The 55,027-nt window shown below is 36.1% G+C and overlaps 1 protein-coding gene across 1 annotated transcript; it reads right to left on the minus strand.

Moving 5' to 3' along the window:
- Window positions 1–1,271: 1,271 nt before the first annotated feature.
- HFM1 (helicase for meiosis 1) lies at window positions 1,272–34,605 on the minus strand (the record flags this gene model as incomplete). Its single annotated transcript, XM_083867058.1, has 37 exons — window positions 1,272–1,736; window positions 2,009–2,166; window positions 2,553–2,658; window positions 2,934–3,024; window positions 3,461–3,559; window positions 3,673–3,782; window positions 3,875–3,951; window positions 4,783–4,901; window positions 5,316–5,411; window positions 5,660–5,815; window positions 7,258–7,361; window positions 8,051–8,208; window positions 9,208–9,291; window positions 10,229–10,314; window positions 13,111–13,242; window positions 13,330–13,427; window positions 13,639–13,686; window positions 13,774–13,880; window positions 14,705–14,796; window positions 15,411–15,491; window positions 16,140–16,187; window positions 17,076–17,209; window positions 17,965–18,059; window positions 18,475–18,620; window positions 19,920–20,021; window positions 20,113–20,156; window positions 20,815–20,903; window positions 20,985–21,185; window positions 21,617–21,778; window positions 21,925–22,002; window positions 22,358–22,509; window positions 24,701–24,833; window positions 25,320–25,390; window positions 27,071–27,118; window positions 28,598–28,825; window positions 31,315–31,436; window positions 34,463–34,605. 37 exons carry the CDS (start codon window positions 34,603–34,605, stop codon window positions 1,670–1,672), a joined length of 4,065 nt encoding a protein of 1,354 aa, XP_083723184.1. The 3' UTR covers window positions 1,272–1,669.
- Window positions 34,606–55,027: the final 20,422 nt, after the last annotated feature.

Below are 55,027 nucleotides of genomic sequence, written 5' to 3' on the forward strand. Positions count from 1 at the left end.
CTTCTCCATGTCACTCTCATTGCAGGTAATTCGGAGAGTTCCACCAGAGAGCAAGTCAGCCCTACAGTCTGAAATGTCTTCTGACAGTGCCTGTGTCTTTCTAGTGACTAGACAGGGAGTCCAGGTGAACCAGGTTTATCACTTCATGGGATTCAATTAAACAATGGCAATTACAGCTCTCCATAGCTATGCCAACACTTACCTCCTGGGGCATGACCTGGGGTTTTGGTTGCCTGGTCATTTATATGAAGCATCTTTAGAGAAACACCACTGTATCTGCCTGGGAGCCATCTGTTTCCCAAGGAAATCAGAAGATGGTGATGGGCAGGAGATAAAATCTGCATCCTTAAATCTTACCCTGACACAGAACTGGAATGTGTACCTGACTAGGACTGCTGGGCTAAATGTGGCAGCAGTGTAGTAATTCTGAGTTACATCAGCTCAGAAGCTTAATTTAAAAAAATCTGACAAAAAAAGATCTGACACACTAATAACTTTGAGATGTAATAAAATACTTGAGGTGTAGAAAAGTGAGTTAAGCTGGGGCCAATTGGCATTTGCATAGTCAAAAACATACTGAGTAGTGAGTATTGAGACTGCTTAGATGAGGCCATTTTTTCATGCAGAGAAAGAGTTATATCAAGTCAAAAGTGTAAGGAAACACTGGAGTCAAGCAAAATGTTATTAGCTGAGAAAATTACAACCTGGTAGTGCAGCAAAACATGACTGCATTTAGTTGCACCACAAATAATATGGAAAGAACAGACAGCTAATGACTGTAACATGTGATTGTAATATTTTAATTCCTCACATTTTGAATAATTAACAGTAAAAATTAACACTCTCTTGGATTTTAGACAATATCGTATATTCCACTAACTGTTGAACTTACAAGGTCTACTATTCAAACACTAAAGCTACAAGAAGATATCCAAATCCAATGGCTGGTGCCTCAATCTGTATTAGGACACATGAATGCCCATTTTATGACCTTGGGTATGAAAGTGAACAGGCAACAGAGTTTTAGAGTATTTTTACAGACATTTAACAACTGATTTGCTGAGAATCTGGAAACATATATGCTTAAGTAGCACACTTTTAATAATACGTTTATAGCACTGTCAAAGGGAATATCTAGACTCCAGAATAATTTACCATTCTATTACCTATATTTATAAATCTAATTATTTTACAGAATCAGCACTATGAACAATTCACCTTTAGAGAAACTGAAAGAAAAACCAAAAAAATTACAGTATTTCCAAGGAAAGAGTCTTTCATTCATTTAAAGACTACTTGAGAAGCAGAACATGTTACTATAAACACATTACTACAAATCCCTTACTTTCCCTCATGGGATGTTCTTTTATCTACAAGCACCCTGAATTTGTGAACTATTCTCCTTTGACATATTTCAATATTTTTTTAATAATCCTGAAAACAGCAAGGTCAACAAAACAAATACTTAAGTACTTATCAAAACAAGATATTATTTCTTATATTCTATAAATTCTGTAAATGAGATATCAGTTTTGTTATTATATATCCGTGCAGCAATCCAGCTATTGATAAATAGGTAACAAATCAAATTCTCTTGACTGAAGCCTTCACTGTAAAATTGGCTGTAAGTTCTTTCCCCAGCACTTAGAATGTATTTTGTTTACATGTTTTACAAAATACCATCAAATATTCCAAGAAAGGGCTTGACATCATTGGATTCATCATCAAGCAGATATCTAAAGAAGATAAAGCAAACAAACAAATTAGGTATAGCACATCAAAACCTATGGAATCAGGAACACTATATAGAGTCAAGAGAAACCAAGGTAAGCAAGAAAATTTAAAGTAATTTCTCTTTTAAGAAGAGTTAATTTTTACTATTATTGTGAAAACTAAATTTTTAACAATGAATATTAGAAACTAACAAATTGCCTGAAGTTCTGTGTTCCATGGAGACATAAGCACTGAACACTACGGAAACAGAAAAACATATATAAGTCTTTATTACCTAGGGTCTAGTTCTTTTTCCTGTTCTTTTGTGAAAATAAAAAAATCTTCTTTCTTGGTTAATTCAGAAGAGTCAGAGATTATTTCTGGGATGGAAGAACACTGTACATTTTTTTGCTCTTGAAAAAGACTTGAAGGCTTTTTGCCTTGAAAACCGAACTGCAACACAAAAGTTAAAAAGTTTATATGGTTAAACCAACTGAAACTCCCAGAGTGTTCTAGAATGTAGTACTGGTATTTAATTGATGGTTGGGTGTTTGACAAGGAATAAGCATGTGATGAGTCTAACTATATACTGGATGGAGAAACTATCAATCTGAGTAAATAGTTTTGAGATCATGCTATATAACGTAAATTCATACTCTATTTCTTTGTACCAGGCATATCCTACTAAATACAGAATGCATGCAGGTTTGGACAACACAACAGAGAGGTTCAGAAATTTAGGATACCCTAATTGATTCATAAGTCAGGTACAGCACATATATTTACACAGTAAATACTCTAATTATAGAAAATTCTGTTATCAATATATTTTTACTCACCGAACTTATATTTCTATTCCGTACAGAAAAATTCACTTTTGATGTGCTATTAACCATAGAAGCATCTGAGTTCTGAATATTGGTCTCATCTTGTACCATGCATGAACTGAAAACACCAAGTTGAATAATTTCAGTATTATAACAGAAGTGCAAAATTATTTGCTTTTCAGTTCAGGATTTTCAATTTGTTTCCCTGCACACTTAAATAAAAACCAAATTAAAATCATTCAACAATTCATACCTTTTAAACACTGAAATTTCACTCACTTTTACAAGTGAACAACCTTCTATATATTTGATTACACAGATATATGTGAGATTCAGAGAACATTTTAAACTGAATAAATCGAATAAAATAGTAGTAAATTATGTAAGTCTTACTCTTTTGAGATGTTATTTGTGGCTTTGCTTGCTGTATACTGGCAGAGGGGTTGACATTCATCTGGAATTTGAAGGCAGATATTTCCATGTTCTGTGAAAGAATGAAAGTTTAAAAAGAGAGCTGAGAAGCAGCCACAACCTGTTGTAAATATTTCACACGACATGATAAATAATACTTTGAAAATTATGGAAGTGTCTTAACACATGAAATGTTTCTTCTGTGGGTTTTGGTCTAATATAAAGATAAGCAGAGGTATACAGTCAGTATACATTATGCAATAAAAATTATGCAGTTGCAGGCCATCCAGAAAATTTTAATTGTGACTTCTTCAACTCTCCCTTCTGTATTAGATTTGTCAAAATATGTGTGACATTCAAGGTAGAATAATAAATCTGACAGTCAAGTCTATTAACCAAACATTTCAGGTGGCTCTATTCATTGTATACTATAATAATTTATTCTCAGATAAGAGCCCATAGAATAATTTGTACGTAGGAAAGAAAAAAGTCTGTTGAAATAACCTTACCTAATTCTCTACTGACAAAATTACTAGCAAATACCAATTTCTCATCATCAATATCGTCCCAAATATCATCTCTCAGTTCAAAGTCCACATTCAAAGCATCTGAAAAACAACATCTGTTTTTATCAGATGCAGATCAGGCAGAAAAATGTAAAGCATTAATTTAAAGATCAAAACAGTGAACATTTGAATTTTAAACATTAGCAATAACTTACTACTCTTTCCACAATTCCAGGATTGCAGTTGTTTCTGAGACATTTCTATGGTATTAATATTATCTATCTGGTCCACTGAAGGTGATGAAGATGACAGTTTATTGCTAGACCTATTAAAAAAAATAAAATCAGTGACATGTGAGTAAAACAGCTGCACAAAGTTGCAAAATAATTTTATTCACAAAACAATTCTTAGCAGTACCTTGGCAAGGCTGGCAATAAAGACTTAGGTGTAAAAACAAATTGTTTGAGATCCACATTTTCAGCTTGCTTTAACATCTGCATCCAAAGAAAGCAAAATATTTTAACTTTTACGATATGAACATACTGAGAACTGTTATTTTTTAACAAGTTTAATGACATCATTAATATTGTAAGTTATTGTAATATTTAAATGTCATAAAACCTTTCTAAAGTCTGCTTATCTAATGTACTCAGTTAAAAAGTTTTTAATGATGTGCTTCTAGTGGAGGTATCCAAGCACCCTGGCAAAGCCAGACTGGTTGACTCTCATCTGTATTAGCTGTAGGCTAAATAAGCCTCTATTGCAAACAAACAAGCAAAGAAAGCTGTGAGGTGGAAATAAAACCCTCCAATACCTCAAATATCATTCTTGCTGCAGAAAGACCTAGTTTAACACTACATTCAGAGGAATAAAGTGAAAGCCATTAAATCTTTCAGAAGTTTAAAACTAATATGGATGGTTTTTAAACAACTGGATCTACCTGCCAGTGAAAAAAGGACTCTTAATACCATGACTAATAAATACCACAATTTGTTTCATTCAGGTCATATTTTGCCAAACCAAGTCACAGTGCAGTATCTTCCAATAATGCCTCTGAACCTCACCAACCACAACCTATCAAATGCCATAAAATAAAAAAATACAGAGGACATGCACAAAAGTGGACCATTGGAAATGTCCCAAAGAACAGTAGAGCCTTTCAAAGATTCCTGGAGCTTTGCACTTCTTTACTTCTTGCACTCCACACAGAAAAGTAAAACTTGAATGTTCATATTTAGTGATAAAATTCTCTCTGCAAACAATGCCTACAAATATGTAACAGATTAAAATAAACCTATTAAATGGCTGACTGCATTCAAGCGAACCTTTAGCCGTTTTACTGGGGGTAAAGATGAATTTGAGTTCCTGCTCCTTAAATCAGCTAGGTACAAAGAAAAGTTTGTGTTTCCATTCATCTGTGACTCTGGAGGTACTCCAGTTTTACCTGAGAAAATGAAGCAAAATAATATTTAGATTAATTATAAGGGATAAATCCTAATTATTTTCAAACTACTTTGAAAAACTTTGCCACTAAGCTTAGTATCTTCTGCTAAAAGATTCTAAAAGATTTAACATGTTAACTACAAAATCTAACACAGTATTTATATAAAAGCATAACAAGCTTGACATTTTTTAAAATCATATGCTAAGTATAAAAAGTATTATTAATCATTGTAGTGCCTATGAAAGTGTTATTGACAAAGCTATTTATAACTGCTTTTATGACTGTATCATAACAACTCAGGCCCCATTCTCTTGCTTGTATTGTTTCTGTTAACAAAGCCATTGGTATGATGGGAGCTGTTCTAAATTGCATTTGTCTAAAAGTACCAGAAGTTGTAGATTTAATGAAACTCACAGCAGTCGTGCCCACATGCATCTTTATTTTTACAGCGGTGGTTACATTCTCTGTTTCCATTTTTCTTGTAAGCAATCTCCTGTTTAGATCTGCCTCCTAGATAAATATAATACAGAAATTCAAACAGTTATATTGGATACCAAACACCCATGATTTTTCTTGTTTTCAAAATCATCAAAGAATTGCACTGTAGTACTTGACAAGTAGAAGCAGCAGAGTTATATTTTTATTACCTTTGAGAAAGAAACAGCAGGGATAAATAAAGATCTAGCTCCCTAGTGAAAGCAAAATTCAATTTTCTGTTGACTTTTGTTTTAGACAGATACTTTGATCTGACCATTTACCTTTATCTACTTCTGCTGCTGGCAGGCTTTGGGGTGAACCATAACGTTTATCAAGTGTAGATGCAACTTTCAGTTTTTGATTTGTGACCACCTTACATCTCTCTGTTTTTGGTGCTAAGTAGAAGGCTGTATATGCTTGCTTTATATCAAGGCCAACTTGGAAGAAAAAAGACAAAAAATATTAAAACTGCTTTAAACTGTTTGTATACTACTGATTCTCTTCAGTATTCTAAAGTGTTTAAGCGAGTAAATATTAACCAAAGATCATGGAAATTTTTTAAAAATAATTTGCCCTTAAAGCACACTCTTGTATTACCAGATTCTTTAGGATTGAGAATAAAAACCCCAAACGTTTTTTAGAATTAAAGACATAGTTACTAGAAGAAAAACAGAATTTAACCAAATATTCTTGTATTGTGTTAAAACTACATTTATCTATGGCTTTGCACTGCTGATAAAATTTTAAATTTTATCCAGTACTCCAGTCTGTGTTCAGCAGTATGAGGAGCTTTGTACTGGGAAAGGCATAAAATGAGTATGTTGATAATTCTTCTCAAGTGGAAAGCAATAATCATGAGAGACTGAGAGACACCCTTTGTAAAGAGAGTAATTTTGTCTTTTATCAGGGAAATAAAGTTTGCTGGAAAACCAGACAGGCTTTTAAAAAATGTGAGCTTTACTTCAAATCTGAAATAGGAACAGTCTTCAAAATAAGTAAATTGTTTTAATCTAATTTCACTGTTACCAGTTTCAGAGAAATTAACTGTTGTGCTGAATTTTACTGAATTCAGTACAACATGGAGATAAAAGGACAATTTTAATTTCTGTGTGGTTAGAAAACCTGTCTTTTTCCAGAGCCACAGGTCTAGCTATAGAAATATAGATTATTCCAGGCTTAATTATTGTAATAATCTCAATGTCAGTATTTACCATGGAAGCATCAACTACACTTCAGTTAATCTGGCACACAGTAATCTTCTTTACTGGGGGCGGGGGGCATGATGACAGAATTTAATGGAGCCACTCTGTTTTTAAATTGTTTTTCAAAGTTTTGTGTTTCAAGCTCATAAGGGTCTCTCCTCATTTGCTGCTGTAGTTCCAATTGTATGGAAACTGACACTGAGGGGACCCATGTTTAAATCTGTTCACAGTAAGGCACAGTATTTTCATCTGTAGGAAATTCTTGTTACCAAAGTAGAGATGAATCCATATCCAACACCTCTTTACTACAATGGAAAATACACAAAGACAGCTCTGCTCAGCATAAATAACCTTTCAGGCTGATAGGTTATCCCTACTGGAAGTTAACTCACTTGAAGGAGAAGGATAAAAGAGAATCCCAATCTGTATCAACAGAGCAAAATACTGTCTCCTAGTAGGCGTTTTGATGCTCCCCACTTCCTTAATGTGGCAGTAAATTAAATAAACAGGTAAGTAATTGTGAGAGATAGTATGCAACTCAGTAAAACATATATAATAGAGGTTTGTTTCCGGACCAGCTCACTTTATTATACTTTGGCTTAAGAGAAAGTGTTTCAGTAATTTGTTCCAGAATCTTATGCATATTGGTTTTTAATTCAAAGAATACCCTAACCTACCATAATCAGAACTAATTAAATTTATACTAATATCTTCTGATTTAAGAGCTCTTTTAACTTCAATTTTCTTCATCCAATTTCCAGTTTTCAGCAGCACAGAATCCCTGTAATGCATCAGTAAAGTTGTTAGACATTGACAATGAAAACACAACTGCATACTGTATCTGTAACCCAGTGAAAGAGCCTGTATTTGGTCCTAGTACTTTAGTTTTGCTTGATAATTGGTCTAAGAATAACTTTCCAATAATGTATGATTTATGGCCATAAGAGGGCCAGGATCAGTTTCAGTTGTGCCAGAAGTGCCAGATTTCTCATGAAGGTCAAGCAGTTGGAAAAGATTTTGTTTCTCTTTTCCCATTTGCTCCAAGCATCTCAGCCAAATGGAGAATTTAAATCCATCTCTGAGGGAAAAATCCCTATTTTTAAAATATAATTAAAGAAATATAGGTAACAGGAGTAAGTAATAACTGGCTTACCTATCTTTTTAATAGGTATTTTACTTGTTTTAGATTTATGGGAAAATTATTATGACTTTTCCATAATATGACATTGATGTTGAACAGATATTTACACGTGCTCTCTGCACTGACAAGCACACTGGCATGTTTTGGGGGTTTCTGAATCTTGTGTAGCATTTTAAATGACAACAGTGACTAGAAAATGCTGTAGGATAAAGAATAATTTTGTACTATTAGACATCAGTAGGAAGTATTGAAAAACCTGCAAGTCATAGAACAGATGAAAAGCCAACACCATAAAACGATGCGAGGCAAAAAACCACTATCATACATACATAATTTTCTGATTAAAAATGACTTGGTTGTCAGCATCTCCTATGACCAACGTAACATAGTGGAAGTCTGGCGCTGTTCTCTTTGTCTGTAGCTGCTCATAGTTTGTTAATGTGACGGTTACTAAGATTTCAGCCAACATGTCACTGTATTTTGGAAGCTAAGGGAAAATGATACAGAAGACAAAACTGCTAAAATATGCAAAGTAAAATATATGCCCGTCCATAAATTTCTATCTGTTGATACAAGCACAAAAGCTTGACTCAAGCAATTTGAATTTGTGGTACAATTTTTATTTGTTGTTCTGAGACACTGATTTCCAGTACTAGCTTGGCCAGAGCTGAATATTATAAGTTTGATTTAGTACTGAGAATCAAAGACAAATGCAAAGAGAAATATGCAAGAATAATACTTCTTATATAGAAGCTATATTTTGGCATCGTAGCATTCCTCAATAAGATATTTATAATTGTTAAATCTTTGTTCTGAGAATTGAGCTACTCATCTGGTATCAATGTCAAATGAAAAGTAAACTAGAACTGATTGTTATACCAATAGTATTTCACACATCTATTGAGTTTTTAGCTTGAAATGTGTCTTCATTTCTACCAACTTTAAGGTTACTTTTCAAATTTTGATTTTAGAAGTGTCTTTGTAATCCATATAAAGACAAAATGCATATCAGAACCTCAAAGCTCTTGATTACACATAGAATTGTACCCTTCCTTTGAAAGGGCATCAGCTAGGTTAATGTCATAATTTATTGTTTCTCTATATTCCTAAGTGTGCTATAGAAAATAAACATGAGTTAATACCATTTCAGTAAGCTTTATTTTGGTGTTTTGCTGTCTCTAGGGTTTGTTTAAATTCAAGATAGAAGAGACCTCTCAGACTCACATATAATGCTAGAATGTGAATATACTGGTTTACATTTGTAACATAAAATGGTATCAATGAGAGAGGCCAATATATTATAGGGAATGTCTGTTCTAAGGCGATTGGAAGATTTAGAAGTTTCATTCTACCTACAAAGCTGGAAAGAGGTCACAATATTGTGTGATCTTCCATCCAGGAAGACTCAAAATATTTTTTAAGTCAGTATTTGCTTTTTCATTTAATAATACCAGCATAAAAACAAAATAAATATAAAAGAATGTACCTGTTCAATTTTAAGTTCATATTTTGGAAGGTGCAAAACAGACTCTTTTATCTGGTTTCCAAAAGGAGGATGTCTGTTTAAAATCTGCAAAGATGTAAATCCAAGGAATCAAGGGTCACCTGAGTATTTATGTTAGCAATAAAAGCCCCTTTCACTCTTGGTTCCCTACTGTCAGTGATGCCCAGAATAGCAACATTACCAAAAGAAAATTCCAATACTTTTTCATGTTGCTACTGCTATTGTTCAGTTAACAGCCAATCAACTACCAATGACTACTCGAGTTTTATATGAGATGACTCTTCTATGTTGCACAAGCTTTAAATAAAACAGAATAAATTACAAGAAAAAAAATAAAAGGAGCCAGAAATGAGAAATCAAATTTCCAAAGTCAAAACAGAAAAACCCAAGTAAGATTTAGAAGCCTGTTATATCTTCCAGAACACCAGAATAAGTTTCCACAGAAAAGAAGCCAAGAGCCAAAGAACCAGTCCTAGGGTAACATTTACCTTTCCTAAAATAAGAAGTGCTTCATAGATGATTTAGAAGATTTTTATTCTACTCCTATCTCAAACTTGCAATAATGGAAATTTGGGATATTCGTAATTCACATACACTTAGAGAAACTGCAAATACATATTCCTTTTATATTTTTCCAACACTCCCAATAGAGAAGTGCATATTGTCCTTTGTTTCAAACCATGGTAATGATAAAATTCTACCTATTTAAGCATCCGCTTTCCACAGCCAGCCCAAATCATGAAATCATCATTCACGTTAAATTTGCTACAACATCATACACATTTTCAAGGAAAACCAGTAGTAGCTACACAGCTTTTTAAATTTTAATTTAACTAGTAAGTTAAAATAAATAAATCACCTTAAATAAATAAATCACCTAAACATCTAAATTTTGCTGTGATCATTAGCAAATATATATTAACTATACTGCTTTTAGTAGTAATGGTATTAGTCTTCAGTATTTTCTCTATCATATTTATCTATGTTCAAAAGAATAAGTTACCAATTCAAGCTCCCTTGCATTTATGTCTTCAATTTTTTTAAATGATGTCAGCCCAGCATTTACCATAGCATTTGACAGTGATACACCTGTAAAAAACAAGTTTTATGCTGTTAAAGAACAATAAATAACCTCAAATTATTCTGCATTACAGCAGGTAAACTCAAAGCATAAATAATTTTATGTTACATTTGATGCAGCTTTCTGTCCAGCAAATCACTAAATTTATTTTTTTCATTAAGTATTTCAGTATTATTTAATTTCTCCATTAGTAAAGAGAAAAAGAAATGCAATACAAACCAAACATGAAAATATACAAATTTCAATTATTACAACGTTCACATTTTCTATAGGAAAACAGATTTTAGATCACCTTCTACAAGAGTCAAGAAACGTGTTCTGTGTAAATATATATGATAAAAAAGCATTCCGCACAGTATTGTCTCAGAATTTTTCCCTACTCAAGAAATTATTTAATTATGTTGAAATAATAAAGACCTCAATGTTTTTGAGCAAGTTAATAATAAAATTAACTAAAAAATAAGTATTTATTATAATCTTCTACAAGTCATTGCAGCTTTAGCAAAAAGCTTTCCCATGGCATATAAGCCATAAGAGCATAGAATTCCATTTACACTTTTATTTCTCTACATGATTCAGTATTTTCAGTAAAATTTAGAATTACCACAGCATATGAAAAGGCACTTAATTCATCTGGAACTACAGCCTATTATAATAACTGCAACAATTGTAGGTAAAAAATAGTACCAAATACTTAGAATGAGTATTTGGATCCTTCTCACACAGTTCTGCAAACAGTATAAGAAATCTGAAAACTAGATGGGAAACCTCTTTAGATACTTTTAGGTTACTTCTTGGAAGACATGACAGTAATTTTATAAAAAAAGACTTAACTCAAGAATTCAGTAATTTAGAGAAACAGAAGACCTTTCATCTTTTTATGTGTATTTGAACATCTTTTGGGTCTGACTTAGGGAAAACACCTTTTACCATCTCCCTGCTCCTTTGCAGAAGCTCTGCAGTCTGAACACTGGCAACTCTCATATTACTTCTGCTGCTAGAGCTGCTGCCCTGTTTCTTTATAACTGAAGCTGAAGATTAACTCTTTTATCCTAATTCCAAAAATGGCAGAAGGATTTCCACCAGTGAAGAGAATACTAGATATAAATAAGACTTCTCTTTATTTTCATCTACACTTCTGAGCAAAAAATAAATGGGGGTGGGAAGAAAATTGAACAAGTAGTAAATGTCATAAATCCTATATGACAACTGATCATTATCCTGTCAGAACAAGCAAACAAATCAAACATACCATTCAACAAGAGGGAGTATAATTATTGGACAAGAGTTGGAGAAATGCAGTAAGAATTCAACTGAATAATCAGTCTCAGTACAGCCAAGTGTCAGTCAAAGAACAGTCACTCTTATAATGGAAATCCTGATTAATAAGGCATTTTTAAGGTCCAAAAATAGCATACTGAGATAAGAGTTAAAAAATTAAGGATTTCTGAATATGCTTCATGGTATCAGCAAATTTCTATAAACTTAAACAATTCATCTAACTTCAGAAAGAAATGGAATAAGATTAACCATAGGCAGAGGTTAAAAATCACATCATACTACAGGCTCAATTCAATGTTTGACTCAGGAAAAGAGTGAACTGACAGAAGAATGTTCAAAAGAAGCTTGTGAGGGGAACAAATGACACTTTGGAAGTCAGCGGTTCTTTGTAACATACATTGCAAGAGCTATGACAGCATAAGAAAAAAGTACCCAAACCCAGGAAAATTGGACAGAGATGTCTGTATATACACACTTATATTATTAAAAAACTAAACGTGACTTTATTCTACTGAATATAGTGTACAGGAAAGGATTTGTCTACACTGCAAGTGCCATATTTATTCCACTCATCCTAACTCCACAGAAATGCTGAACATGAGGCAGATTCCTCAGATGATTGTGTCAACATTGCCACAGGTGTGGGATAGTGGAAACGTGTTCCCAGCACTGTGCTGTGCACAGGCTAACCAGCCCTGCCCTTGCTTTGAATCCACATGAATGAAGCATTACAGCCTCTGCACTTGAGCAGGGAAGGCTGCAAGGTACTGTACCCTAAGGACCTCTGGGTTTAGCCATTCTCTAATTTGCAGATCTCTGTACTACACTGTTCACTGCAGAGCTGATGTATCTCTAAAGAAGAAATACAGAGAATGTTGCAGTGAATTTTGAAAACATGAAGGTATGATAACACCAGACATCAAAGCAGGAAGATACACTACTACCTCAAACAAGTATGACTACATTTTTATAACACAGAGGATTCAAAAATTTCTGAACTCCTTTTCAAATAATTATGACAAGCCTGTACTTCTAGCCAGAAGTTCATTCAGTAACAGGATACAGTGAAAGGAAGAAGATCATTAGAAACTTTTGATCATCATGTGTATAAGAACCTCATGAAAAATAAATTTATTTCTTTTTCATGATTCGTATCCTTTTCAATGTGAATTAAAAGGTTTTCATGCATACAAGTAAGAGGACCTACAGTAACAGCTGCTTGGAAAGGAAGGCATAGCCTAGTCAGGGGCACACAATCACATCAATGTGGAATATGTCTGGGATACTGAGAGGAACATTAAGGAATAACAAAAATTCTGAAATACTTTGAAAGCCTGAAGAAAATTACTAAACATCTTACTTTTGTTATGGCAGATTCTTCTGGGAACTGTGGTACTCCATTGTGGCAAATAAGTAATTAGCAGACTAATCCATTTACGTAAACAGACAACACAGAGATTAGCAGGCTAATTATGAGATTTGATTATCTGTCAACATTTCTATGATTTCTACTTAGTACCTACCAATTTTTTCCAATTGTTTAGACACATGAAGTGAATTTTCCCAAAGTCTGCACCTGAAACACTTTGCTAAAATCAAAGAGTTTAATAAAGCAGAGAAGTTGTTCTTAGATGATGACAGAAAGTCAGATAACCCTGTAAAAGGAAGATTGATTATGTCAATAAACTAAAATGTAGTTTATTAGTATATGTACCAAAGAAAAGGATTAAATTTTACCATACATCTAGTAACTCTCAAGCCATTTCTAAATATTCTGCCAGTATCTTGTGTCAAAGTAAAGTCTTGAATAGGAATACATCCCAGCTGAGCCTGAATGAGACTGGAAAAAGAATGGGTTTGATACGTATAAGCTATACTGTAGAAAAAGAACAACAAAAAAGTTTCTAATGGGGAAAAAAGAGGAAATTCAGAGTAGAAACAAGAAAATACAAGAACTGGTCCTCTGCAAAATGACAAAAAAAAATTAGCAGGGACTTCAAGAGCCATAAAATGTTTTTCAATAAAAAACAAAAAGGCAGCATAATATTTACCAGTTTACTTTCATTTCTCTTGTTTTTATCCTCCCCTCCATGGGAAACCTATGCATGAGAACATACATATTTTCTACAATTAATTTTATTTGTTGTTACAAAGGTACTTTTGATTTTCAATGCAGTTTTAAATACCTGATAGTTATTTTGTCTTTGTCTTTATTCAAAGTGTTCAAGATTTTCTTTTCATTTGTTCTTAACTTCACATCCACAAATTCTGTGCAGTTGGAGATCATGGTAATCTGTAATAATTATAGGGTTTTAGCAATTGTTTTAATTTGCCATTTCTTCTATCACTTCTTCTAACTCTTTTTTAAAAAGAACACTTTAAAAAATTTCTCGTCTCAACAGTATGACCATGAAGACACAATCCATCAGTTCTTTTTAATACTGAGCAACATTCCTTCCTCTTCCTATGAAGGCTATTAATGAAAGGGAATTTTTTTTCTTTCAGCTTTTAGATTACTATTTCAGTTGAGATTATCTAAAGTCAACCACACACATTGCTAACATTTTATACAAGGCAAATACAAACAACTTTTTCTGTAATATATTTCACCTTGCTTTCTTCACACTTTAACAACAAAGAAAGTCACAGGAAAACAAGTGTTCCATTTTTTCATGGCAAATCTGTTCTACCATAGTATTGGCTTGAAAGCAAAATGTCTTGTGATTCTGATAACAACCTGTTACCTGAAAGAGGAAAGTTGCTTAAAACAGAAGACAATTCCCTTAAAACCTGCTCTTGATGCAGCTGGTTTCTGCAACCAAAAAAACTACTAAACCAGAAGGCATTAAGGCTTTTAATACAGAAACAGAACAGCTTCATCAACTTTGCATCTTCATAAGCAAGGTTAGTGAGGGGAGAAAGACTTGGAAATCAAAAGATCTCAAAGTTCAAAGCCTCAAAAATACTCCATATAGAATTTAATTAGATGTATTCTCTAAAACTTTACATAAACAAAGCCTGAGCTCTTTAAAATAAATCACACCTTATACTTCTTTTCTTAGACTGTTTAAAAACGATTGAACAGATGTAATTAAAAAAAAAAAAAAGTCAAATTACCAATTCATTTAGTGTCTCAGTTCCCTTAATTTTGAAAAACTGCTTCACTGTATCAAATGCAATGTAATACCATGCCATTAATCTTCCAGTATCTGCAAAAGAAGAATATACCTTAAAAAATAAATATGCCAAGAATATTTCAGTGGGTTGGAGTTTCTTAAGCCACATAATTAAATTAACTTTCTTACTACAGGCCTCTGTGAGATTTACCAGCACTTCTCTGTGTGTTATTGCTCCCAGCTGTCTGATGGACATTACTGACCCCACCATGGCCTGGCAGAAAGAACAATGTGCCGGTTACAGTCCTCTCCAATGGAGATTGTCACACTAACACACCAGGCAGTGAACTGTGCTTGCTAAAGAGCCAACCACCTCTATCAGAGGACTGCAGAGAAGATGAGGTATTGATAAAACCTGTCCTTCATTGCACTGTGCCACAACCTATTATCCTGTCACAGGGTTCTGCAATCTTCTCCTAATCCACAACAAATTTTCAGCAACAAGAGAAACAAGATTAAGAGAATGAATATCCATAACTTGGTCAAGAAACTTGTCCATATATTCTACTCAAACAATCCCTCAGATTCTACTCTCTACTACATTTGTGTACTCTTAATAATGGTCACAAGGGTAGTTGAGACCCTCTGTAGTTCACCACTATCTCTATATCACTTCTGAAATTTGGTTTACTTGAAACAAGTGTTACCTGTTGGTTTGAAATTATTTGCTTCATCCATTCTGATCAAATCAAAAGATGATAAATCATTTAAGTTCTTCAGACACAGTTCTGTCAAAAATTTGAAAAATGTTTTTTGCATGTACTAAAAATACTTTATCTATGTACAAACCAGAAACACCATCATCAAATTGCAATGAATGTATACCCAAGTAATTCCATTGAATTCAAGTAAAGGTTTTGGAATATGATCCTGCTTCTATTAAAGTTGGTGGTTAATTCCTGCCTGTGGAAACTCACTCAAAGTTTCTGGACAAGGCAAATAGGTTTACGTTTTAGATCCTTTGTTTTCAAGGCTAAATTTATGAAAGGAAAATGACAATTTCTGAAAAGGCCTTTTTTGAAAGTATAGCAACAGAAATTAATGAAAGCAAATGAGATCAATCAAAGGAAATTAGGAAGAATGACAAACAATCAAAATTGAAGTGTTTCGCTCCATATTTCTGAGCATGTATGTGGAGATGAGGTAAGTAAAGGCATTTAACAATTTTCCTCTAAACAAGAAAAGCTTTTCTACCAGTTAAAATGTACTGATAGGATTTCAAAAATATTAATAATAAAATAAAATTAATAACACATAATAGTAAATTACTTCTTCTGCAAATGGATCTGTTGAAATTAATGGATATAGATAATAAACAGGGGTGAACCCGCCCTAAATTGTAACATTTTACTGAAAAAAGCTAAAAAGCCACTTACCTTGTAATTTTGCTTCAATTCCAACTTTATCTAATCCAGATGAAAAACCTGCATGAAAAGGACAGAAGTTGTTTTAACCTAGTACTATCATATACTTCCTCCTCAATTTTATTACCCATTAAAACTGATTTGCTGATTTTTAGGAGCCAGACAAATACCCCAAAGAGAAAAATGTGCAAATATTTATTATACTGCAAACAAGTCTTACAGGGTGTAACTAAGTATCAGTAAGAGGCTGTTAGAACAGATGTGCAAAGGTAAAAGCTGCAGACATTCCCCATGTAAAATATCTGAGTCCTAAAAGTTTCAGAAATGTCAGTAGAAACTTTCTGGTACAGTTTTGTTATTTTGGAATATAGGAAGCCACCTAAATTTTAACATCCATTCAAGTACTAGACGTACTATGTTCCAGTCCCAAATATAAATCCTTATAAAACATTGTCTCCAGCAATTACTCAGTGACTTCAAAAATCAGGTGTGGTGCAAGTGGGCAGAACAAAGATATGGCCAGGGCTGAGGGCTGGGATAATGTTCTGGACAAGACAAACTGAAGACACTGGAATTAAGGTAACTGAAACTTTATTCTAGAAAAAAGCTATGAAATATTAGACTATTCTTTTTCTTAGCAGATTACATATTCAGCAGTGAAAAATACATTATGGCTTGATACTGCATTAATACATAGTCCAGCATATTAAAATCAAAAGAAATAGATTATGAAGCTGTAATTGCTTCATCACAGTTTTTAAATGTTATACCATGCTGAAGCTCCCAATACTTATGGTAAAGAACAAAATGTTACAGGCCTCATTGCACATCTTGTTTTCATCACATTATGAAGCAACAGTCCGTAAGAAAATTATAGAAATGAGCAACATGGCATAACACATCCTAGTGTCATAATTACACAAATTAAAAAAATAAAACCAAACAAACCATAATGAGTTGGATTTTTTAAGGCTCTAATGTACAAGAATGTTGATCGTATCCACTCCAAAGCAACACTGACATCCGTGACAGTGTGTAGCACTATTTCTGCATTTAAGTGTTCAACAAGGTGCCTGTGCAAGCTAGTGCAAAAAAACACAAGAGTTAAGGACATTTACCAATGAGCAATAAAAAATGTACTAAAACTAATTTTTGGGAAGAAACAAAACCAAACAAACTCTCCCCCATAACCACCACTGTAACCAGTGAAATTTATAGAATACAGTAAAGGTAATGTAAGTAATCAACAATGTAATTTATTATGGCATAATGTCCAGCAAGCAAAAATAAACTGCCAAGTGTGAAGTTTCACATTCTTTAGAAAACAAAGTTACATAGATTTAAAAATTACAGCACAGACATTCTGTGCTGTTGATATTCTAAATAGATTTGAAAAATTAATTTTTAACAAAATTACATGAGTAAAATTTCCTATTTTACCTTTTCATGTCTTAACTTTCCCACATATTTCTCATGATAATCTGTTAACAACAAATACAGGTCTAGTATTTTCTAGACTCTATCATCTAGAAATTCAGAGACATGGTCTGCGTTCAATTCCTGCTTTTTGTCTTTGCAATAAATACTCTTTCAGCTTCCTCAGTTTTCCAGCAGGAATCTAAAACTTGTTTTTTTGAGCTTAAGATTCTAGAGATTTTTTTGGCTGATAAAACAAGAGACCATTAATTCCTGAATAGCTTGGTTTTATTTTTCTTTCTTGATGTCTTCTAAATAGACCAAAGAAAAACTCCAAAAACCACATGAAGAAAAACACATTCTGTGGAAACTATGAAGTTTTGCTACTGCCTATAGAGTTTATAAAAAAATACTTAGTTACCTGCTTTCTATTATATCAGCACCATTTAACATCTGTATATATCTCTCCCTGGTACTGCAACGAGTCATAATAACTGCTGTAGCTGTAGTGTCAAACTGAAAAATAAAACCCCAAATAAAAGTTACTCTCTAGTTCTAAGAAAAAAACTCAGTTGAATATGCATCACATACCTGCTGAATCCACTAAAACTCTTTTCTTAAAATCCTGTCTGAAATGGCTATTGTATGCCAGCTTCCTACTTTTTCTCTAATCCCCATTAACTAAGAAACCCAAATGTAATCTTCAGATCTTGTTTCACTGTAAGGTGAAGCAGTAATTTTTGATGGACAATACAAAAGCAAACATTTCTTTCTCAACAGCAAAGTAATCTAGAAGTAATTTAAGTATTAATAACCCTTTAAAAACCAAATGTTGCAGTAAAATTCCTGGCATTGTCACTATCTTTGACAAGAATAGTTTCTACTATAATCTGACTACAGACAGCATCAATACAATTAAACATTCACTTACCTGAGGCCTTCCAGCTCTCCCAATCATTTGCAGAATATCAGTTTCACTGTACTCTTGAAACACTCCTCCAACATAATGCATTGTGGATTTTATAACCACCAGGTGTGCAGGTAGATTGACTCCCATAGCTAAGGTGCTAGTAGTAACTACATCAAATCAAAGTATATGAACGCCATCAAAAGGTCTGGCAGACACTTATCAAGCAGGAAACAGGCGACTTAACACTTGATGCCTAAGAGCTCTTAGTTTCTAGTGGAATCAGTGGGCATTCTACACCACAACAGATTTGATGTAGATTGCAGACAAGTACGTGCATAACAGTTTCTCTCTTATCTGATCATTAGCATTCTTTCGTTGTTAAGTTCTTTAACAAATTACATCCCAGATACTTTTAATTAAACATTCCTTCATATTTGGAGATAATCCAGAATATGATCCATGTTCAGTATAACAGACATGCAATGAAGAAACCTTATCTTCATGAGTATGTATTTGAATAGAGCCATGACTTCATCTTGCTTAGTAGTGGTCAATATTTTTAAGATATATTAAGTCATCAGTCATTAGCATTGTTTATATCCATATACCAAACCAGATTCACCACCAAGACTATCACAGCACTTTACCAATACACACTCTCACACTCATGATTCCTATTTCACTGTCTCTAAAGAATATATGGAGTGGCAAGAATTCAATGCAGAAAGCCAGTCATAGGGGGCAACTGATACTACTATTCTGCTAGGAAAATGAAGGGTTAATGACATTTTCAATTCTTTTTAAAATTAAATTAGTAATTAAATTACATTTTCTTATGACCATTGTAACAGGAAAGAAAAATATCCACAAATCATTTAGTGTTGTCTGTGTTGTGAACCACACAGACAATTCCTCATAGGGTCTGGATCTTTTTTGAGAGAAAAAGAAAGCCCAGATGAGATGAGACATTCACATCTCAGATCCCTTGTCATTTCACATAACAACAGATGGAATATTTCTTAGGGACCTCCCCATCAGTCACAACATCTTGCATGGGAGTTTGAAAATATCATCCTGCCCACCTAAAATGCATGAATGTAGACGATTACCTTCAGGGAAGCTGCAAAGGACCCAGACACTTGGGAACTCAGGGGAAAGATTCACCAACGCAGAGCTCCACCTCAATGGGAGGATTCATGACAGGAAAAGGAAATGGACATGGCCAGACCTCTATGGACATATGAGGGGGGGTCCTTCATGTGTGGTGAAATTAAGGTCTACGGTCTTTAGTAACAGTGCATATGTAGGCTCATAGGTAAAAGTGCATGTGAAAAAATGAAAACACCTTTACCTGGATTTCATAACTTATAGCAAACTATAGAACCATAAGATATTACCACTTCCAAACTGCAGTCTTCCCAGGATACAAAAATAACAATTTGGCTTGCAAAATTAAATTTACTTACAAAGTACTGGCAAGTCTCCTACAGTAAAAGCTCCTTCAATTATTTTTCTGTCCGATATCTCCATACCCGCATGATGATAAGCCACACCATATGTCAAAAGGTCTAATAATGAAATTATTATATACATCATTTAACTAAGTTTTCTCAAGCAAATATTCAATCACAGAGCAGAGAAGTAGTAGGTTATATTTACCTCTCAGTTTGGAGTCTTTCAATGAATTTGCAAGCCCTTGTAATCTATGCAACATACACAAACAAAAATATTAAATTAAAATATATAGACTCTTTGGATATTTTCAACCACCACCTTTCCCATCTTCACAGAGGGAACAGACAGTCTCTCTGGGGCAGCTATTGCAGATATCTAAGCCTGGTCATCTTTTCAAGTGACAATCTACAATCCTTAGATTCATTCACATAAAGCACACAAGATCACATTTTAGGTCCAAAGTCAGGAGGTAGCTTCTGCAGCTGCCATGACTAGGCAACCCTGAAGTAAATAATAATTAATATGGCTGTATTTATTAACAGTAACTGATACAGGAAAGACATATTATGGCTTAACTTAAAACACAAGTAAAGTCACATCCAATTCGACTATTCATATGCTTAATCTTTGCACTACAGGGTCTCAGAGGGTCATAAGAATAAGCATTTTTATGTTTAGAAAGCAGTTTGAGAAACAACTTAATGTTTGTGAAGGTATCCTAAAACTCTGAGAAGTAAAAACTTCCGAAGAAGAGTGTCAGTTTACCAAAACGAAAGTCAACTGTAATGATGATTTTGTTGCACACTCCTCTGCTAGAAACTGTATTAGCTCAACAGCTTTCTTCAGAGATATCACAGGTTTACTAAAATGTACAAACACTTATTTCCTATTTAAATAGAAAAATACCTTTGTTTCTGTTCTATACTCAGTAGAAATTTAGCATCTTTTGCAAGAACAGAAGCAGCCTGTTGTACTCCTTTTCTTGTAGCACAAAACTATAAACAAAAGATATTTTTTTCAATCAACACTTTCAAGAAAGAAACAATTTCAAATGTGATTAAAAAAAGCTGTTGTACCACAAGTGCCGGTTTTTGCTCTGAGTATGCTTGTATAATGCTGGCTATCTTGTAGTTAAGACTTAAGTCAAATTTGAACTCTGTCTGATTGTCACTGCAAGGAAAACCAAGAACAACTTTGCGTAGCTTCACTGGTCGTTGATCCTCATCTATTTTCAGACATACAGCAGGCATCTTACTATTTGAAAGCCATTCTGCAATCTTGAAAAAAGAAGTAGAACAGAAAACATAAATTTATTCTTTTAATTGTGCTCCTGCTCTAATAGCATCAGAGAATAATTAACTTAGCTTTTGTCACATGTAAATGAGTAACATGTTTTAATAATTTAAAATCCCACATGAGGTTCTGCTTTTAGAGGACCAATATAATTTGGACTGAAATCTCAAGTCTGTTGTGATTTGTACATAAGAGGCAAAAATCACAAGCAGAAATCTAAAACTGAAGTATTTCCACACATGGCTGACATTTTCCTATACTTGAAGGTACTCTTACATTAGCAGCAGCCTCATAGCTGTCTTCAGATGACAGCTTAAAAATTACAATTTTGCTATCAATCTAAAATTGTAATTCCAGATAAATTTTATAAAATACAACTCCATTGACCAAAATACAGTTAAAATGTAACTCTTACATCTTGAGTATTTGGGATTGTTGCAGAAACAGCTACAAATCTCAAAGGAGGAACAGTGTCACGCTTCTCTAAGAGATGCCAAAGAGAAGACTGAACGGTTTTCATCCGACTGACAACAACTTCCAAAGTTGCTCCGCGGCTTTCATCCTTTATAACGTGTATCTATCAGGAGGTTTAAAAGATTGGTAAATATTTCCCAGTTACAATCTGGACAAGTGCTAAATACATGTAATATTATCTAAGCTTCTCTTTATTGTCACAACAGATACAAAACCAGTGCATAAATAAACCCTTATTCATTTTCTTACCTCATCAATGAGAAAGAGTCGTACAAGCTGGACTATAGAGTTGTCTCTCCATTTTCTAGTCATGCTATCCCACTTTTCCTTGGAGGAAAAAACCAACATCATCAAAACAACAACAGAAGCTGCAAGATGTTTTAAAGGCCAACATATGCCACAACTGTAGTACATGCAGACATACCTAAACTTTAATAAATCTTTAAACAGTAACAATTAAATGAATTCAAGCTAATTCCATCTATTTTTCATCTGGCACATTATTATATTAACTTTTGTTTACATGAACTGAGAGTATGTACAGCAGGGTGCAGACAAACAAAAGGATCATTAAATTACTGTGTATTACAATGAAAAAGGAGCAGTCCTTGCAGCATACAATTAGAAGACTGCTAATGTCTGTTTATTCTAAGTTCTTGTAAGAACTGGCAATGAAACCTACAGGTGTAGTGATAATAATGTCAGCATGATGTATTTCAAATATATCATCCATCAGTGTATCTCCTGTCAGTTCCTTGCAGGTGAGTCCTATAGGTCCAAATTTTTCTTTCCAATCATCAAAACGCTGACTGCATAGAGCTTTTATTGGAGCCACTAAAAATAACACCAAATAATGAGAATTAAATCAGGAAAACCAAACCTTCAACTGTATTAAAAATGTATGCATTTATTTTCTTTAGGAAGATACCTTCTTGAATTTAATTTCCCTAATTTTCAGAATTGCTTCCAGAATCATAAAATCTGGTGTTACTGTCCTTATTATCCTACTCCACATGCAAAATCAATGTTGAGCTTTGGGCCCTAGTTCTTCCCATCAGCAAGCAGAAACAGAACCCTTTAATTAAAATTATTTATGTTCTCTCTTAATCCTGTATCCTGTTGGGTTTGATTTTTTTGCAGTACCATATGGAAATAATCATTCCGCTATGAAAGGTTTTCTCACAGATGGAAGAAACCACATGAAATACATCTTTTCTAATGGAAGCTCATAATAATACCAACCTTTTCCCAGTTAAGAATGATTTGAGTAGTCTGTATTCAGAGAGAAAAGAGGTTATAAGTGAGAAACCATCCAAGAGCAAGAGACAGACTTTTAATTTTCCTGGTATTCTATCAAAATCAAACGTACAGTTAAGTGTAGGGTCATACCAAGCAACTAACACAGCAAGTAGCAGTCCTCATGCTGCTTCTCATGAACAGACTACTGAAACAATCTACTATTTTTTTTTTTTTTCACATACATACTGTACTTTTGCTGACTCTTTTTTTTTCTAGAAATCTGATATAATTCTCAATAAGGACTGACATTAATAACATGTGTAAGGCTATACTGGATGATTAATCTATATGAAAAATGCAGTGAATTCAGTGAAAGAGGCAATCAATGCATGAGCTGAAAACAGCCATAGTATAACAGATCTTGCAGTGATTCTAGCTTACTTGGAGCCACTGGAATAAGAATGATTTCTGCCTATGAGCTCCCAAATTATCCCTAAAATGAAGAGATTTAAAGAACCAGTCTCTGCTTCAGAAAGAGGTGTAAAATCTCTTAAGAATATCAGAGAAAAAATTAGCTGCAGAAAACTGATTAAGCTAACAGCAAGTAATTAACAAAATCACATAGCTAATCATCTTTAGCAATGCAAGAATGTGAGAAGCAATGATTGCTCCTGGAACTACAGCCACCAGTCCTTCAATGTAAAGCTACTGGCAAACAACTCTACAGAACTACTGCAAGGTGATCCACATACATGGGGCCACCGATGAATCAGGCACCAGTGCTCACACCAGCAGGAAATCTCATTACCACCTCTGTTCCCACACCTAGAAAACTGACAAGTCTCCTTCTCCATCCTTGTGGAATCTGGAAAGGTCAGCAGATCTAACTCCACAAGCAGGTAACTGCTTCCTTACTGACAGTTCCAACCAACCAAGTTGTACCAATTCCACCAAGGCAAGTGGAAACTATTGCCATACACTCAACCCTGTGCAGCTGACAAGAGAACCCATAGCACATGCCTGCTTCTATGATCAGTTTACAATACACAGTAAACTCTGAAGCAACACTAGTTTTATTGTAAGAAGTAGAACAAAATGGAATTTAATATTAAGCTCTTGTAAATATAAGGATGAAACCTTTAATAGCAATAGTGACATATCAGTGTACAAATAAATTAAAACTGGGACAAATTCACCATTTTAATCAAATTTACATGATATGAACTCAGTTCTCCAGGAAGAAAAGAATAGAGTGTAATTGGTGTGACCATTTCCAAGTATTTTCATATTTCTACATAGATCAGTTAAACTCATGAAGATCACAGTTCTGGTGCCTCTGAGGTAGTATACAGAAAACAGCAGGACACTTTGTCAGATAAGTGAATACTAGAAAAATTGATCCTCATCTCAGAGCAACAGACAGCCATATAAAAGATAGTGTCAGCCAGAAATCATGCACTAAGAATTTGTTTTAGTTTCCTTTGCTTCCTCCTTATCTTTTTGTGCACATCTTGCCTTCTTGGAGGACAAACTGCTACAGGATTTACTAATTTTTATTTGTATAGGCAATACTGAATACTACCATTACAATACTGTTAAATACTAATAACAGTTACAATGGTACCACAAATAAACATTAAACCAACTTTTTAAAGAATGAAGTAGGCTGCAATTTCCTAATGTATTTAATTGCAATGTTATTCCTGGACTCACTCCAGATCTCTGCATTCGCAGAATGACATTTTCTGCCCTGTCACCAAAATGTTTAAAGCTGCATAATACTTACTGTAAACAACTTTAATATTTAACCAAGGCAGTGGGGCTTCCATGAGTAACCTGGTAATAGCCAGCTCGAACATTACGGTCTTTCCAGAGCCAGTCGGAGCACAGATCACAAAGTTCCTGTCTGTGTATAAAAGCTAGGAAAGAATTGCCGAGTCCTGTTACGTTTTCAATAATGACAAATGACTGTTTTGCATGACTGTGCTTCCTTCCCACACATTTTATCCTCCACTATCTTAGAAGCCAGGTATGTCTGTGTCAGGCTCCCTCATTTTCCTCTGACAAGATTGATTCTTCCCTCTTTCCTCCTCTGCAGTGTCACTCACCCATGTCACTCACTCACTCATCCACCCACCCGTCCTCCATGCAAATATATTACTAACCTGTATGCATAAATAGAAATATAATTCTCATCTTCAAACATATTTTAAGATGAGAAAAACACTTTTTAAAGTTTTTTTGGTCTCTTCTCCCAGCTAAGCACAACCCTGATAAACTATTTCAGGAAGAGGTTCTACAGATATTACAGTTTTCTAACCCCTTTTATGTTCTAAATATCAAAGTACCACTTAAATATATCTACAAAGTACTACTTGCAGCTGCAGTTTATGTTCCATACTTACATCATCCAAAGCTTTTGACTGTGCATAGTTAAAATATGGGAACTCCTTAAAAATGCTTCTAAATTGGGTTGCTTGAGAGCATTAAGGAATTTAAAATACTGGAGTGTAAATTATAAAATTTTAAGAATGTTAATGCACCTTATTCTTGCAAACTAAATGCAAACTTAAAACATACCACACTGATTCACAGGTTTGTAAAAAGTTATCCAAAAGTAACCTATTAAATGATTCAGTAGTTTTATATTCTTGGTGTGCCATAGATTCCCTATCAGTGAAAAAAACACACCCTGTTTGAGAGGTCTCAGGATTATACCAGTAATCAGGAACCTCCTCCCTGGCACAGGCTTCATGAAATGGCAGATAATTATGGAATGTGAAGCTGCAAGGGACAAACCAGATACACAACAAACAGAACACTGCTGTTAGCCTAAGGTGTCAGTGGTCACATATTTGTAATATAACACAAATTAATTAGCATAATATTGTATGCCCAGACATAACAGTAGCAAAGAAATTCACCTATGACCACTTAGTGCTGACTGTGGTTTTAAAGATATTTTTCAGTTGCCAATAATGCGTGTTCTTCAGACAACATTCTTATCTAAAGTATGTAGAAGATGAAGAGAGCATTGTTAGGTTACACCTCCAGAGTGAGCTGATCTCTGTCTGGACTTGCAGAGCAGCCACACAAAGAGCCTGGCTGTGACCACCTCAGCAGGCTGAGGATGAGCACACAGCCAGGTATGACACCGACAGCAACAGGAACAATGAACTGATAAGGCCTCAGATCCATGTCACATTTAACAACTACAGAGGAAAAGATACAGGAGTAAAGCAAGAAATAAAAGCAGTTAAACATTAAAAATTGGTAAAAATAAGCAAGTAGCATTAGACTAACAAAATAAGGATTAAAAAAACCCAAACTTATTTAAAACCCATGCTCTAAATCAGTGATCTGTTTTCAAACTGCAAAGCATTAATGATCTGAAATTGGTAAATTCACAGCAATTGAATCCTTACTCATTTTGAAAGTAATGACTTTTCAAAGCTATTTACATGAATTTCAGGTGCCTAAATTTACACATTTCCTCTTCCTGATATTTAACCTGCCATTTGACAGGTTACTATGAACAAGATATTGAAGAAAAAAAACCCTAAAGTTTGACAGATATAGATGAAAGCTCAATTATATTACATGTTCAAGGCTGAGCAAAGAAGAAAGAAAATTATGGTAAAATCTGCTTAAAGAATGGAAATACAGTATAGGCACACCACAACATAAAGGCAGACCAAGAAGGAGTACATGAAGTTAATTTTCCTCTAAGAAAATGTGACAGAAAAACAAATTCAGTTTTCCTAATAAGCCTAAATAATAGTTCCTTTTTCCTTTATTTAAAGTGTATGGGGATATATGTGTACATTTGTAATTGCATAGAAAAAGGGTGAAATATATATTATGCAAATTAAAATTTTACATTTTATGTTTTAAAAATAAAGTTTTGAGGATAAAATTTCAATGTTTGAAATAAGAATGATCTTTCTTAGCAATGAATGATCGATAAATTGTCTTATTTTCATGCTGGCTTTGGAATTCAAAAGGATAAGCACTTATTGAACGTTTGATTCCCAACAAATTGAAAGCGTTAGAATGCAATGCATTAATTCCTATGGCTAAATTAAACTATAATTTTGCAAATGTAAAAGCACTGTAATAAAATCAGGAAAATCAGATACAGCAAATACAAGGATACGTATTTCTGTAACAGCCCTCAACATTTCCACTTTTCTTCCTGTAGTTCCTAAAGAAGTAAAAATAATACATTCATAAAATCAGTTTCATTTTCAACCAATAACCATGACAAACGTTTTCCTGACTCCAAGCTATGTGTTCTGTAAGGAGCTTCAAGGCTGTGACAAGGTCCAGGTGATAGAAAGGAGATTATGGGATAGGACAGGGAGATCACCAGCTCATCCTTTGAAAAGGATTCATCGCGGTGGCCCTTTGACGAATTCACTCCAGTTTAAGGATGTCTTGAACATACCAGAGACTCAAAACTGGATGCATTATCTAGGTATGGTCTCAAAAGTACCAAGGGAGGGACAATCACTTAACTTCCCAGCTTTGTTAGCAAAGCCCAGGCTGCTGTTGGCCTTTGTTACTGCTGGGACACACTGCTCACTCAAGTTCAGCAAGGTGTTTGCCAGACCCCAGACACTTTTCCACAGAGCTGCCCCAGTCAAACCATCCCAGGGGAACCCAAGGGGTTCTTCTCTTTCCCTGAGGCAGGACTGTGGATTTGTTCCTGCTGAATTGCAGGAGATTGCTGTCGGCTGCTGGCACGTGGGCAGTGTGACCTGTTCACCACCACCACCCTCTGAGCACAGCCAGCCATTTTCACACCAGGCAGTTGTTGATCCACTCCTAATGCCCTACCCTGGGTACCAGGATGTTGTGGAAGATGGTGTTTCTCACCCACTCTGATTCTATGAAAACCCTTGCTGAAGGCAAAGTAAACAATATCCACTGCTGTCCCCTCACCCCCAAATCAAATCACCACTGGCCATAAGGTAACCAGACAGGAATCACACTTTTCCTTCCTGACCTGTCTCCAAATCCCATCCTAAGCCACCACTCTGCCCTACATTCTTCTGCCAGAACCAATTTTCTACTCCGTATTTCTGTAATAGTTAGTCAGGCACACAAGGTACATTCCACTGATGTGCCATGTCCCAAAAAGTTTAAAATCTAGAAATAAACTGCACTTAGTTAAAAAGTATTAAAAGCCAAAAATAATTTCTAAACCAAGTATTTTATCATTTCATCAAAATTTCACCATTTCCCTCCATTTTCTAGGTATCTCCTACTTAAAATCTATTTCTACAAAGATACAGATATGAGCCACACCACAAATAAACATTTCATTTTCAATTTCTGTTTTCAAATGAAGATGAAACTCCTTACCACATGAAGGGACAAGGCTGGTTTTTTTCATTTTGCTGAGGGGATGTGAAGTGATATTTTCAAATAGATTTACACGACTTAGCACCTCTGAAAATGTGACTCTTCTTCATAAATTGTTTAGCCAGTTCATATTAAACAACAATGCAATTAAGTTCCACAGGACTGCAATACAGTCTATCAATTTTAGCCAATTATCTCACCCTGAGCTGGTGGGAAAATGTTCTTCACTCTACCTCAGATCTTGGATACCCTTTATTATTATATACCAAAGACAGAAAATGGACTATTTTTCTTGCAATACAGTAAAAATAATTACCTGTCATATCCAGAATCTCTGAAGCATTAGAAAGTGATTGAATTTTAATTCCAGTTTCAGACACAATCTCCTCATTATTTACCCGATGCAAAGTAAAATCTGAGTCTTTAGTTATTGGAGCATGATGATTATTTCTCAAAAAACCTTCTTTTGTCACTTCTTTCATGTTTTCACTTGTATTTAAGTAAGTACCAATTTCTTTCACATCAACAGAACCAGCTTTAAATTCTGTATTTTTATGAATATTGCCAGACTTCTTAAATAAGCTGCAAAAGGTCCAGAATTTTCATTAGCTTGCTGTAATGTTACAGTTTATCTAATATTTGAAAAATATTACATACACATTTATATTAGCAACAGAACTAGTAAGATAAATAATAAAATTGTATATAACTTTACGTAATCTGACCTGAAGACTCCTTTCAAGATATATTTTAACTTTACTTTCATTGCAGAAATAACGTGAAAGAATAAACTGCCTGTTCAGACGGGCTCTGACCCCTAATAGCAGATTAACTCTGAATTTGTGCATCATTAAAACCAATAGAGACATCCAGGTTCTGAGGAATGGGAGGAGCTGGACACAGAAGAGCAGTTTATCAGTAAAACCTGTCCTCCCAGGCAGCATGGAAATCACGCTGAGAACTGCTCACGGTATTCCTGACTGGCTGACCTCTGCTCAGCAAAGCAAAGGATCTCAGCCTTCTTCCTTGTCATCACGCAGATAAAGAATTCAGAGCAGTATTTTCCAGAAGTTTGTTAAGTAAAAATTTCTTTAAAATTTAAGCAAAAAACCTGAGGCTTACTTTTCTCATGAATGAGGCTGAGCTCAAGACACATTTAATTAAAGTACTAAAATACTGCCAAAAAGAAACTTTTATTTCCTTAGACTGAAAGAATTAGCATCTGGAACATGCTAAAGTACCTTCAATTGAAGAATCCCAAACTTCGTGTTCAACAGATTTATCTAAAATAAGAATATGATTCTGACAGTGATAAATCATCTGAGTTGACTAGACACATACCTTTTTCTTAATGTTGAATGGACACTCTCATCATCACTGTTTTCACTTAATGCTTTATTTTGCAGTTGCTGAGAAAAATCTATTACTTGTTTAGATTTATTTTCATCAAAAGAGAGAAAAGATGAAACTACTTTCAGATTTTCACTCTGAAAACTAATTTTATCTCTTTCTCCTAGACTTGATTGTAGGACTTCTTTTTCAGGGGCTATGCCAAAATGAACAGGTGCTGATGATCTATCTTCTACTTCCTCTGTGTTACTCTTACATTGTTGTATAAACTTCTCATGCTTTCTCCCTCCTACAAAAACTATAACTTATTAATTCATTCATATTCTTATTCAGACATTAAATCAAATGTCTTCCACACAGAATCAGCCAAATTCATGTATTATACAAACTGATATTTCTATCTTATCGCAAGAACTTTAGTGTGCCTTTTATGACTTATGTTAATGAATGTAATGCATGCATTGTCGATTAAAGTTACAAAAATAACGTCCCTTTCTTTCCTTCCTATGGAAAGTAAAGGATAAAAACTGTTCTTCAGAACTACAAAATAGTTTGTATGACAGAACTCTTTACCCTGTCCCAGAGTTTTTAAAAAAATGACACAGTTACCAAGCCTAAAGTTCCTGCTACAAAACAGCTGAGAATAAACACTGCAATCTCAACAGTCAGAACTGGCACTGATGTTGGGGACAGGCTGGTTTCATAACCTTCTTGGTTAATTACCACATTTTCCAGTGTAGAATCAGTGTCCTGATCTGGCTGACCAGATCAACAACCACTGCTGTTGGCAACAGAAAGGCAAAGGCAGGGAACAGAAATAAGCAACTAAATGCAACAAGGTAACAGCTCTATTTTGCTCTCTTGATTTCCATGCCCTGTTTGTGACACAACCCCAACAGTTCTAATGCTACAAATATCAAATAGCTTATTTGAATAAGTAACTCTTAATGGAATTATTCTTGCATAAAGTAGAAAAAGCCAACCTTCTGTTATAGTGTAATTCCTAAATAGAAAATATCATAAATCAGCACAGCAGCTACAAAATGGACAAATCTAGCCGACAGAGATAAGGCAATGAAATTCTTTAGAATAAATTTCCTTAAGATAATCTTGAATGTCTAGGAATATGCCACTTGGCAGCAATTAATGACCAGATTCAAATTTAGCTGCCTCAGCAATTTGATTAAAGACCCCAAAGGGAAGAAAAAAGTGAGTTTCATATAAACTCTGTTCCTTGGGTGGGAGACAGGCCCTCAGATCCGTATGATAACATTATGCTCTTACAGCCACTTCCCACTGTGTTATGATGCTTCATGAAACAACGTGCAGTAACTGAAATTCTGATTATACTTCTTACCTTGCCAACCTCTGCACAGAAAACTTGTGGCATGTATATGCCTCAAGAGGATTGCTATGCTCCTGGTACATCTAGCACCATCATTCTCAACTCAAATACATTCTTTGTCTCTACTTGCATACCCAGAATATTTCACATTTCACAGCAAAAGAGGAATGATCTGTCACACTAAGTAACTAATTAATGTTGAGTAATTTAATATCAATGCTGAGTATTATGGTGTAGTCAGACTTTGCAGTGTAAGGTTTACGGGTGGACTTGATCATCTTAAAACATCTTTTCCAACCATTCCAGTGATTCTGTGATTCTATTCTATGATACTTTACCCATAGAAGTGTTGGCTGAGTTTTTTTCCAGTTCCCTCTGTAACTCCTCTGCAGCTGGAATTTCAGCAATAGCTGGAGCAGGTGCAATAAACCAAGTTTTATGCTCTTCATTTTCCAGAAACCTATTTTTAACACACAAATGTGAGGTAAAAGCATTTTTTAAGCACCCTCCACAACAACTAGCTCAAAATTACTAGTCACAAATAACCTACTATTTCTCCTGCTAAAACATATTCTTGTTCTTCAATGCATGTGACTTTTAATAACATTAAATTGCAGAGGCAAAACTTCTCCTAACCCTTATTTCTTACAGCCTTAAGATACACCTGCATCGTTGAATGCACTTGGAGAATAAACATTTCAAAGTATGGGTCATGAACCTAGAAATTTCTAGCCCCACATTTCTATCAGTAGACAAAAAAGTGAGTAATAAGAAAAAACACTGCTATAAAGCGATTCAGTCTGGAAATGAATTATATTTATCTAATAACAAACATTTACCTTTGTCTTATATCTGGTTTTTCATAAAATAAACTATCCAGTGAAAAGACCATGTCTGCAGAGTTGAACATTTTTAGATCAAATGGGAAGTCTCCTTAGTCTGCAAAGGGCAGCACAAGAAAATGTAAAACTGTACTAGACTTGAACCTGTCTAAAGCAATACAAAGTTTATTAGTTTTAAGTGCCAATATTTAATTCCTATATTGTTTCCTTTTAGAGCTCTTGACTGCATTCTTAATCTTTCTTCAAACAGAGAATCTGTCTCCTGATAAAATACAGCTCCTATTACTTCTGCTAAAAAAGCCCTGTAGGGCAGCACATGAAGCAACCCTTACTACCATGACATATCTGGGAAGAAAAAGTGAGTAAGAGTGAAGATCCAGATAAAGTTTATGTTAAAGTATTTAAATCCTAAGAAAAATGCTAAGGTTCAGCCTGGAGGAGGCTAGAGAAGAAGAGACTAAGGGTACACATCACATTCCCCATTTCCACATGAGGGGAAGAGGAGGGGCAGGCACTGATCTCTTTCCTGTGGTGACAAGTGACACGACTCAAGAAAATGACTGCCTGAAACTGGGTCAGGGGAGGCTTAGGATGGACATTGCAAAAAGGTTTTCCCCCCAGAGGGTGTCTGGGCACTGGAGCAGCTCCCCAGGGCACTGGTCACAGCAGCAGCCTGACAGAGGTCAAGAAGTGCTTGGACAGTGCTCTCAGGCACAGGGTGTGACTCTTGGGGTGTCCTGTGCAGGGCCGGGAGTTGGACTCATTGATCCTGGAGTCCCTTCCAACTCAGCACATTCTATTATTTTATACAACTGCAGCCAATTCTTTTTTGTCCAATAGTTTCCACAGTATGTCAAGTTTTTGCAAAACAAAATTATATTGTTATGTAAAAAAAAAAAATTATACTGTTATCCCAACAATTATTTTAATTTACAAGCAAATGAGACTTTTTTAAACATACATGCAAATTGCTTACCTGGATAACTGGAGTATGGGCCCAACACCTTGAAGCTGTTAACAGGTTTATTCTGAAACATCAGGACCAGAGATTATTTCTAAATTATTTATTGAATACATCAGTCTTAAAAATCCTCCAGCTAATTTTAATGTTTTTCATGTAGCATCATCTGTAGGCATTAGACATGCTTCTTTATACATTTTTGTTGAGAAGTTTTACAGCTCTTAATTTTGCTTGAGGATGACTTTAAAAAACAAAGATTTTACTAAAAGAATACCACACAGATGATTTAATGAGTCAAAATTCTTAGACTCACTGAAACAAACAGTAAAATACAAATAAAGTTTAGAAAGTTCAATACTGGCCAACTGTGGAGGTAAAATAAGAAAGCAAAGCTTTCTTATCTACAGAGACAAAACCAAAGGTGACACTTATTTTGCACTCCAGCATCTCATTAGTAACATATGAAAAGGATCTCTAAGAGTGCTTTGCAAATAGGCTTCAGGTTTAATTAATTACTGTAGACTGTCAGCTGTGAGTCAAAAATTTTGAAAGTACTTTTGTTTCACAGAATCTGTAAATCTTCAAATATTCCAGAGAGAGGTTTCAAATTTCAAAAAGAAAACATTTCACAATAACAGAATATAGAGCATGTAATCAAAACTATCTGTGAACACACTGAAGAACTTCAAACAAGAAATCTGTCAATGCCCCTTTTACACACAGGAAATCTGCAGTACCGCTTCTGCCAACTTCTGCCACTCCCTCACTGCCAGGTTTTGCCACTTTCCCCTTCACATTAATAAATCTAGAATTTAGAAATCACACTGATAAATCTAACAATTTCATTTTGCCTCCACGCTTTTAGTGGCAGGAGCTCTCAGACTTGGCATCAGTAGTGGCAGTAGAAAGTATTTGTGAGGAGCGCTAATCAAGTTGTTAATGAAGCAGTAATTATCTGTGTTAGTGCCTATCGAAAGTTAGTGCCTATCGAACTGCTCCATCAGCTTCAAGGAGCTGCAAATACTGCACACCAGTATGAAATGGTTCTCCTGTCTCATGTAAGCGATCAATAATATATGATGATTCTATTTAAATAGTCTGGATTGATGATTCCCATTCTTGAGCAGCCTTTGTTATGAACAATGTTTGAGCTCCCAGGCTCCTGCTCTCGAAGTGTCATTTTTCCCTTGACCAGCTCTATAAGCCCAATTACTTGATAATGTAAGTAAAAATAATAGGAAATGTCGTGGTCATTCTACAGGACTGGAAATCTAAAAGAATCATGCTCATTTATGCAGCTCCGCATTCACCCACCTGCTCCAGCTGCGAAATAGTGAAAAGTCTCTCAGACTTTTAAAGGAAAAGAAGAAACCTAAACAGGCGGGGCGGGAGTGGTGGGGAGGAGCCCAAAACGTTTCCAACTTGGCCCGGAAACAAAACTTCTTTTCCACACCCTCAATGCTGTTGGATTCCACAGGGAAAAATGTATATTCCAGATGGCAGAATGAGGGAGTAGGTGTTTGCAGGGGCAGCACAGACCACTAATTCCCATTTACTGAGAGGTGTTTGCCAAATCCTGAGAGCAAAGACCTCTCTCGTGTATCTGCTTTAACAAACACCTTACCACAGACACTGCAGGCCGCGAGGGAATTTGCTCACTTTTGAAGCCACTTTCCTCTTCACCTTCCTCCTAAAACAAATTCTTTCCTCAGTCCACGTATTTCATCACAGTGTTCTATCCAGGGGCCTAAAGTGAAGCTCACAACCTTCAGGGGTGCTGACCCAAGCAAACCGCAACTGGCCGTGCCCGGGGGCGCAGAGCGCATCCCCGGCTCACTGCGCCGCTCCCGGGTGCTGCCAGGCCCCGAGGGCCCTCACGGCCAAGCTCCCGCTCCCTCCCCACCGAGGACGGAGAACTCTGCGGCTCCCGCCCCACCAACAGCGCCTCCCGCCGCTTCTCCGGCGCGAAATGGCGGCCACGGGCAGCACGGTGCGGGGCCGCCTCAGCGGGGCCGGCGGGGAGCGGCGGTGGCGGCCGAGCCTCCCCCGCACGGTGCGCGGCCGGGGCCCAGCGCTCCCTCAGGGGCTCGGGGCTCCCTCAGGGGCTCCCGGCCCGCTCCGGGGCTCGGCGCTCCCGCCGGCGCGAAATGGAGGGCGCGGGGCCGCCTCACGGCCATTGCCTGCCCTGTGAGGGCCTCACAAACCCCCCACTCGGAAATCCTGCGGCGGGAAAGGATGGGCCCAAATTCCCCATAAAAACTGCCAGAGGGGGATGTGGAGACACTCCACTGGTTCTGGATTTTAGAGCTTGTCCAAGCGTGGGAATTACTCTCCAGAATACTCACTTTGACCCTGGTTATAAATTTAAAAAGGCAGCTGATTCTTGAAGCATACGGCTCACAGGGAAATTATTCCTGAAGGAAGAAATAAAGATTCCAAAAATATTGATCCTTTTAGTGGAGTTTTGAAAATAATAATAGGGGTTTTTTTCCTTCCTGCTAAAGTGGTGCAACAAAATTCTTCAAATTATATGAATTGAAACAGTATCCCAAAGTATTTGTAAAATGCAGAATTAGGTCGCTTACCGTTCTTCCCCTGGAATACTGCAAATTGAAATTCTGGACCTGCCATTAGAGCATAGCTTTTGAACTAGCAAATTTTAAATAAATGGCACAACTGTCTAAGGAAGTCTAAATTTTAAGCTGGTTCAAAGCTTCATGACATTCAACAAATACTATAGAGGCAGCTACTGTAAATATGTATTTCCTCATACATAAATAGATGAAAAGGAGAATATTTTCTCAAATATTGATTGATTTTAACATAAATAATTTTTATTTAATCAACTTTTTTTTGTTTGTTTTCTTTCTTGAAAATATTAATTTTTAACCTTCCATTTCAAATTCTTAGACATTGTTTATATTTACATAATGTGTGTTCACTCGAGTTGTGCAGGCCTAGGTCAATTAAGAATTCAATGCAAAAAATATTATGTTCACTTTTACTATCCAGTGTATATTCAGGTCTTTCCCTTATTTATTCTTCCCTTTAAAAGACTTCCATCAGAATTGTGTTGTATTACAATACTCCAAATTTTATACCATACATTTAGATGCTTTAACCCACCTCCCCATGTAGTTCCTGGGCAGACAGCCAAAGGTGAGAAACACCTCATTCCTGCTTCCAGCATGACAGGATCTTGGCCAGCACGGAATAACAAAAGATAAAAAATTTTATAGAGAGCTTAGATTACAATCAGGATTGGTAATGAACCCAGTGTCTGAAATTAGATTCTGAAGCCATCAATTTTATTCAGTAATCTGAATAAAAGTGGGAAAAGGTTTGTGCTTATAAGCATGCAATAAACATTCATTTTTTGCATACAATAAATTCTGAAACTAGAAAGCATTTTTCCTTCTTACTATTAGTGAATGCCTTCTTTGATTCTGGCCTCAGGCAAGTTTCCATCTTAGTTCACAACATCTGCTTTTAGCTGACCAGACTTTAATGTTTAAAGCCATAATACAAACAGTTCATTTTTTAAAGCTGTTTTTTTCTTCGATTCCTTTCCCTAGGTGACATCTCCCTCAACACACACACAAATCACATAAAATATATAGCAAAGCAGTCTCTCAACTGCTCTGAGACAGTTTAATTTTTGATTTTCCCCAAGCCTAACATCTGATCTGCCATATGTTTTGAGTCTTTCCAGCTCATGGAGATCACATATTTAGTCATAAACTTGCACGTTCTGGAGCAACACAACTAGAAAATCGTGAATACCAGACATCGGTCAGTGATCCATTTCTCATACTTACTAAATACAGAGCTGTTAAAACGTTCCATTTTCTCCAGAACTTACAGACTGAACAAATCAGCGACAAACAAATTAAGTGTGGAAAAGTAAGAAGATGTAAGTGAGCTCACAATCAGTGGTGACTTCTCTCAGTTTTTTTTGTTGCACTTTATCCACAATTTCAGAGACATGACAAAACCATTGGTCTCTAAAAAACACCCTTCCTCATGGTAGAAATTACTGTGAAATGTTAGGAGGCACAAAATCACAGGCAACCCCTGAACTGCATGATTTTTATCAACACTCTAAGTGGTTGCAATCATTAATTTATTAAAGAAATTGTCAAACTCAATAATTAAAAAAAAATATTTGCAGCTATAACGTTTTCCAGTAAAATAAAAGACAAATAAAAATACAGCAAAAATGAAGTTACCTAGCTAGGTGAGGAAAAGGGGAGTTTCTTCCATTTCACCGCGTTGGCTTGGATTTGCAAATGTAGGCCGGATGCGGCATCACCCCTGCGAAAACTTAAAAAGAGGTGAACAAGTTGATTTGTGGCAACTGAAATTACTCACATGCATAAATGTTTGCAAGGCTGGGCCTTGGGAGAGCTGAAGGCGGCTCCCGCGGGGCCGTGGCAACCCTGCTCGGCGTGTCCGCCCCGGGCTGTCCCGGGCTGAGCGAGGCGCTGCTCCCCCGGGCACAGCCCGCAGCCGGCTCCTGCCCTGCCCCGGCAGATGCTGCTCCGGCAACTCCAGCTCCTCAACTGTAATTCTTATCTGCCTAAACTGAAATATTTTTAGCACTATTGTTTTTCTTGGTTGTTTGTTTTTTTTCATGGTGAGGTGGAGAAAGTGTTGTTTTCTCTACTTTTTTGTCTTTGTTTCCTTTTTCAATTTCTTACCCATATATGTTATTTGGTGGGGTTTTTTGTTGGTTTGTTCGGGGTTTTTTTACATTTTTAAGAGATGAAGCCCTCAGGTATAGACTAACCAAGAACTATTTTCATTATGTATCATATTAGTCTTATGCTTCAAATTAACAAAATAAGCACATTCCACATTTATAACTCTGCCCTGAACAAATCTTGTCATGTACAAGCATTTATTTCATGTCCTATAGAGACATGAATAGCAATTCTGCACCTAGACAAAGGAGGTACCATATTGAGCACAGACTTTATAGTTCACATAGCTGATACTTTACAATTCCAGAATATCTGAATCAAATGCTCAGCTGATAAAATAAGACGTATATGCTGAAGGAAAGAGAGTGAGATTAGTGCTGTAGTGATATCTGCTCCTTTGGAATGTACCTCCTAGGAGTCAACTCATTGCTGCTTCCCTTAAAACTGAAACAAAAAATGTCACATTGAAAAGTGTCCGTGAGTCTGCTTTTGTACAGATGACAAACCTGAAAGTTATATCTGCAACCACTGTTTTGGAAAATATCTGGCTATTTTCATCTTGTCACTTCCAACAATGTACTTCTTTAAAGGTAAGGATGGAATAGATTTTTTTTAAGCTAGAGCTGTTTTGTTGAAGTCAGTTCTAAACAGAAGTACAACAAATGCTCTTATTTTATTAGCTTTTTTTTTTTTTTCAATTATTATGAATAATTTCTGTTTACAGCTATACAGCTAACATCTGGATTCCAGATCCTCTGATGGTTCATGCCCTTTGAAAATATTTCCTGTCAGCAAGATTTCTTGCTTTGGATTAGAAATATAATTCTATAATTAAAAAAAAAAAAAATCAGAAGTCCTGAAAAGTAACGGTTTTTTAGAGTTCTTCCTTTAAATAGATAAGTGTATAGGAATTCTATAGGTTATTTTCCTAGAATAATTTTTTCATTTGTAAAAAAAATAAATATTTATCTGTAGTCAAGAAACAGAAGAAAATTTGTGAGTTTTGAAAATACAGGTCTCTTATTTAATGAATTTTTAGAATAGATTTTGTTTTATACATAGCATTTTTTATTCACTAAGAAAGGTTATAGCTTTTCAAATGCAGTTCATTACTTTGGCAAACAATGATTTGAGGAAACCATGACACTATGGCCAGTTAACAACTATGTGTCTGTATTTATTTTCTTCACTTTCTGTCCACTCCATTTTGTTTGGGAAAAAAAAAAAAATATATATATATATATATATATTAGGTACTGTTTTCTTTGAAATGCTTATCCAAGGATTTTTACGATTAGATTTAGGGTTGGGGTTAGGATTAGGGGTAGGAGGGTTAGGGTTAGGGGGGTAAGTGTTAGGGGTTAGGGTTTATGGTTAGGGTTAGGATTAAGGTTAGGGTGAAGATTAGGATTAGGGTTAGGATTAGGGTTTATGGTTAAGGTTAGAGTTTATGGGTTAGGGTTAGGGTTTGGGTTACAGTTTAGGGTTAGGGGGTTAGGGTGTTAGGGTTAGGGGGTGTTAGGGTTAGGGTCATGGTTCGGGTTTAGGGTTAGGGTTTAGGGTTAGGGTTAATGTTAGGGGGTTTAGGATTAGGTGTTAGGGTTATGGTTTAGGGTTAGGGTTTGGGTTAGGGTCAGCATCACTTTCTACCTTCCCAGATCACATCCTAATTATTAAATTTATACTGATTAAGGTGGAATAAAGCAACTCAACCACAAACAATGGGTAAGGCAGCAGTGTGATACATATGCCAAGTGTGGCGGGTCCAGCCAGTATGATTAATGGCTTGATGTAGTCAGGGCTAAGACACATGTGTATTCCAAAGATAATTCTGTTAATTTGAAACTGTCTTTCTAGGATGACAGCCTACTTACTCAGTTATTTCTAATAATCTTTCATACTGTAGCTATGCTGTGCATTTTAAGTTAAACAGCAACAATATGCCAATTAAATTTCTGCAGACTATATGATCTGAACACCCTACAGATCCTTAGCTTTTTCAAAGTGGGTCCATGTATACAGATTTTGTTTGATCTCTGGTTCATGTCAACGTGGTTTTGAAACATACCATAACTAGGAAATGTTTCTTTATGATATGTTAGTTATCAGGAATGTGATCTATACTGATAGAGGAGGAAACAAGTTCCTACACTTATCTTTCTTCAAAAATGAAGTTTATTCTCCTTCCATTAGGGTAGAAAGCATACATTCTTCAAAGTTTATATTTTCTCCCTGTTTCAACTTTTATGATTGCCTTAAGCCTCATGATTTTAAAATTACTAATTCAATGATTGATAATATATTTATTGATACATCATAAAAAGGTTAAGTGCAAAAATGTGTGTCTTATACACGTGTAACAAATTGTGGTCTAGTCCTGAGAAGAGCAGTGGGATATTATTGCAGTGCAAGTAATACACAACAGAAAGTACAAGTGCAGAAGTATTGTGCATCCTTGCAGAATGAACACAAGCCAACCCTCCTGCCTCATGTCAGATACCAGGAAATTATGCTTTACAGCACTGGAACCATATTGATATAGGAACTCAACATGACTTGGCCTTTGATACTGTACTCTTGCAGATGTCGCAAGATGCAACACACAAGAATGACACAAGTATCTAATATCAGGATAAGAAAAAACGGCCTCAAGTTGCACCAGACAGGATGTAGATTGGATATTCTTCATGGGAAGGGCTATCAGGCATTGGAACAGGCTGCCCAGGGAAGTGGTGGAGTGACCATCTGGGGGGAATTTAAAATGGGGTTCTTAGGGACATGCATTAGTGGTGGACTTGGCACTGTGCTGAGTTCACAGTTGGACTTGATGACATTAAAAGTCTTTTCCAACCTAAAGGATTCTATGGTTAAGCTATCTATTCAGTACTTCATCACAGTCCATGGGTTCACTGCCTTTCATGTACAAATCTATGCAATTCCATTGCATAAATCTCAAAGGCATTTGAACAGAATTTTTTTTCCCAACTCAAACAAATTCATACCACTGTAAACTCCAGCAGTATTTTATTTTTGGGAGTGAAAATCCTTGTGAAACAGTATAATTCAAAACTTTAAAGTAGCAAGTGTCTTACATTTTGGAATGCAGTAACTAAATACAGATGTTCAGATTCCAACTGGGACACTTGAGGCAATTGTACCATTTCTTGATATGTTCTGAAAACAAACGCAAAAACAAAACAAAAAATTACATGAGAAACAGCAGAATAGAATGTATGAAATTCCATTCAAGAAATTGTCCATCACCAGATGGGTTTGTTCCAAGCAAATTTGGCTCCAAACTGCCGAGCATCTCAGGAGTAGGCACAGTACTAAACAGGACACATTCTGGGAAAGTTCCAAACAAAGAAGTAAAGATAATGACTGAAGCCTGGGGACTTCTCATTATCACAAAAACATTTGAGTACAAAATCCCACTTCACTTTGGCACAAAACACTGAAGATGGTTTACACAGGCTCAGCTTATCCTCAAAGTAGCACAACTGCTTTGGTGACAGTGGAGTACCTGAGATATCAACATGTTGCAAAGAAAGAGAAAAACTTCTGTCACACAGAATTTTTGATAAAAATGGAAGAGGCAACAAGGAGCACAGCTGAAAAATGCAGTATGTTGACACACTACCAAAAGAAACAGTTAGATATGAAACACTTTTATAACAAGCTGACTACTGACAACGATACAGAAAGTAGGTGACAGCATTTCAAAGTCAAGACATTCTACATACTTGTTGATGTGTTTACAACATAGATGAAAGAGCAGTTTCAAGATTTCACAGAGAAATGCAGGCTGACATGTTGACATTGATAAAGTTTTTAAAACATCTTCTCATATAAAGCCTCAAAGAAAACTTTGTAATTTGCATATTTAGTCCAGCTATTCACTAATCAACCCTTTCATGTATTAATTCAGACCATACAGACCTACTGGTAAATTTTGGGTTAAGATGTTCAGAAGAGGACATATACATTTAAATACACAAAGAAAAGATGGAATGATCACTGGACTTTGTCTACAGAAGAATTTAGGGTGTCAGAATGGTCTGACAGTTTTGTGAGTCTTCTTCTGGTAGGTGGTACGTGTGTTTCTACTTGAACATTCTGTAGAAAATTGAAAGCTCTGGCTTCCTATGTATTTCTAAAGAGGACTTGGGAATTTATTGAGTCTAGCCCATTACTATAAAGCATGGTAGGTTTTCCCTTCTCATTTTACCAAACAGCATTATAGTATTCACTCAAGATCCCTTCTCTTTCTGTGACATGATTTCAGTCCACATCTCCCATCTCATGAGCAAAAGCTCCAGTTACTCCATTATTGGGATTTGAAATCCAAGACTGTAACAGCTCTTTGAGGGTAAAACCATTTGAAGTTGTATGGAATAATTAAACCTTATGTAGAAAGAGCACACATGTGCCAATAGCACTGTTTGACTTGGGAAAATCACCTTAGACTTGTGAGATGCCCCCCCCCCCCCCCCCCCCCCCCGCCCCCACCAAATCACTGCATTCTCCCAGGCTAGAAGAAAATACAGTCATTTGTGCTCTTGTCCAAATATTTAATTCATGCAAAGGAATCAAACCCACTATATTTGGGAACCAAATACCCACTGTAAGTAAGCAAAGTATTTCTAGTGGCATCAGTGATGTTTGAACCACATTTGCATGAAAAGCCAAAATGTCAAATCTCTATTTAAAAGTGAAAATTTGTTCACATGCTAATAACATTGAATTGCAGGAGTGGATTTTATATAGGTCTTAAAACTGTTTAATTTAGTATGAAAGAAACTAACGATTAAAAACGCATGCCTTAACAGAATGTTGCTGCAAGTCACACTAATTTACAAAAAATATTAGCCTAACCTAAACTATTGCTTAATGCTACAAAGCATTGCTAAAAGTTACTAAGTGTTACAAAGTGAATTTCAAGTGTTTAGTGGCCATTCATTTTCTTCTTTGTACTTATTAAATGTGTTCCACTTTCCTGTTAAACAAGCTAGATTTGCAACATCTAGGCTAATACCCAATGTGAAAATATTCTTTTTTCATGAAAAGCGTATTTTCTTTGTTGAGAAGTTACTGATAGATAAAGTTCTCCTTATATTCAGACAGTATTTTAAATAATATATATACAAAAATAAATCCATCTCCTGTCTCCTTGTTTTAGCTCTTTCTTCTGGCTTTACCTCTACAGAGCCAGAGTGGTATGATCAAGGAGGCTGTAAGAATCCCCAGCCTGAGCTGCTTCATGTAAAAAGCCATTAAAGTTCACTAAGTCACCCCCTTTTTGAGACCTGTAACTTTTCATTTTCCCTCCACCTTTCTGTTTTCTGCAAAGCATGACCTATGGCCTATATTCACAGTCTGTGCACAGACTGTGGAAGCATGGAAGCAGAGGGATTTGAGGTAGAAACATTTCCTTGGGCAATAGAAGTGGTAACAGCAGGAGTACCAAGAAAACAAAGTGCTAGGATAAATCTCCTCTTACCAAAAAAAAAAAAGAAAAAAAAAAAGAGAAAAAAAAAAAAAAAAAAAAAAAAGAAAAAGAAAAAAAACCACTTCCCAGTGCCAAGGTGTTCCTCATAGCTACTCCGTGTGTATGGGGAAGAATCTTAATCACCTGTGCACAAGGTATAGGATATACATCTACAGAACTTCAGAATTAACTAAAACTCACAGTATTTGTTAAAAATAATAGTAACTAAAAATTGGAGTGTGAGGAAGAGAAACGCACTAAAATGTTAAGACAAAGCCCAGCAATCATGCAGTTTTAGGGCATGTATTTATCCTGGTGCCACTCGGTGCCAAGAGCTCTGTAAGGCAGCTCCAAGCACTGCTTTCCAGATGACAGAAAAGGGCAGAGACATAAGAAAAGCAGAGCTTTTGGTTTTGTTTTTTGTTTGTTTTTATTTAATAGTGGCTGGGGCTCCTGGGAGGGGCATCTGGATCCTGAATCCAAGCTTCTGTAGCACCTGCCTAGGTTAGCTCCCAAAAGTTACATTTACTTACATGCATTTTATGTTTTGAAAGTAAATTCCTATTTCCCCAAATATGTTCCAAGCTTTTAATCAAAGCTGGTTATACTGCTTCTTGTCATCTGTTTCCCAAAGACTAATGGGAGTTTGTCTTTCACAGTCTTCCTGCTTTGTCATTAGCTCATGGGTGTGCATTATGTCTATTTCAAGGGTTGAAAACACAGCTTGGGTGTCACCTGGTCCTTTTTATCTGACACTGAGGACATGAAACATGCCCTCAACAATACAGAGAGAGCCCCACACATGGGAAGCCCAGAAATATAAGCACACACATGTACTAGTACATATAATTCTAAGATCATAAGCTAATCTGCAGTAATTGTCTTAGGGAACAAGATAGCAACATAATTTTCCCTTTGAAACTACCACTGCTGCACATTTCACCTGAAATAACCATTTCAACCATTATTCCTTTCCTGCCAATTGAACAGTTTTACAATGTGTCATTGGAAAACAAGGAATTTCAAGGACTCAGTCTGATTTCCCTGTTACTGCCACCTCACTTCTCTGGTAGTAAAGCATAGCCTTATTTTTAATGGTTATAACTAGTGATTCCTTTGTTGATTTTTGGGAAGCCCACTGGCATCATATTCACAGTGTGAGATTTTACAATATAATATACTAATGTTAGGCAGTTTGGTTGGCTTTGTCTTTATATTTGGACAATTCGGTACAGATTTAAGATGATGTTTGAGGAGTCTGAGCTTTAATTTCTTAAAACTGCTTTTTTTCTGCTGAAGATTATTTCAAACAATATGGTGGAGTAGGATAGAGTGAAGTCTGTTCTCCAGGCCAAGACTACTTTTCATTGCTCACAGGACAGGTAAGTAAAAGCTAGTGAAATTAAAATGACACAGGAATTAAAACAGGGCATTTCCACCTAAGGCGGGTTGAAAAATAGAGTTTTCATCCTGGTAAAATCCTAATACTTAAGACTACTCCTGTTTGAAAATATCCTATTATTTTGAGAGTTCCATAAAAACCTTGGTCCAAGTTGGTACCTTCATTCAAATATTCTTATTATGGTGAAAACTCAGCAGATCGTGGCTTCTCTTCAACAGTAATTCAGTAATTTCTAATTCATTCACAACAGCCTTGTAGAAAAAGGCATTAAAATGAGATTTTTTTAGGTGCAGGATTTTTAAAATTTCAGTTATATTTTTGCATTATCTAAATATTTCCTAGTTTTACTTTAATAGGGAAAAATCTAAGCAACGTTATTTGCTATTGTCATAAAAACAAGCCAACTTTCCCATGATGATTTATATAGGTAGACAGAATGCAGCAAGTATCTTAAGTCCTATAAAACTGAAATTTGCACAAAATGGTATTTCTACCATTTTGACATTATACAAGGAACTGCTTGCCATATGCTTGGAAAATATTAAAAAAGGACTATCCTCATATTAAACTGGGGACAGGGGCTTGCTACTCACCAGATTTCTACTCATATTTAACAGCATTTCAAGTAATTTCTATTTTGAACACCAGAACCCTCAAGAAATATCTACTGAAATATTGGAAAAGAGAGAGAAAAAAAGCCTGAGACTGAACACAAAAGACAATCCTGCATTTCATTACTATAATTGTTGCATTAAACCAAGCATCTAGGTTAATAATCTATCAGTTCTCAGGAAAAAGAAACAAAATTTCATTCATATACATCCATTTTCTCTGGTTTAAATTTAATTTCTTTCAAATAAGGTATCAGTTAACACCACAGAGAGTTTTTTGCCCCTTTGCAATGCTCTGTAGTTCTGAACCACTACCTGAAAATAGGACTTCAAGGCAGTGGAGCAAAGTATAAGATGAGTTCAGGAGCTTTCTGTGATTCTGTATCCATTGAATCACTAGTACTTCTGAAACTCAAGAAAACTGGGTATTGTGTAAAATAGCTTGAGGGAACAGCTTCAGAACATTAAAATACAGTCCACAGGCAATTTTCTAAAAGAACTCTCCTTATCATAGTTCTGTCCTCCTTTTCAATATTTTAAGCTAGATGCCTTAAGTGCTATATGTATTGCTTTCCTTTCAGTACAAAGCCTCTCTCTGACAGATGCCTTTGGTGTGAGGCCCCAGTGCCACCGCCTGCTGGGGGCTCCCAGGGGCACAGCTCCCCTAGGGATGCTGCCAGCTGGACACAGCACAGCTTTTCCTGGGTGTATTTCCACCTTCCTCTGCATGGCAGCTATGGAACAGAACACTTCTAGGAACCGTGGCTCTTTGCTCCTGTGCTGGCAGCTCTTTGGACAGAAGTGCAGCAGGCACAGGGAAACACCCCAGACAGCCCCACTGTTACTCTGCCCTAGACCGTGAGCTGAGGGTTAACTTCACCTCTGCTATACTGATGTACACAAGGAGGAAATACAGTCTTCTCGATGATGCTAATCTAAGGGAAAGTATACATAAAAATAGAGTAACTAAAGTCTAGAGTTTTATTAGCAGGGATGTGGCAGCTTGTAGAGATTTGCAATTTTTTGATTTTTATTTGTAACATCACCCGTGGGGGTTTGTTTCTTTTTTTGCCAAACAACAAGAATAAAAGAATCAGAGTTTTAAAAGCTAGACTTCAAAAACATAAATACCTGTAACTTCTTCTGGGTTTAGAGTAGTAAATCTTTGTGCACGTGCATACTTGCAGATTACTTGTATGGAAAGCTAAATGTTAGATTAAAATAACTGTTCTCACATCAGTGACAACTTCAAAAATAATATAAATGTTACAAGTATAAAAGATATTATAAGAAAGGTGTTTCAAACAAAGTCAGTTTTCCAGCTTATTAATTCTGGGAGCTGACTCTCCTGTTTATCACCTTTTTTTAAACCACTGATGCCAAAATATGGAAAGCATAAATACTAGCAGCATAGCAAAAAAAAAAAAAAAAAAAAAAACCAAAACAAAAAACAAAACAAACAAAAAAAACCCCACAACAACAACAAAAACAAAACAAAAAAACCCCAACCAAAAAAAAAAAAAAAAAAAAAAACCAACAAAAAACACAACAACAACAAAAAAACCTCTCAATTTTTTAAAATGAGGATCAGTGGGTAGAATGCACAAATAACTCAATTTTAAAATCTGAATAAAATAGTATACTGTTGAAGAAATAGTGTACAATATCATGCTTCCTAAAATGATCTTTTAACTTGAAGAATTTAGTCTTGCTAAAACAGAAGGCCAGTAAGAAACAGGTACATGTTTTACTCATAGAAGATAACAAGAGAAGAAATTCAGTAATACCTAAGACCACAATAGTAATAGCAGTGGAACAATGAAGTTACAATTGCCTAGAAACAGCATAGGAGAGTGGAAAATCTAGCCTTGTGCTGTGATTTAAATAAAAGCCTGCATGTATGTTGTTAGATCATATTGGAAGTGACATTGTGTTAAGAGGTTTCAGCCATTGAAGTTGTACTGATGTAAGCTCGGGCAGGATTTGGCCCTGCCTATCACATTTATTATACATGTGCTGCTCACTCTCTTGTTTTGCTCCAGTCTGACCTATTGGCTGTCCCTGCTGGCTGGGATGCTGACTTCATCCTTGACCCTGGCTTTCTTCCACACCCCAAGTCTCCTGTGGCTGCACATTACTGCTCTCATTGCTTTAGCAATCTATTTTTTACTGTAATTCCATCCTCACTGAAGTCTCCCATTAAGAAATCTGATTATTTCAAGCTATCATTGAATCTGTTTGCTTTCCTAATTTGAAATACTTGCATTTTGACCTTAATGCTTCTCAGTCTAAGCACCCTGCAGAAACATGAAAATTAATCCTCTAAAGGCCAATTTTAATGTAAAATTATGACAGTTCTCATCTTCAGCTATCCCTACCAGCTCTTCATTGATTGCAGGATCTGTTAAAAAATGTCTCTCCTTGTTTTCCTCCATGGATTTTCTCCAGACTACCTTTTCATCTAAGGCTGGACTTTTCATTCCACCTCTCCTTAGGAAATTACTTTCATCAGAGCTGTGTGGATACCAAATGCTATCAAGTAAAACTGTTACACACAGCTTTGTTTGTGTTGTATATATGCAAATAAAGATAAAGTCAGCAGAGAATAAGATCCCATTGGTCAGTGCCACGCAAGAGTGCACTGGGATAAACAGACCATCTACAACACAGAATACCCCTAACTGTGTCCAAAGGATGTATTTTGGATAAAAAACAAGAGGAAATTGAGTTTTCCGAGTTGAGAGGGAATGGTTAGGACGCAAAGCCTGTGGCTATAAGAATATTGAATATAATAGGGATCAGAAAGGCTGAGAGGCTATGCCTTTCTTCTGGCATGAAAGGCAGTGTTCATACTGGAGGGAGGCATTACAGTTGCCTTATTTCCTTTCCCTTACTCAAATCTCTGAAGGAAGACACCCTGCTAAGTTGTATGTTTCCACAACAGCTCCACGGTCCTTGCTGGAAGAACAAACACGAAGACTTCAGCTCTCCCCAGCCACTCCAAATGAGCACTGTAATGTTTCTGTGAGTTCCCACCCCCCATTTATCATCACTGTTTCCAGTCTGTTCTGTCCTTTGTTAGAGTTTTACCAGCATTGTTTGGAAAACTGCTTCTGCTATCTGTAAAAAATCCTTTTCTCAGTCCTTCCATCCAATGCTACTGCTTTCCCATTTGATTTCAAAATTCATATGATAATACCTGTTTCTGAGTGACTCTTTGCACTTTAATACAAATTTCAGTTAACAGAGGGTTAAAAGAGAGAATATGAGAGATTTCTGTGACACAGAGCAATGTCTGAGAATGTCATGGACTTGCATAAAGGTCAGTTTGCTACCACATTTGTATCAAAACCAGGGACATTTCAGCAACCCATATTTATTGAATACATGCAGTAGTCACTAGGTAGCTGACAACTCCTGTGGACAAAATACGAACAGCAACCATTGCATCTCTCATGCCCCTTTCAGGGAATGCTAATAGAAAATCTATTTTCAGTTAGGCAAAATATCTGGAGTACTCCTTGTGCTACTCATGAATTAAATTAATTTTCAGTTTTCTTCTTAACATTAGATATTTTAGAAATGCCTACTAGACAACAACATTTCCATTTTCGCAGGTAAGTGTTTTGGGTTTGCTGCTTTCTTGAATAGTGACATAATTTTTGATGAATTTAACTCATAGTATCCATATTTTGCAGCTGTAATAGGAAGCAGTTTCACAGTGAGCACACATATTTCTGTGCCTGTACCATATGGTCCTGTGGTTTACATACCACAGAGAGAAGAACAAACTACAGAATGTAGTCAGCAAAAGTCTCCCTGGAAAACTCATGCGCAGAAAAACCCAGTACTTGGAGCATGCTAATACCAAATTACAGTACTAAAATATTTCCTCACTGAGGATATGAATGACATCCTCAAACTCCAGAAATGATGTTTTGTAGGTGGAATTTTGGAACAACTAATATCCTATATGCCTCCCCACAAAAAACATATTACAGCAGAAAGCAAGCAACCAGATAGAGGCAAGGCAGTGTCATATAATAAAATATTCTAGGTGAGTTTCTATCTTAAAGGAACATTAGAAGACTGAGGCATTTGAGGGCTCAAAAAAGTACATTTTTAAGTGAGTGTCTTGTCTATTCCAGATGCAGCCACATGTGCTATTTGATCCATTGCCTCACCTGTCTGGAGAGGGCTTGTCTGAGACACCTGAACATGTAACTTGGTAACAAGGAGAATGTGGCTCCCATTTATTTGCCAGAGGTCACAGTAGACTAGAAACATGGCAATGCTTTTCTGTGCAGGGAGGAGGAGAAGCAGAACTGCCTTTCCACGTGATCACATTCCTGCCTTCCCTGTGCCAGAGCTAGAGAAAAGCCTTCTGCTGTGTCCTGACACAGAGCTGTGCCTGTCACATGGGGCCAAAGCCACAGTAAACTTCAACATGCTCCTCTGTCAGCCCACAGAAGTTACCATCTTATTCTGGCATTAGAAAAGTCACCTCATTATAATTTTTCATATAGCAACAATGAAGCTAGTTTTCATTTCACCACCTGTAGCTGAGAATAACAAAAAAAAAAAGAGAGAAAAAAATCAAAAACCCTAGACAATTGTCTTTAAAAATAAATGAATCAGTCAACTTGCAGCAAACTACTCACAAGAGAATTCATCCTTGGAATTTAATACAGAACAAGCTCTGCAGTGCACCAGTACACACTTTAAATAAAGCCTTTCCAAGGCATGTTATCCTCTCAGTGAAAGGGAAAAAAAATCCAAAGCAAAAACCCCCAAAAAACCTGCTCTATATTCAAATTCAGCACTGTTATTCCTACAGTTGCTGGTAAGCACTGCAGAAGCATTGGAGGCAGCTGACTTGGAAATATGACTACTTTCAGTATGAGAGATTGCAAGAATTTAATATTTTTTTCTTAGATTTCAGTGTTTCACATGCAAAAAATTGGTTCAAGAAGAGCCCTGTACACAGTTACAGGCTCATTTCTAAGTCTTTTTAAGTTTGACATGCTGAGAGATTTCCCCAAGATGTGCTTCCAGAGAAGCACTAAATTCAGCAAATTCAGCCCATACCAAATCACCAATGTCAAAATTCAAGCCAGCAACTTTTCCTGCAAAACATCTTCAGGTCTCTGCACCAGCTCTGCAGCCTGGATGTTCTCCTGTACTGCTCATTTACAGTAGTTTTGTTATGGTGGATTTCAGAGGTTCTGTGGGTGAGATTAAAACTCTGCTTGGGTTACAGCATACAGTGATAAATCCCTGTGGGCTGCTCTCTAATGTTCAGCAGGTATTTCACATCTGGACTCTCACTAGGAAGGGTACCTGAAAGGAACATTAATTGCTGGTCACCTAAATGATGGTTTAAAAACCAGGTAGTTTCAGGCTGGATTGTGCTGCCACACGCGGAGTTAAACCCAGGGCTGCACACCAGCACCTCTGCCCTGTGGAAGAATTTTCCCTATCTGCTTCTCCCTGGCATTCCTTATAGTCTTCCTTAGGAATCTTTTATTCAAAATTGTTTCAGTGTGTATGATTAAAAAAAAAGCTCTTAAATTTCTCTGCCTTTCATAGGCATTTCTTGGAACTTAGTGATGGGGACAGGTTTTGTCCATTTTCCAGAAAGTGCCTCTGCCAAGGAGAAATGCATAAAGAAAACAGTATTTCATTTGGATAACCCAATGTTTCCATTAGAATCACATAATGTCTAATTATGTACTCCATAAATCTTCATATTTTGTTATGAAGCTCATAATAACAAAGTCTGACAAATAGATTCTCTCCCCTGGCCACTACCAATTGAGTAGAAAAAATACTTATTTATGAAGCTTTATTAATAAAATCTGAATAATTCAAACAGCTTCTTCAGTGAAGAAACAGCATATTCCTATTTGCATATAAATGAAATGATGCTTTAGTGTCAGAGTGAAGAATTAAATAATACAAATTTTTACAGTGCAGTCCTGACAGCCTCATAAATATTATGGTCATAAGTTGCAGTTTCCTAAAAATCTCATTTTATCTTTTCTTACAAAAATATGACCAAAGGGCCAAATCCTACTCATTTTACACATGTGAGTATTCCCAATGACAACACAACCATTCAGTAAGGTTACCACATTCAGCCTTATGTCAGCTGCTGGAGCCAAACAACAGTGTTATCTACATATCTACTAGGAGACCAGAATCTCCTATTTTCCTCCTCACCATGAGGAAAATATTGTTTGTTGATAAAATGTAAAGAATGACAAAGAAAACTGTAGCTCTACATTCAAAGAGACAATATACATCATGAGGAAAGGAAAAGCACACTACTAATATACATAAGATGCCAGATTTGCTCTTCGATACACATGTACCAGTTTGGCCAAGCCGAATATTCCTGTTAGGCGTAAGCAATCACAAAAGCTGCTGCAGTTATAAAAACACCTGAATGACTTCAAATGGTTCAAATGTCCCTTATATTCAATATTCTTTTTGCGTATATATGTATACAGTTATCAACTCACGTTTCAATCTTTTTGATTCAGTGGATAAGTTAAGACTCTTAGTTCTTCAATTACACAGCATTTTCTCTGACTCCTGTTCATTCTAGCTCTTGTCTATACTCACTTAGTTTTTTCAGTATCCATCCTGCAATGTGAGCATCAGAACCGTGCACACCATGGCCCAACCACCCTCAGCACTTCGCACATACAGGTAAAAACTGTCAACATTAACAACTGCGCTGTCTATAAATCAAGGTTTGCACAAGCCCTTTCTGCTACAGCAAACTCATCAGCTTACTCAGCTTGGCCTTTTTAAACTTTTCCATTTTGTAGGAGAGACTACATTCCTTATTAGGTATATATCAATAGATTTTATTAAAACATATTTTGTTCTGAATGAGACCCAGTTTATAAAAGATAGAGAATTCCTCCGTATCTTTGTCCAAAGTAATTTTTATATCTATTTTTAACTGCCTTTAAATAGGCTGTAGACACTGCTATTGTAGTATGTTTTCTGACACCACAACAATTCTTGATATTTCAGATATAGCTGATCAGAAATTGCTAGCAGAGACAGTCACTGACACATCTGAGTGCATTATTTCAGGGCTGCACTTATTTGCATGTGAGAGCAAAGCTGGCAATCTCAGTTTTCCTGCTTAAGAAATAGAAATGGAAAATGAAAAACAGGAAAAAAGGACTTTAGTCCCATGGTTTTCAAATCAATCTCTTCATGTTAGTGCAAGACCCATGAGTCCTGAATGATTGAATTTGACAGTATTCCTAAAGGGCACAATAGCATGAAGAGATTTGTCTCAGCCTGGTGCCAAAGAGAACAAACTTTTGCCATATAATCATATTGCTAACAAAAAGAGTAATTAGAAACAGGAAAGCATGTGTCATTTAGGCTAATGAAAACTGAATAGTTCATTTAACAGTCTCTACTGACATTAAAATTGAATTTTGTCTATATGTATATATGTATATTTCTAATACTGATAGGACAACTGCTTTTCTTTGCTCATTTCCAAGTAGTTTCTAACTTCTAATTCCAAGTTTCTAATTTATGAACAGATGTTCTTGGCAGTAAGGGGATGTTAAGGATCTCCTGTCTCTGTTTGAGCTGGATACAATTCATCAATTACCTTCCTGGACCTTGCTTTTTGTTTTTGTAAGGCTGCACAAACACAGGGGGGCTTCTCGTTTTATTGACCTAGGAAGCAGTTAATAGATGTGCTCTAGTGTCAGCAGAGATTCTTTTAGGCCTGTCAGCAGATACAAAAAGTTTGATTCAGCTGCAGTGGATGCAATTACACAGCAATGTTTGGATCCTTTCTTGGCGAGCTCCCAGATGTGGGTTTGGCGATTGCTTGTCAGCCGTAGGGAACATTCTGTATGGGCCTGGCTCGTCATTTGGCTTCTCATCCTTCATATCCTACCTAGAGACACAGCCACAAGAGAAGACAGTGCAGCAGTTTGGCTCACAGAGATGTGCTGCTTTGTTTGTCATTTTTAGTTGATGCAATTTCTTCTCTTCCCTTCTGAGGAGTTCCTGCCGTGGTGCATGGTTGGAATTGGATGCTCAGTATTGAATGAGAAGGTGGAGCCTTCTTTGCCCCACCAGTGAAGAAGGAGTTTCTGCTTATCCAAGCCAACAGCAAAGGAGGAGTATCTCATGCTACAGCAAAGGCACAGAAGCTGTGCAGATGCAAAGCAAAAGCTATACTTTTAGTTTTTCTACATTCATTTGAAATAGAGCAAAAATAAGCTAAAGGTACTTAAGCAAGTACTGAGGAAATGAAGTGGAAATGGTACATATAATCAGTCTCTCTCCTGTGCAGATGTACTTGGAGAAAAACATTGATGAAGAGGTGACTTTTGAGAAGCTATAAGAAGAGTCATATCCAATTTGACTTAACTTATGCAAGACATAAATGAAGGCAAGCATCAAGGTTGGCATTTCTGGCAGCCTAAAGAGTAAGGCAATAAATTAAGAAACAATATGAGATTATACTAAAAAGCCAGTTTTTCTTGTGAGAACAAAAAGATATTAAATTGACATGATAGAGAACCAGAATCGCTGGAAGGATGGCATGAGAGAGCACAACATATTTGGATGAATAAGAAAGAAGGAAATGGAGAGGAGCTAATGATCAAGCTAGAAAAATGACCTGGGTCTAAATGAAAATCATTTTAGGTGTTGGAGCCAAAATAAATTGAGACATTGCAGGGAAAGAAACCACAGCTAGACAGGGTCTTGTTAAGAAGATCTAAAGAAAGCAGATTTCTTTCTGTGTGAAAGTACAACTGAAGTGATGAGGAGGAAGTTATGTATGGGTATGACTAACAGAGAAATGCCAATAATGGGAGCTCTATAGAAGTGGTGATTTGGTATTCCACATGAGGACAACTCCAAGGCAGGGAGGCCAAGAAAGTTGGATGAAACTCTGACCTGGCCAGGAGGCAGCAGTGCTAAGTATGCAACCTGTAAATAATCAGCCACTCTTTTGCAACTATTAACTGGCAAGTTTAATTCCTGGTTCAACAGTATTCAGAAATGGCTGTAGGTAAGATTGTCCCAAGAGGTTAATTTAGAATGATGTTGCTTGTCATTAGCACTAGGACAAACTTGCACTCAGGAATGCTTATGGTGCCCTTTGAACTTCTGGAAGATAACATGGACAAAAGAAAGAACAGAATTTGGCCTACATTATTTTGCCATTATAATTCATTTAATTAATGCTTGGTATAATCTGCTTTTTACAGTCACGCTTAACTGAAATTATTGAGCTTGCATACTTAACTTCACTAAATCTCAAGCTGCTGCACTGACTTCTTAGAGCCCTAAACAGAAAGTGCAGATGAGAACAACTGTTGAAAAGGAAAACCCACACATCAAACCAAAATCTGCTAAAACCAACAAAGCAGCTCAGCAACTCATTTCTGTACCCTCCTTCTAAAATGTGTCAGAGGAAACACAACAGAAGTGGTGGAACCTGCTTCTGCATTTAACAATTTGTTAACCTAAATACAACTTGTTATAAGGTAAAGCCAAGCTAGAACATTGCCTTGGGAATTTTGGTAACCCCAGGCTTGGTTGTTATTTACCAAGGGCTGCAGTTACAGATCTCTGTCTGAATTATGCAATAAACAAAGAGTATTGTGGTTCATATTCTAATGAACAAGAGATCTATGCATTATCAAGTGCAGTGGAGATACTCTTCAACAAGAGTAATATTCTTTTATCTTTAAAAAGAGAAGAAATATTGACCAAAAAGGGTGATAGACAACTGCTTTGGTTTCAATAAAATCCAACTACTCCAAACATATGCAAACAGTGAATGGTTCCAATAGTTCCACTAAATTTCCTAGTCCTGCTCATTGCTGCTCAGCAGTTACAGCCCAGACCAGAGCCAAGATGCAAATTTAATTCTGTATTCTGTGCGTTCCCTTTTGTTGTGCAATCAGGCAGTAAGGCAGGGCTGCTGGCCAAGCGTTTCCCCGCTATAATGGTGTAGGTGGAGCCATTCCTCGGCCTCTG

This window comes from Zosterops lateralis, assembly GCF_965231275.1.
Source record: "Zosterops lateralis genome assembly, chromosome: 9".
Taxonomy (NCBI): domain Eukaryota; kingdom Metazoa; phylum Chordata; class Aves; order Passeriformes; family Zosteropidae; genus Zosterops; species Zosterops lateralis.